Here is a 66,902-nt window from a genome sequence, read left to right on the forward strand (position 1 = left end):
AGGGTCAGGGAGCCGCGGTTCCGGTGGACCTGCCGCAAGCATGCCTGCGGCAGCTGCGCCGGAGCTGCGAGACCCGCGCGCGGGGCGGCGAAATGTCCCGGCGCCTAGGGCGCCAGAAACCCTAGTGCCGGTCCTGCTAACACGGCTGCTACTCTGAAACATACCAATTTTGTGACTGTTTGGAAATTTGAATTGAAATTGAAACATTAATACACACTTTAAAAGCATATGCAGTATATGATAAAATACCTGTATCTGAAAGTATAATAGATTTGAAAAGTATGAACATAGACTAGCTTCCTTATATAGCTGTTGTTTTTTATGACAATGTCAGTGCATTCATTTCAGTGATGTTGGCCAACCTAATAATTTCAAATGATGATTTGTAAGCAAAGTCTAAATGAGCTATCCCTGACAGCTAGTAATGAGGTGGAGGGAAAAGCTTCAGGACCAGACTGTATTTACTGTCTTGCCCAAGTGATATAGTTTGGCTGGGGTTTGGTTACAAATCACTTGAATGCAGAGGGTGGGGGTGGGGAGTGAAATGTTGTTCTTATTGTATGAGTAAAGGGCAGTTGAACTGTTCTTAGCCTGTGCTGATTGAGGGCATCAAGAGAGAGGGTGGGGACTTGTCCCTCCCCACTGTTTAAAGACAGAGCTGATTAGGCTCCATAGACAGTCTTTTGTTCTGTTAAGTGACCACTGCAGCTGAAATCACTGATAATCAGGTCTAAGTGCTTAGTCTTGTTGTGGGGACAGTGTTCCTGTGAGTACAGTGTTTTTGTGTAAGAGACAGCCCAGACTGCACTAGCAGCGAGGTTCCCCCACTGAGAGCTCAGCTGAAATCACTGAGAGCTGTTTGGAACCTCAAGAGACCAACTTGCAGAGGTCACAGTGGTAGGTGGCAGCAGATGGTGATGGTGCAGGGCCGTTGGCAACAGAGTGATGGAGTGAACGGTGGCACAACAAACAGTTGTGGCCAGAGCGAACAGTAAGCAGCTGGAGGAACAAGCGAGGTGCCTTCTTGCCCCTCACTTGGGAGATGTACTCATGTGAAAGCACCTCTGAACTCTGAGTCTCCACTGACCAAGGACAACACTGGTGAGTGGGGTGTGGTGGAGGGAAAAGTGAAGGGCATGTTAAATAAACATTTATTTGTTGGACTATATTTTAGTGACTTTGCTCCAGAATCTAGATTTGTGACTGGGAATGGAAACTTACATAAATATGTTTCCTAGTAGGCCAAGATTTTTAAAATGCATTATTTGCCAAGGCTGTTGTCTCACATTGTTGCTATCTTAAGAGGTCATTATGTTGGGGAGTTTCTGTACTAAACATTTTTATTATTATAATTAATTTTTACATAAGAATGGTCATACTGGGTCAGACCAATGGTCCATATAGCCCAGTATCCTGTCTTCCGACAGTGGTCAAGGCCAGGTGCTTCAGAGGGAATGAAGAGAACAGGGATTCATCAAGTGATCTATCCCCTGTTGCCCATTCCCAGCTTCTGGCAAACAGGCTAGGGACAATCAGAGTATGGTGTTGCATCCCTCCCCATCCTAGCTAATAGCCACTGATGGACCTGTTCTCCAGGAATTTATCTAGTTCTTTTTTTTAATCCTGTTATAGTTTTGGTCTTCACAGCATCCTCTGGCAAAGAGTTCCATGGGTTGACTTTATGTTGTGTGAAGAAGTATTTCCCTTTTTTTAAAAAAAAACCCCTGCTGCCTATTAATTTCGTTGGGTAACTGCCATTTCTTGTGTTATATGAAGGATTAAATAACATTTCCTTCTTCACTTTCTTCACACCAGTCAAGATTTTATAGACCTCTATCATACCCCTAGCGTCCCTTTCTAACGAAAATTCACAATCTATTCTTTCTCCTTTTATAGCCAATCCGCCCGCAATAGATATTTGTGCATTCTGTACTTTACATTCCAATATATATGGTGATTGGGAGGGTGACAGTGACCACGGATATCAGATGTTATCGTACCAGGATTTATCAGTAGAGGGGCATATATTTCATGTTTATGATGTTCACTTCTAAAGAAAACTAAATTCAAAGGGTTCACACCGTATTTGATTACATGGTCAACAATGGTTAAAGTCGAGTGCAAACGCGGACACATAAGCAATAATTAGCGGTGGGGCTCAGGTTCGAGAAGCGTCTTTTAGGAGAGTCGGCAGTGGCTGTATCCGTAGCTACAGGTTGCCTGTAGCTCCCTGCCATTGGACATTACGGGTAGAATCCAATGCTAGGGGCAAAAACAGTGTCGGAGTGATCTGGGTAAATGTCGTCATCCATTTTCTTCATGAAGCAACGGATGACCTATTGCACTGTTTTCCTTGTTGCCCGGCAATACCTACATGGCATCATGAAACATTTGTCCTTTTACTGCACCGTATGTGAACTGAGGCGCTGACAAGCGGTACGCTAGCGTACGCAGGAAGCTCTGCCTTGCAGATAGGAGAGATAGTTATGCAGTTGTTGCTGTCTGCTACATAACCGTTGTAATGCACCCCCTATTGGACATGAGGTTATCAGTCATCTCGTCCGTCGCTGCATGTCATTGTGCTCCTGGCTGCCTGTCATGATTGCTGACCGGGTGCAAAGACAAAATTGGGACGTCCCCGGTATTCCTCTTAGTCTAGTACTAAAATAAGAGCTCATGTCCGCTATATGGGCAAGTGTACTAAGAACCAGTGTACTAGAGAGCAAGCTTGCCCTGTCAGATCCGCAGAAATGATGAGCTGCATGCATTCTAGGGGTGCCCCTCAACCCCACCATGTGTTCCCCCCCTAACCTCTTGGGCACTGGCGTGCCCATTGATGTATGAAGATAAAGAATGCAGGCATAAAACCACTGAGTTTTCTGAGTAAAATGAGGGGAGGCAGCCATAGCTGCATGATAGTCCGAGGCGGCCTTAACGGGGGGAGAGAGCTCAGCATTCCCGCTGCTATATAGTCCAGCAGTAAACTGATTTTCTTAGATAGGAAAGGAGGGGCTGATGGAGCCTATGCGGCTATGATGAAGACGGTTACAGCCGTTCTGTACCACTGCCGGAATGACGAGTCATTCCTATTTTTAGGCAGGCCCCCGGCCGACCTCACTGAGGCCAGCAGAACTTACGGCGATGACGGAGAGACAGCTACTCTTCTGCACTGTCTGTGCTGCACACCCCCCGGGAGGCGTGAGTGAGGAATGCTGTGCTTCAGTTGCTGAGCATCGCGTTGCTACAGCGCATGAGGTAGCCAATATGATGAACATTAGAAAAAAGTCAAGAAATGATTTGTTCCACTTTTCTGTGCATAGGGTTGAGAGTGGTGGTAATTGACGAGATACGTACCCTGACCTCCTGGACAATGGTTATTGACCCTACGGGGCATTGGGAGCTAGTTCGAGATGCAAATGTTTCATAGACTGTGGGGATGCTGGGATAGCTGAAGTCCTCGTACCCTCCCGCCCCCACGCGCCTCCTCCTCCATGAGCGCTCATTAGATTCTTTGGCTCCTTAGCTTGTCAACAAGCACAGATGATGTGGACTTCGTATCTTAGCCTGGAGATTTTTTTCAATGCTTTGGCATTTCGTCTTCTGGAACGGAGCTTGATAAACATGTCTCCCCACAAGCGATCAGATCCAGTATCTCGTACAGTCCCATCCTGGAGCTCTTTTGGATTTGGGAACTGCACCGGACGGACCGCTGATCAGAGCTCCATGGGAAACAGGAAATGAAAATTCAAAGTTCGCGGGGGGCTATTCCTGTCTACCTGGCCATGTACTCGAGTAGATTGCTTTCCAGAGAGAATCAAGGTGCATGGGGAACGCCGAGGCAATACCGTCGATTTGCGGCCACACTAACCCTAAATCCGACATGGCAATACTGATTTCAGCGCTACTCCTCTCATCGGGGAGGAGTACAGAAACCGGTTTAAAGAACCCTTTATATCGATATTAAGGGCCTCGTAGTGTGGACAAGTGCAGGGTTAAATCAGTTTAATGCTGCTAAATTTGGTTTAAACGCGTAATGTAGACCAGGCCGGAGTAGCAGCCGTGTTAGTCTGTATCGCAAAAAGAACAGGAGTACTTGTAGCATCTTAGAGATTAACAAATTTATTTGAGCATAAGCTTTCGTGGGGTACATCCAAAAAAGTGGGCTGTAGCCCACAAAAGCTTATGCTCAAATAAATTTGTTAGTCTTTAAGGTGCCACAAGTACTCCTGTTCTTTTTAAAAAAGCAAACAGGATGTTGGGAATCATTGACTGCTGCTGCACACTGAGTGGATGTTTTCAGAGAACTATCCACAATGACTCCAAGATCCCTTTCTTGAGTGGTAACAGCTAATTCAGACTCCTTCATTTTGAATGTATAGTTGAGATTGTTTTCCAATGTGCATTACTTTGCATTTATCAACATTGAATTTGATCTACCATTTTTGTTGCCCAGTCACCCAGTTTTGTGAGATCCCTTTGTAACTCTTCGCAGTTTGCCTGGGACTTCACTATCTTGAATAGTTTTGTATCATCTGCAAATTTTGCCACCTAACGGTTTATTCATTTTTCCAGATAATTTATGAGTATGTTGAACAGTACTGGTCCCAGTACAGATCCCTCAGGGCTACCACTATTTATCTCTCTCCATTCCGACAACCGATAATTTATTCCTACCCTTTGCTTCCCATCTTTTAACCAGTTACTGATCCATGAGAGAACTTCCCTCTTACCCCATGATGGCTTACTTTTCAAAAGTCAATTTAAATTAAATCCTTTTTTTTTTAATTTATATTTTTTGAGAAATCTAGACCTGTTATGTGTTTTGGTGTAACTTGCATTATTCTTATGTTAAATTTGCATCATCCTAACAAAACATTTACTTTATTCACATCTCTTTTATATATCTCATTGGTCCTAACTCTCCCCTCCCTAAATTCAAACACCCCCCTAATTTCAGTTCCTGGGGAAACCACTGATGAGCTGTGCCCTAGTATCAGCTGGCACATTATTACCCTAACTGAGATTTTCATGTCTAATTCATAGCTACTCTCAAACACGTAGCCTGCAGCATTATAGGATGATGTGTCTCTTCCTGGCACACAAATCTACCTATGAAACATTCTGTCTATTGTTTCCTTGCGTGATCCACTCGAACCTAGCCTTACAGGATCTGCTCAGCCCAGCTCCTGGTCACATTGGGTGTGTCAGGAAATATCTCAGTATCTATCAGGTAGTGCAGTTCTCGTAAGATTGGATGGTTTATTTTACTCCCCTAAGCTGAGTAACAGAAATAAACTTTAGACTTTTCCTGATCTTTCATTGTACAAACAAGCAGCAGGAGTGAAGGGTCACTGGTTCCAGCTCTCAGTGGCCCTAGAAGGTTTCAAAGCCCGTGATGGATTCCATTAGTTCAATGATGTATTGCTCCACCACCCCTAGAGAAGCCAGATCCCACACTCGCTGTAACAGAAGGACTTCTGTGCTTGGGAGGAACTTTTTCCACCATGCCTTAGAATGATGCCAGGGTGGGTAGAACTGAAGAGGTCGGGATGAAAAAGGGACTGTCCAAAATTGTGACAGTCAGTGGAACTTGTGAATGAGATGGTCAATAAAATTCAAGTTGGGAAATTTTTCAGTAAGAAAAAGGAACGGGTATTTAATGACAATTTCACAAAAAATGGTTCCTGCTTTTCCAGTAGGTCCACTTCATAGTCACTTATGTATATTTGAAAACCTCACCCTAATCTTGGGACAATCAATATTTTACAAAGGCATCATTTTTGCCATTTCTTTCCCAACATCCAGCTGTTATGTTGTAAATAGAATTTCCCCCCTCTCCTATCCACCTGCTTCTCTGATTTGATTCATTTGAGAGTAAAGTTCACATCTGATCTGAAGGCTTAAGTGGAGCCTTGGAGTATATCTGCCCTCAGGCTGGAAGTGTGGCTCCCAGCCTGGGTTGATAGACACACACTAGTTCCACTGAGCCAGTGCACTAAAATAGCCGTGTGGCTGTTGCAGTATGGTAGGTGACACAGGCTAGCTGATGGAGAACCAACCAGTCTGACCCCCTGGGTCCATATGTGGATGGCAAGTCTGGCCCAACACCCATGCTGCAGTGTCCACAATGCTGTTTTTAGCCCTTAGCTTGAGTGGAGCTAGAACAAGTCTGTCTACCTGGGCCAGGATGCATGCTCCCAACTGCAATGTAGACATACCCTGGTGTCTTCCTGGCCTTCTGCACTAGGGCGAATTTGATTCATGGTAAGCATAGAACCATAGATAGAAGGGCCAGAAATGTTTTTATCTTGAATCATTCAGGATATTCCATAGAGTTGTATTTGCATGTGTCTATTTGATTGTGTATAGCACCCATTGCCATGACAGCAGCACACCTCACATTCAGGACTAAAATAAACCAAACACGTTAGTCACCCAAATGGATGAGTCAGGAAAATTAAACATAGTGCCCTTGTCTTAGAGATGACTGGTTCATTTAATAAAATTAAATTTAATAAAAAGTTATAGCATTTAAAATTGTGACCATAGCTCAAACTGCAACTGCTTCCCAGTGTACTGCTCAAAGCACGTGTCTTATACACACCTAGTGACAGGTAAGCTACTGCATTAGCCTCTTGCATATCTTCCCCAGTCCCAGCATTCATGAGCATACTGTGTTCTTCTCTAGTGCCTTTCATCCAACCATCTTAAAGCACTGTACAAATACTAATTAACACACCTTCTATGAGGCAGGTAAGTATTGCTGCCCTTATTTCATCCAGGAAGTTTTTGGAGAGTGTTGGGAGACAACTTCTTGATGCATGTGCTGGAGGAACTAACTAGGGGCCATGCTCCTCTTGACCTGCTGCTCACAAACAGGGATGAATTGGTAGGGGAAGTAGAAATGGGTGGCAATCTGAGCAGCAGTGACAATGAGATTGTTGAGTTTAGGATCCTGACAAAAGGAAGAAAGGAGAGCAGCAGAATACGGACCCTGGACTTCAGAAAAACAGACTTTTACTCCCTCAGGGAACTGATGATCAGGATCCCAAGGTGGCTAACATACGGGGGAAAGGAGTCCAGGAGACCTGGCTGTATTTTAAAAAAGCCTTATTGAAGAAGCAGGAACTAACCATCCTGATGTGCAGAAAGAATAGCAAATATGGCACGTGACCAGCTTGGCTTCACAGAGAAATCTTTGGTGATCTTAAACACAAAAAGGAAGCTTACAAGAATTGGAAACTTGGACAGATGACTAGGGAGGAGTATAAAAATATTGCTAGAGCATGGAGAGGTGTAATCAGGAAGGCCAAAGCACAACTGGAATTGCAACTAGCAAGGGATATGAAGGGTAACAAGAAGGGTTTCTAACGGTATGTTAGTATCAAGAAGAAAGTCAGGGAAAGTGTCGCCCCTTAATGAATGGGGGAGGCAACCTAGTGACAGAGGATGTGGAAAAAGCTGAAGTACTCAATGCTTTTTTTGCCTCAGTCTTCGAAGACAAGATTAGCTCCCAGACTGCTGCACTGGGCGGCACAGTATGGCGAGGAGGTGAGCAGCCCTCAGTGGTGAAAGAACAGGTTAAGGATTATTTAGAAAAGCTGGATATGCACAAGTCCATGGGGCCGGATGCAATGCATCCGACGGTGTTGAGGGAATTGGCTGATGTGATTGTAGAGCCATTGGCCATTATCTCTGAAAACTCATGGTGATTGGGGGAGGTCCTGCACGATTAGAAAAAGGCAAATGTAGTGCCTGTATTTAAAAAAAGGAAGAAGGAGAACCCAGGAAACTACAGACCAGTCAGCCTCACCTCAGTCCCTGGAAAAATCATGAAGTAGGTCCTTAAGGAATCCATTTTGAAGCACTTGGAGGAGAGGAAGGTGATCAGGAATGGTCAACATGGATTCACCAAGGGCAAGTCATGCCTGACAAACCTGATTGCCTTCTATGATGAGATAACTGGCTCTGTGGATATGGGGAATGCGGTGGACGTGCTATATCTTGACTTTAGAAAAACTTTTGATACGGTCCCCCACAGTATTCTTGCCAGCAAGTTAAAAAAGTATGGATGGATGAAGGGACTATAAGATGGATAGAAAGCTGGATAGATCGTTGTGCTCAACAGGTAGTGATCAATGGCTCGATGTCTATTTGGCAGCCAGTATCAAGCGGCATGCCCCAGGGGTTGCTCCTGGCACTGATTTTGTTCAACATCTTCATTAATGATCTGGATGATGGGATGGATTGCGCTCTCAGCAAGTTCAAGGATGACACTAAGCTAGGGGGAGAGGAAGATATGCTGGAGGTTAGGGATAGGGTCCAGAGTGACCTAGACAAATTGGAGGATTAGGCCAAAAGAAATTTGATGAGGTTCAACAAGGAGAACAAGTTATCCTGCACTTAGGACAGAAGAATCCCATGCAGTGTTACATGCTGGGGACTGACTGGCTATGTGGCAGTTCTGCAGAAAAGGACCCGGGGATTACAGTGGACGAGAAGCTGGATATGAGTCAATAGTGTGCCTTTGTTTCCAAGAAGGCTAATGGTATATTGGGCTGCATTAGTAGTAGCATTGCCAGCAGATCAAGGGAAGTGATTGTTCCCCTTTATCTGGCACTTGTGAGGAGACATCTGGAGTACTGGATCCAGTTTTGGGCCCCCCACTACAGAAAGGATGTGGACAAATTGGAGAGAGGGCAACCAAAATGTTTAAGGGCTAGGGCACATAACTTATGAGGAGAGACTGAGGGAACTGGGGTTATTTAGTCTGCAGAAGAGTAGAGTGGGGGGGATTTGATAGCAGCCTTCAACTACCTGAAGGGGGGTTCCAAAGTGGATGGAGCAGGCTGTTCTCAGTGGTGGCAGATGACAGAACAAGGAGCAATGGTTTCAAGTTACAGTGAGGGTGGTCTAGGTTGGATATTAGAAAAAAACTATTTCACTAGGAGGGTGGTGAAGCACTGGAATGGGTTACCTAGGGAGGTGATGAATCTCTATCCTTAGAGGTTTTTAAGGCCCAGCTTGACAAAGCCCTGGATGGGATGTTTTAGTTGGGAATTGGTCCTGCTTTGAGCAGGGGTTTGGACTAGTTGACCTCCTGAGGTCTCTTCCAACCCTAATCTTCTGAGTTGATTAATAATAATAAAAGCTTTATTAAATAAATACATTAAAAGTGTGAAACTAAAGACTGGTTGTATTTAATTGTATCCCCTTTGAGTTCAGTGATCCTATTAGAGGCAGGGTCATGCTATATCAAGTATGGTAAAAGTCCTGAGGTTCTGAAGGAAGCAAATGACTTGTATTATGTGATCATAGAATATCAGGATTGGGAGAGACCTCAGGAGGTCATCTAGTCCAACCTCCTGCTCAAAGCAGGACTAATTCCTAACTAAATCCCCAAACGGTCCCCTCAAGGCTTGAACTCACAATCCTGGGTTTAGCAGTGTAATGCTCAAACCATGGAGTTATCCCTCCCCCCAATAGCACAGTGAGCATTGCAAACAAACTTTGGGAATGGATGCATAACTGATTGGCATTCCTCCAGGATAGGAACACAGCCATCAACATGATAGGCAGAGAAGGGAAATGTTATCAGCTACTCCTTTTGCTCCAATAACTTATGGTAACATATAGAAACAGTTTAGAAAGACCCAGTTAATTTTTGAATATCTAGTAATTACGGCCCTGATTCATCAGTCTATGTATATTCTTGAAGGTACTTGAGCTCGTGCTTAAGTTTAAGCATGTGGTACTTAACCATGTTCTTAAAGTTTAGCATGGGCTTAAGTGTTTTGTTGAACAGTAATGAATTTAAGCCTGGGATTAAATGCTTTACTAAACTGGGTCCTCTGAAAGGAACTCATTGTGCTAAAGACATACTACTCTGTTTAATTATTAGTGATAGTTAATGCTCTTTGTCTGTCTAATCTATTTATCTAATTTATTTATGCATTTTTAACCAAAAATGTTATGACTGCATCTGCTAAAGGCAAAATGCTGCAGCTTTAAATTACAGTTTTTTCATACTGTAAGCATGATAATAATTCCTTTACCATTCCCTACAAGGCAATATGATTTTTATAGTAGACACTGCATATATAACCAACTGCTAGTGAGTATATTAATTGGTCCATGCTGAGCGTGAACAACTGGTGGATGTGAGTCTTTTCCACCCTCTACTTTAGAGCCTACCCCTTTAGCTTAAGCTGCAACATTTTATTCTTTTAGCTCTGTAGGCCACCAGTTCAATCCCTAATATCAACCAAGATGATGGCCTTCACAGATACATTCCATAGATGATACTACAGTGCCCTAATGCAACACAATTACAGCTGGCCAGGAAATGATCTTTTTCCTGTGAAAAAGTTTCAGCTAAATTATTTTGTCAAATAATATTAGGTTTTCATTGAACACACAAAAATTTGCATTGAAAAAGGACTTTTTTTGTGTGAAAAATTCTGCAGTTGGAAAAAGTCAGCTTCTATGTGAAAAAATGTTTTGACAGAATTTTTTCTGAGATTCTTTAAATGCAATGCAGAAGATAATGCACATTGACAGAGTATGTGGGAGGCAGAGGTTTTGGAGCGATCAAGCAGCAAAACTTTGACTTGTTTCTGAAATAACATAATTTCTCCTTTGGCTGCAAACAGAATTGAGAGGATTGGTGGCAGTGGTTCTGTTCAAATGAGGTTATTTCAGGCTGTAATACAGTGTACAAACCCCTTTCCGGAACCCAATACAACTAACTGGGAAGGGGTTAATGAGAACCTGTGGGCTCAATTAACTCTCTTTGCTTCACCTGTGAGTGGCCAAGCCTGGCAGGAAGATGTTAAAAGGGGAAAAACCCAGCTCAGTGTGGGCTGAAGGGGCAGGGAACAGAAGAGGTTTTTTTTGTTTTTGTTTTTTTTAAAATGGGTGCTCACTGAAGGAAGGCCTAGGTGAGGTTGGAAGATAACCAGACACTGGGCTTGGCATGGGATTCTTACAGGTCCTTTGTTCCCAGGACTATGGGCTTTTTCCTTTTGGGTTCTGTAGAGCAGTGAGCCTGGGAAGGGGCTGCTGGAAAGGCTTAGAGGCTGACTGTGGTGGGAAGTAGTGTGTCTGGATAGACAGACTTTGGCTACTTCTTACAAGGTTGCTAGGCTGGAAGCCAGAGAAGATGGAGGGCCTGGGTTCCCCCTTGCATCTGCTCCTTGACCACACACAAAGGTGGTGGAGAAACCCTGGAAATGATATGTCTGTTGCTGGGCTATAGATGTACAGGACTTGATTTACCCTTGCAGGGGTGAGACTGTAAGTGAGCAGGCTGAGTGATGAGGAGATGTGGAAGGCAGAGCACTGTGGTAAAACAGATTAGAAACTGGAGAGGTGATGCTGCTGCTATTGGGCCTGATTCTCCTTGCTTTCCCTCTGGTTTTATGCTGCCTAACTCCATAGAGTCTAGTTCTGCTTTCTGTCTGATTCCAGTGGGACTGTACAGATGGAGCTTGGACTAAGCACCTGATCAGGGGAGTAAGGAACCCCTTTACTGCTTTGTACTGGCTACCTGGTTGAGATGCACAGGGCTATGGGGCAGTGCACACCTGCTTGCACCCCTCCCAGCCAAGGTGGGCAGGGAAAGAATGGCTCTTTGACTGTGTCCCACCATGCCAGCAAGCAGAGCTAAACCAGCATGGGGGAGGAGAGCTCACAACTTGCCGTGTTATAAGCCTATTGCTCACAATTTCCTCAGAATCCTGAGAGCAGGAGGGAAGCTGGGCCCATGTATCCCCCAGAGGTCTGTGCTCTGAGAGAAGAGTGGTCAGGAAAGCCAAAGCAACAGAGGGGAAAGGGCCTTTTCGGTGTAGTTGGCTTGTCTACTCGTGCTGGTGTGGGAGGAGGAACAGGAAATGTTAATTTTAGCCACCAGAGCTGGCTTGAACCAGCAAACCCCAGAGTGGCTGGGAGTTCCTTGCCATGTCTGCTTTGGGTGCCAGGCAGCAGTGAACGCCCTGAATGCTGGCAAGAATGAAGCAAGCTGGAAGCTTCTGGCTGTCTAGGGGCAGACAGCAGCTCCCTGCAGACTGCGCGGAACACCAGGAGCAAACCAAAACCAAGGCCTGAATCTTAGCCAGGAATCTTGTAGCTGCCTGAGTGAAACGAGCTCATCCCCTGGAGCCTGAGGGAATGTTGTTGTTTATGGTGCCTTTTCGGGGCAAACAGAATTGTGGCCCAAGTCTTGGGATACTTCTATCACAGACATGAAATTCATCTGGACAACAACACTAGAGCTAAATAGAACTGGAGTAATAATTGTTTACATTTATATAGCACCTTGTATCCTAAAGCCTGGAACAAATTCTTCACTTGGAATCCACGCCACAAATCAACTCATCAATGCAGGAGCTTTTACAGTGCAGGAGCTCTGCAAGGGAGATGGGGAATAGGAGAGAGCAGAGCCTGGGAGGAAGGAGCCCCTGGGGGTTTTCAAGCTAGCAGATGAGGGAGTAACCTGAGCCCCATGGAGAAGAAGTAGTGTGGCCAAGCTCTTTTCCTGATGGATAAGCCCTGCCTGGTTCAAGGGAGTGGGAATGAACAAGAGGAGGAAAACAAGTGGGGCAAAGGGGCCCAGCCCTTGGGGTAAGGGGAAGTGATCAGCCCCACCCTAGTCCTCTGTGTAATAACGGGGCCATGTACTCCAACATCTCATGATATACCAGGAATTGAAAATAAGGGGTGCATATCCCTTCAGAAAAGTGTGAATTCTAACTCCTGCATGGTAGAAAGAATCCATTTCCAGCACTAGATTTATGAGCTATTGCTTTGCTCCAGGTTGGAATATTGCCCATCTGGGGCCTTATTTCAGGGGAAAGAAACTTTTTTTTTTTAATGATGCTTGTTTCTGCATTCATGTCTGTTTAGACAGAGAAGTACAAGAACGGTCCTGGCCAGCAGTCCTTTACTAAAGGCTAAGGGCAGTGCATAAGCTGCATTGTCCCAAGACCAGCCACAGGGAAGGAATAACACTATCAGATTTTGCAAATTTATTGTGAGTCTTGTGATATTTGGTATTTTCTGACAGCCCCAGCTCCTGGAATCATGTGATGAGATGAGAATTTCAATGTTTGTTTTTTAACAAGTAAGTTTCTAGCTTTTGTGCATGCAGAGAAATGCTTGAACACAAGGCCCCCTGAAGGCTCAGAAACCAGAAGGGAAATAGAAAAATGATTTTTAAGCCAATATTTTGATTTTGGGGGGAGCTGACTCATGGGGTTTTTTTTGTTTGTTTTGTTTTAAGCTTGGGGGTTGGCAATACTGCAGTTTTTGACTCTGAGTCCCATTCTCCTCCCTGGTTGCCATTTGCCCCAGTGGAAATTAATTGGTTGTTACCCCAAACCAGGAACAGATTACATCCTGCTCAAGGGTGTATCGGCTTTGATGGCCAGTGCTTGAGGGTGAAGTTTGTGGCTGAATCTGTCCCCTACCCCACTCTTCCCACGCCCCATCCATCTGCACAGATTAGAAGTAGCAGCCCTGTGGAACCTGTTCTCCCCATACACTCTGCCTTATATCTTTCCATTAATTTCAGTGGGCTTTGGATCAGGATTCTGAAGCCAAGGGCTTTGATCGCTTCTGTGTATTAATTCACCTGTATCTGGAGTCATTGTTCAATTTCCCAGGGTGCGAATACATCATCTGCTCTAAGTCCTTTTCAAGGAATGTATCTGCTTATTCATTGTCTTTGCTCCCAGTTTCAGCCATGGGAATCATATGACTTTTAAAAGATGAAAACCCCCCATAAAGATCAATTAAACTGAAATAACATGTCCTTTAGATTTTTATTTAGATTTCCAATAGATTTTATTGAACAGAATCTGGTTGCCTTAAATAACACAGGCTTCAAATGCTATGGAAGCAAGTACAGCAATATACATTAAATATGCAGCCCAAGGTATACACAAAATATAGGCAGTCTGGGAATGCACACGATAAAACTATAGCTCCTGATCCTGCAGGCGCTTTGCGTGTGAATTCACATCAACTTCAGGTACTGAAGAGGTTAAAATAATAAATAAGTGGGGAGAGAGACATCAAGGAGCATAGCAGACAGAGGAAAAGTGAGCTTCCAAGTGAGATTAGAATACATATATGCAGTGCCGAGTGGGTGGGGCTCTGATCTGTTTAAGACTCTAGCTGGTACCCCAGTATCAATGTGAAGGGAGGTTGGAAGTTTGGATTGCCTGCTCTTTGGGCAGCAACTGTCTTTCTGCGTACAGAGGTCCTGATCCTGACTGGGGCTCTAGCTGTGAATGTCACAGCAATAATACAGGGGATGAGTCAGGAGTCAGAGAGTTAATGGGGCGTGTTCTAGATGGCAATGGTTGTAGAGAAGGCAGTGCTCTCATCCCACCAGCAGTGAGACTGTGTGACAGAGCAGAGAGGAAGTCAGTGCTATGAAGGCGAGCTGGTGAGCAGGGAGAGTCCATGGCACAGACTGGAATAAAATCATCGGGTTAAAACAAAGGAGGTAAATCTGAACTAAGCACCCAAATAAACTTATGAAAGATGGGGGGGATGTGATTTAAGGACTGTACCTGGGACCTGAATCTCTGTTGCACATTTGCAATCATTTACACTAGTGCAAAGTGGGTCCAAAACACTACCTCTCTGATCTGGTAGCATTTTATATCTGCTCTGCATTGATGTCAATGGTCACACAAGGTGCAGGGCAATGGAGAACCAGTGAATTAAGCTCAGCTGAATTAAGGCCACTTTTATTCTACTACTGTCCACACAGGTGTTTAATGTAGTTAATTATAGATGTTAAATTCATACTTCCAGTTAATTTGGATTAACTTCCCATAGTGTCCCTATATAACATATATAAATGAAACATATAATTCCTATTAGAAATGTCAATTTTATGTTTGCGTTTCAACAGTTCCAAACTGAATTTCTTTTTGGAACATTTCATTCTGTGGAAATTTTCAACACTTTGTCCCATTTTGGGATCAAACAAATGTTGAAATATCAGAATTTCCTGTGGGATGGCAACTTTGGTTTCCAACAAGCTCTAAGGCGTGCGATCCTAGAAAAGAATCACCTCTAAAAACAGAGATACAATGAAGGCTCCTATGTTTGTGAATTACATAGATCTCTGCTGCACCACAATTGTGTCTGAATTCATCAGATAAGACTTTCCACTTCAGTATGTTCACCTCTGCAAGTCATATTGGGCTGTTATTGCTTAATCACTTTTCATCCTGGCATCTCAAAGCACTTCATGAATTAGACTTCATGTAATCTGTGTGAGATGTTGGGGATGGGTTTTGTTATTTCAAAAGTAGGTAAGTGGATGATCAGAGAAGCTGTGACTTTCTCAAGGTCCCTCAGTGTGGGATCTGGAAGGTAACATATAACAATGCACTTGTACATTGTAGAAGAAAATGTGGGCTAATTGAATCAGATCTTTCAAACAAGGATTGGCCCCCTTGGTGTAAGGAGAGAGCATCTTGCTCTTTGTTCAGTGAGATTTTCTTTCAACTTCATGCAGCTCCGTTCTTCACCCTTTCAAATATCTGCTGCACCTTGGCTGCGGGCACACAGCCTTCTCTCAGGATAGTGATGCCACCTAGGGAGGAAGCACCAGAAAATTAGGTGAGTTGCTGATCCCTGAGTCACAGAAGCAGGGAAAGGAAATGGCCCATGGAGGAAAGCATGCTTGAGACAGCACCACAAGGGTCAATTAGGGCCAAGTTTTCTCAAAGACCCCCCCAATAGGGCAAATAACTGAAAAGCCCATGAGGATCTGGAGCTGACCCAGGAGCAAGATGGCTCCTCTAGAAAGCCAGCAGCCCCGCACATCATACAAACACATTGGGTCAACCTTTAGTCAGGGTACACTGCACCTCCCACTGAACCAGCCCTTCCGTCTAGACTTCAATTTTTCATTTGCGGTGACACAGACCAGCTTTTCTAAGAGCTAGCAAAGTCCTATGTCCTTGTGTCCTCAAGCTCTTATAGGTTCTACCATTACTCCAATAGCCTGGAAAGGGATGTGTTCCTCAGGCCCCAGAAAAACTAGCTCTATACTTGAAACACTGTTCCTTTTATAAGCCTTAAGTTTCACATGGCCCATTTTTTCTACCTTCCATCTCCTGTGCTGTGATCCCAGAGGAGATTCCCTTTTTTAACGGGCTGGTGAAAGTACAGAGCTTGAGAGCCATTTCTCTCTGCACACTGTTCTGAGTGGCTGAGGCTAACGGTGGCAGCTGAAGAAAAAACAAGGTGCCTCTAAAACTCACCTTCATCGATCTTTGTGCAGTTGACCACTGTGGATGCCACTACCTCATTGGATTCCCCATCACAGAGAACCCCCTCTAGCTTGTGGCCAAGACGCCTGGAGGAAAAAAAGGAGAGAAAATACAAACCAATTCATACTGTCTTAGGGTGAGATTTACCCCTCTGTACAGGGCTAACTCAAGGCCTAGTCATCACTTAAGGCACTTCCTCCATCTTTCCTGTTGGCTATAGAAATGTCAGCTACTATTGTAGCCCTTGATTAATTGACAGGATACTCACGAGATGACCATGTCATGGTGGGTGCTGTCAGTCTCTCCACTAGGATTAGCAGAGGTGATGGCCAAGGGGCCCGTCATGTCTATGAGATGGACAGTGATGGTTTGGTCAGGCACTCTGATCATTATGCTGTCTTTGGTCCCGACTCGGTCATAGCCTGCTCCAACCCCTTGCCGGAGAAACAGACTGAGTTTGCAAATCATAGTTTGGTTCAGTACATTGTACATCATCACACAATGCATCATATCTACTTCCTCAAAATTTGCAATCCCCAATACTACAGGTATCTTTGTTCAAGTTAACAACTATGAATTGCTGAGGATTAGTAGCAACATAGAGCAGAAATGGCTGATAGTGACTTTGTAAATATGAGGAAAGAATTTGTGAAATAAAACATAAGACAAAGAGCCAGATCTTCAGTGGCTGTACGCTAGCATGGCTCAGCTGAACTGAGCACAACAGTGCTAACTTACAGCAGCTGAGGAGCTGGCCCAAATACTTAGTTATTCTTTATTTCAAATAATCCCCTGAAACATCTTTAAACAAGGTCAGACTGTGACTCATGCTGCTGACAGAAATGTGATTTTAAAATATCTTGGGTGTTGCATCTCGTTGGGAACTCTAAAGGAGTTGGGTTGGAAAACAGGAGTATGAAACACCCCATAAAAGTGTCCACTTGGTCCTATATTTCCGAACCACACATTGGAGTCATTGTCTTGAGGTCAGTAGCAGTAAGCAAGAGCAGTGGAGTGAGAGCCCCAGGTACACTGAACCTTCCTATAAAGGTCAATGCTGAGGATGATTTGGATCCTGATGTCGTGACCCTCATCGACCCACTCCACCTACATGTGGTGAAGCTCCAGCTAAACTTTTTAGGAAGAGGAATGAGAGCAGTGCTGGAGATGCCTTAACTTTGCCAGGGGCTCCAATGGATGGAATACTCTCAAGTCATTGCCCAGGGGGAAATGTGAACTTTGAAGATGCAAAGCCAGAGACCTGGAAAAGGAAAGAAGCAATAAGAGAGAAGATGCCCAATTTACTCACCTAACTTCTTCAGCCATTCTCCTTTCTTGATGATGCAGCCAATGCCTCCGGGATAAACATTCTCCATAAATTCCCAAAGCAGAGGGCTGAAGGGGGGAGCAGCAGCTCGCAACTGGTCCAGGTTTGAAATGAAGATGCAGATGGGCTTCTCTTGAGGCCTGTCCTGTGAAAACCAAAAAGAGGAGGAGGAAGATGTTTTAAGAAAAATGTAAAGAGAGCAAAAATCTCTGCAAAGTGCACCCATGCAGTCAAACACAATCTGCTGAGTCCTGCACTGCAGCCACCACTCCCAGGGACAGTGGGTTCCAGCGTGCAATGCACCATCTTGATACTCAGATCATGAGGGACAATTGCATACTGGGACTTGTGTCATTTCTGGGTTTAATACATGGATATTAAAGAAGAGGGAGAGGTGTCACCTGCCCTATTTTGTGCATATTAGGTGCAGATTTCAGGCTCTTGATGAGTTATCTTTATGGCCCTGAGTTAGATAAAGATGGGAAATCCTCTTTTCTAGACCCAACTAGCATAGTATAAAATAACCTTCCTGTAGTCATCAAGCAAGTTCTTAATAGTTTGTATCCAGGACCATTCTTTTCTTCTCTTACACTGGTGTAAATCAGCTATAATGACTCTGAGTCCCACTAGTTCTCATAAACTAATCTGCACCTGGAAACCTGTTTGGTTCAGTTCCGTTCTGCTCTGACCTATACACATGAGAAGAGCCTTGTGGCATTAGCAAGTGCTAGTTATACTTCTCACCACAACCTGCTTTGATGTATATCATAGATCAGGCTATGGTGGAGGAGAAAAGAAAGACACTTTGGAGCACTCAGTTCTTGTTACATAACTTTTGGTGAAACCAGGTGACTAACCCAGCAGGAATGTATTTACATTCTATTTACACTACCTCATTGACTGCAAGAGCTTAGACTTGGCACTGAATGAGGAAATATAAAGAGAGACTGTATTATTGACACTTACTCTAGATGTCTGGTCAGAGAGCCTATAACTCCTGTTTTTCTGGGCTAGCTAAGAAAGTGCCTAATGGAGAACAGACGGGGAGGCAAACACTAGCAGAGATGGGCTTAAGCTGCAAAGTTTGGATCTGGATCCAGTGTACTGAATTTTTCCAAAATGTTGGGATGTTAAGAACCGGGATTCTGGCTCAGCCCTTTATAGAGAAAGAGGATGAATTCAGATTTGGATCCAGATGTCACAAGTTTCAGGGCTATTTGGATTCAGGCATTAGCTTTGGGCCCATCTCTGTTTACCAGATAAACTAGAGTGAAGTAGCTCTTAGCTGACTAGACTCTGATCTCAGTTCACAGCTGTGTGTATAGAGTAACTCCATGGAAGTCAATGAGTGAATCCTGTTTGACAGTGTTGTAACTAAAAGCTGAATATGGCTCATGGATTTCTGTTATGCTTATTTACGAACTTCATAGTAAAAATACACTGTCGAGCCAGACTCCAAACTGACAGACTGATGGGCATGCTGTTCACACATCTGTACAAGTCTGGCTAGTTTACAGATAGATGCACAAGTTCTGGGTTGAAAGACAGCAGCCGATATTGTGTTGACACCTTGATTCTGTAGATTTTCTCAATGGCTTCTGGCTGTTTGCAGGAAGCTGCCAGAGCATACACTGTGTCTGTAGGCACTCCACACACTGCACCTTCATTCAGCAAGTTTGCAATGCTCCTCAGGCTGCTGGTTCGATGGGAGCTGGGGCAGAAACAGGGTGGAGGATCTTTAGTGTCCTCCTTAGTCATCTCAACCTGAAAGTGGTCAGAGAAATAATAAATGTATAACTCTATGAACATGCTAACAGATTAAATCCAGTATCCCATGCTGTGGCCAGAGGTTACAACTGCTATACAAAATTGTCCTAAAGAAATGGCCAAGGAAAGTCCCATATGATTCCCATAGATATTTGTTGAAAGGTTGTATTTCAAGAGCTTTCTTACTAGTCTAAACATAAAGAAACAACCAACTTGTTTGAATGAAATGCAGTTCCTCAGGAAGGAATGATCAATCAACCCTAATTACATGGGACAGTCTTGGTCATGCCTACAATACTGTAAAGGATATTTAAAGCTAACAGAGACAATGGAACACTCTGGGAAGAGAATCAACATCCCATTTAAGATGCTTTTCATTCCCAAAAAGTTTGTGGCATCCTAGGTTCCTTAAAGCTGTAAAACTCCTGGATTGTGGTCCACTCATTCTACTAGGTCCTGGAGTCCTGGTTTTGGAGTCTGAGAGGGGTGGGAACTATATATAAATGTGCCTCTCCTCTCTCCATGTTTCCAGTCCCTTTATTTGTGAAGAAAGAAAGCTTATTTTCAGTCTATAGCCCACTACAACATGGCAATGCTACAGCTGTAGTGAGTTAGATATCCAAATCCCATTGGAGTTCATTAGGCTGTTTTGATGATCTCAGGATAACTGTTTGTTTAGTATATCCATAATGGAGAGTAAGCTCATTATATCATGTAGCTGGACTCTTACCCTGAAGAGAGGGGGTCCCATCATTATGAGATCTTTGCCAAATATGCAGTTTGCTAGTGATGACGTTGCTCCATAGATGCAGATAGCACCGAAGATAGACAGCATCACAACTAGAAAAACAGAGAATCCAAGATGGGGAGTGGGGAAGGGATCAGGTTCTGCCTTTTCCTTGGAGGAATTTTGTTATATGTGTGGCAGCTTCATATAATTGCAAATTAATCTGTTTTTTATTCTCCCATGCAAAATTGCATTGTCAACATGTGGGAATCAAAGCATGTCACATTCTTGCAAGCTTGAATTATTTTATAGCATTAACCATTTTTTCCCATCAAGAATGCACAGCAGTTTCCTACTTCTTTTTCATTCTGAACACTCTCAGAACACTTTTCCCCCCTAGACACAGTGTGCTGTGTTCCTTAAGTTAGGAATGATCTGCAACTTCTCACCCAGACTTACTCTCAAGGGGCACTGGGAGGTGTTCCACTGTAAACAGCAGAAAACAAATGATCAAAACCTCCATCACAAAGGTCAGGCAAAGGAGCACCAGGTTCGAATAGGAAGCTGTGAAAAGAGAGGCAGGAGAGAACATGGCCCATGTCATGGAAAGGTCTGCAAAGATATTACAGTAACACCCACAATTCTTAACTCAAAGTAATCCAATCAGAGGGCAGCAAACCTAGGACTTCTGATCCATCAGTATGTTTATCAACCTTCCCTTCGGTGGGGGAAGATGAGTTCTGGCTCCAGTTTAGTTCAGCCTCAGGTTTTGAAAGCTATGCTACTGAACCCACAATCTCTCATTTTTATTGTTTTATTTATTTTATGGAAACATGTATAATGGCTATAAACTGATTTACAGCAGCTGGCCATGAAGTTGGAGTGGAGTTACACCAGAGAGAAATTTGTTTCTGTCTAGCACGTCAATCTTATTTGAACCTTATCTCTTGAAATGATATTTGGTTCATGTGACTTTCCCTTCCAAACCCACCTTCTGGATCCTTTAGAGAGGCTTATTCCTTTGTAATCAAGAACTTCCACTCCAATGGCTAAAGTGTTTGCCTAGAAGTCAAGAGACCTGAGTTCTAATCCTGGCTCTGCTGCTCTGTGAACAAGGACAAGTTACTTTGCCTCTGTGTTACCTCTTCCACCCTTTGTCTCTTCTCTGTTTAGAATGAAAGATTTTTGAGTCAGAGTCAGTATGTTTGTATAGCGCCTAGCACAATGGGGCCCCTGCTGAGACTGAGGCATGTTGGTGCTAACCTAAAACAAATAATCCATGAGTGCAGTAAGACTTACCTATAACCATTAAAAAGACGTTGACTACCAAAAAGGCTATGGATCCTGCTGTGAATCCTCCATCACTCGCGGCATCAATGTTCAGTAAGTGACCTGAAATAGCACCAGCAAACTTGGTTGTGAGCAAGTACAGTGCAACACCAGAACCGGGGGAAATTGTAATCTGAATTAGTGTATGGTGACCTCTTTAAAGAAAGGATGAGAATATATCTGAGGTGAAAAGCATTTGGGGTGTAATGTCTTTAACACAGAAGCAGTATCTGGTGATTCTGTGATAATGAGCCAGAAGGCTAAGAAAGCCACTTCATTTTATCTGCCCTTTGTAAAAAGTGAGGCAAGATGGGTGAGGTAATATCTTTTATTGGACCAACTTCTCTTGGTGAGACAAGCCTTAGTGAATTGCTGTTCTCAGAGGGGTTGGGAGATAGAAATACAAAGTCCATAGTTCATTCTTGGAGGAATTCAGCTTTCTCCCATACTCCCTATGGGTCTCAGCCAGCTCCAGATAAGCCATTGACTTTAATGGGAGTTGGGGTGGACATTATATGAGCATGCTGCTAACTTTGAGTTACAAAATGGAATTTTGGCTTCCCAGGTCACTCCTCATTAGAGCTGCTTTGGTGACGGTAGCTAAGTGTACTGAATATTGGAAGGCTTTTGAAGCATAAAGTTGGCATTTTTCCTGGTGCCTGAATCAAAGTTTTATAAGGTCTTATTTTAGGAGAGTCAGATTGCTGATTCAAAAATCATTAGGGGTGAGATCCTGGCTGCACTGAAGTCAAAGGCAAAACTCAGCTGAGTTCACTGTGACCAGGATTTCACCGTAGAATTCTGAAGTTGTCAGAACATGAAGCAATTAGACCAACTTCTGCTGTGGTCATTTCTGTGGACACAAATCAGAACACTTCTCGTGTTATCACTTCTTGCCTCTTTGCAATGGTTTGGGTAGGAATCTCCCGGCTGAATGGACAAATTATAGGAATTCTTCTGGTTCAAGAAGGTTGCTAGTGTAAAGAAGACATGAAAATTACATTCCACTTGGCAAGTTGCTTCTTAAAAGCATTGGCATGGTCTGAATAAGCAAGATAGGTAAGAAATTTTGTTACCTGCAAACCGGAGCCAGGTCCATGTTGCCCAGATAGCAGCATAGCAGAATGGAAGAATGGACCCAAATCTTCTTCCTCTTTGGACCTGGATCCTACACACATACAGCTGAAATATGGCTCCTGGGATTAGCACGGAGGGAATAGAGAGATGCTGTCTGATGGGGTCATTTAAAGTACTCTGGATGGCAGAGAGTGCAGCCAGGCCATTGCAGATGTAGAACAAGGCATCAGGGACCTCGCAGATGGTGGCCCCTGGGATATTCTTAGACCTCATGAGGGAGCTTTTGACACTCATCAGTATACTCTGGAGCTTTGAGCTGGACATAACTTGGGCACCAATAGGGATCAGCGCCTTTTCACCTATTGAGTTAATGAGGCTTGCAAAAGTGGTGTAGAGCGAGATAGCCATGTAAAGGCTGCAGGAAACCCCAAAGAACACATAAGCGCCTCTAATTGGAATCTGTCGGATGGTGGAGATAGTGAGAAGAATGAAAGCAGCATTTTGCAGCATCTCTAGAACATCCTTATTGAAGGCCATCAGGAACAGCATGCAAGCAGTGGCCAGGAAGAACCAGTCCCCAATCATTCCCATCCTGCTTTGCTGCACATTGTCTATGCTGATGAAGACAGTCAGTGTGAACTCTTCCCAAGACATCACCAGCCAGTACAGACTGTGGACACCAAACTTGGTGGTATAATAAACATCGTCTCGCAAGTAGCTATAGAAGCTGGAGAAGAGCTGGCAGATGGAGATGATGCTAACCCATATGGCTCCTACGTAGAAGGTCTTCATGTACCCAAAAGCGTAGAAGGCAAATATGAAGGGCGAAATGGTGTCACATAAGTGGTTTAGGGCCATTGGCTCAGCATACTTTGTGTTCTTTTTCTTCTCCTCCCCAATAGTCTTGGAAGAGCCACTGTTAGCTGAGCCCAGCAGCAAGACGTTGAAGAGAGGGTTCCCGAAGCCTGGCAGAACATACCTTTGGGTGATGCCTTTGAAAAGGAGAGCTACTGCTCCGTACAGCCCACAGACAACAATGACCAGCTCCAGGACCCCTGACACAACCAGCGCCCATTGGCCAAACAGCCCCACCCCTTCGAACACCAGCGTGAGGGTAATGGCTCCGAACATGAAAGGCATGATGTAGTTCACGGTGGCTGAGCAGAAGGAGAGGATAAATGAAATGAAAATATAAGCCACCAACCCAGCGACAGCACTCTCACTGGTGGAGGGCTGGGCTGCATCAGTGTGGAGGGGAAAAGTGGCATTTTCTGAGGCTAGCGTTGTGTTGTTTAAGAGGGGATATGCCCCTGAAATGATCCGGGTGGCCCCATAACTGCTCCACAGAGCTGCAAATGCCAGGAAGGCTGTGCCAGCCAGGTGGTCATACTTCCGGAAGGCAAGGAACCCAGCCAAGAGTTGAGACAGGCCTCCAATCAGAATGAGGTGGACCCCTAAGAAAGGCAAACAAAATGACACAGAAGTGTCATTAGCAAATAAACAATCAACAGGTGCTTTGCACAATGAAACACTGTTGCCAAATATACATGAGCTACTTTGAGCTGATGCATGTATTACTACTGGTCCTGCAGTCTTTGGCAACTGGTTTTCTGAAGCCTCTCTTCCTACCTTAATGATGAGTCTCTAAATTGAGCTCTGGTGCAATGCTCCTGCCCCCCCACCCCAGTACAATCAGCCCAAGTTCCATTGTGGGTTAGTGCACACAGCTAAGCAGAAGATGGGAAGGCACTGGCTGTACAGCAAGGGTTTAATCTGGACGGCACAGCTGCCCAGGAAGATGGGGGACATTCTTCTAGAGCATGTGCATAACCTGTATACTTCAATCTACATACGTCTGGGCTCAACTCTTGTGTAACCCCCCAGCAGAAAGAATTCACCTATAGCCTTTCTTGCTAGACTAAGGCCAATCGGACTGAGGTCCATTTTTCCAGAAGAAAGCCCATCTCCTACTCACCTGCCAGGATGTTTTCTACTCCCTCAGGTCTGATGTTGGTGTGAGCAAAGGAAAAGTTCTGCAGGCACACGAGGAAAGCGCTGATCACATTTGAGAGGAGCCCCAGCACCGATGGCTCACTGTAGAACACAGCCGCAAACCCCTCCATGCTCGCTGTGACCTGTCTTCCTTCCAGACAAAACAATGGCTAATGTCAATAAGACACATCACTAATCAATCTGTGTGTATATATATATATAAAATGTGGTTGCCCTTTTTGCCTGTGTGGTTGGCCAATATTTGGGGCCTTACTGTGTTGTTTCCTGGAGGAGAAATTGATGATACAAGTCAGGTATTTCTGCGATGCAATCACAGAGAATGTATATAAAGTCTTGTTTCCCTGAACACAGTAGAAATAAACAGCTACGGCAGTTTCCTTGCCTAAGCCTGCCCTTTCAAGTCTGCTGCTCCTGTGCCCCAAGAAGTTGGGTCTCCCTGCTCCCTCTCAGGGCCATGCTTACCACTGCTTCTCTCATGGTCTGCTGGCTGTCTCTTGGCTCTATGACTCTCATACACACTTTACAAATGCAAGGTCTAGGAGATTGTTTGGTATAATCAGTCTCAGGGAAACCCCTCAGAGCATATGGCTTAGTCCAGCTCTGACTTTGCAATGCAACCCATTGCTTTGGGCAGTAGCTTCTATTGGCTCTAGCTATCTTATTCCATAAATAGGCTTAATTGTTCCTTCCATTTAGCCTGAAAGAAGTGTGGTTACTACACCCATCAGATTTAACCAGGTCTGTGGTTCTGTATAGATCAAACACCCACTTGAGGGCAGCCATTAACCACTTCCAGGAGAACAATATAATATTTGTCAAAATGAGCCACTATTTCAGCTCCGGAGAAGTTTTGAAATCAGGTCAAAGGAAAAATCCTGGTTCAGTCTTAACTGCGGAGCAAAGCACTTTGGAAAATTAGCTCATCTATTCAGGAGCTTAAATCATGATTTACGACCCTAAAATTACAGTTCTATTTTTGAAAATCGTGGCCTTAACCTCTCTGTATCTCAGTCCCTCACCTTTAAAATGGGGCTTTTACTCCCCTGCCTCCTGGGGCATTGAGGATAACACCATTAAAGCTTGGTAGTCGCTAAGGCCCAGATCCTCAAAGGTATTTTGGTGCCAAACTCCAGGACTGGGTTTGGAGTTTGTACAGCAATGTGGGTCCTGTTGCTAGTTGCTAGCGCAATGGGGTCCTGTTGCTACTTGCTACCACAATATAAATAATTATAATCCCCATGCAGTTCAGAGCTTCTTGGTTCTAACACTGTCTCAATCCTACAGACAGACCCTCTTCATTCCCTTGATTATCGCTTCCTCTTGTCTTGACTGTTATAGTTTTGATAAATCCATCATGGGTGCGCTGGAGCTGACAGTTACATTCTCATTCTGAGCTGTGAGCTTACAGTGCCTTGTACAGCGCTAGTCTCTCTGTCTTTCCCCATGTCCCCCGCCCCTTTCAGCTGGAATTTCCCAGCTCCTGGTGAGTTACGGTTATATTTCAAACCCAGAATTTCCATTCACCTGCACATCTCAGTCTCATGAGCAGGAGTTTGTTCTGTGGAGGTTTCCCCAGGACACAAAGCCTAAAATAAAATCCCACTTTTTAAAAATTATTATTGTTTTTAGAGCAGTAGGTGACCTTAAGGAGCTGGCAGTGGGAGAGGTGAATGGTACCCATTCCCAACCATTTCCAAATATGCCTCTTGGAAAGAATGCAAAGAAAGCAGAGCTGCTATTGATATAAGAAGAGAAAATAGCATATGGCAGATGCTTCTCTAGGGCAAGGAACAAGCAGGAAAAATTGAATAACTTTGGCCCCAATTCAGCAAAGATACTTCAGCATGTGCCTAACTTTAAACGTGAGTATTTCTGCTTCCTGAACTGACGCCTCAGTGCTATTGCAATGATTGGGACCCTGGCTTAGTGCACTGCACAAAAAACTCATTTTTCTTCCCTTTCACACCCATTACAAGGGCTCATATTTTCACGAAATCAGGGAACTAAGTAGAGATGGACCAGCCTGGGTGCAATAAACACTGCACAGATCTTTACCTAAAACTCTGACTCGAATCTGTGCCCAAAACTTTCAAGAAGTTTGAAAAAAAAAACAAACAAACTTTGGTTAACATTTTAAAAATAGCTCCCCCACTCCCTGCTTTTTGCCCTTTTATGACCTAGTAATCCTTCTGTTAATTATTTAATTATAAGAAAGATTAGACCTCTGCATGAGTGTACTCTTATAACAGAGAGCATTTCAAGGTCCCATTTAAAGAAAGCATCTTGGTTCAGGAAGAGTGCATACACACATGCTTAATTTTAAGCAGGTGCTTAGGTGCTGTCCTGAGTTGGGATTGAATGGTACATCTACACTGCAGCTGGGAGTGTACTTCCCAGCTCAGGTAGACAGCCATGTGCTAGCTCTGCCTGAGCTAGCATCCTAAAAATTACAACATAGCCCTAGGTAGCATAGGCAGTTGCTTGGACTAGCCACCTGAGTACAAACCCACCTGGAGTTGAACCACAGAGTTAGGCTCCTCTAGATGTTTTGGTCTGAAATAGATCAAACCTGGTGGCTTTCCAGGTGTGCTGCAAAAGGCATTTGTTTGATAGGATGTCTAGAGAAAACTGAGGGTATGATAAAGTATGTTAAAGGCCCACTGAGTTCTTGTAGAACTGATTTTAATGCAACTGAGAGTTAATTCACTGTTACTTCAGGTCCCCATGCAAGGGAGCGGAGATGGAAAGGGAGTGGGAGGAAGTATACAGAAATACAGGAAACGGAATCTGGCATTTATGTGTGTATAACAATTCTTTTCATCCCCTTTTCAGGTTCCTAGGACTCCCCATTTCTACATCCATCTCATGCTGAGAGACCAGCATTAGGTAATAGAGACTAGTCCTACCTCTGCATCACACACCATATGGCATGTTGATATTCACCCAAAGCACTAGACACCTTCTCTCACTTTCCATTAGATCATACTGTCCAGGATACAGCATAAAGAAAGACTTGGGCTGGTCTTAGGGGTATGTCAAACAAGTGGCTTCATGGAAACATTAGAGACACTTGTTGATTCAAAGAATGACCAGAGTCACTAATCACTGCTACACCTTTCATTTAGGACAGCCACTGCCTGTGGCACTTCCTAAGTACCTGTTCCTCTGCCTGCACATCAGTAGTGCTGATAACATCTCTGCTTGCTTTCTTATGCACCACGGTGAGGATGGGGTTCCTAGAGCATCTCTCCTCCGAGCTAAAGTCGGAAAGTTGCATTTTATGAGTGAAAACCTCAGCCACAAACATCCCCAGCTTTGAACCCAGATGGGGTTGATATAGTTTAGTTTTCTATGGTGAGGGTATCTTTGGCCTGCAGGCCACATAGCAGCATAAGGCACAGTAAACATCTCCTTTATGCAGTGCATGAGCTACCCAGATCTCCACTTCCCCAGTTTAGACAGCCCGTACTGTCCCTTAACTTGCCATCTTTATGATAAGAATCTCCTCTTCCTCCCTCGGGCCCCATCCCTCTCTATTACATCTCGGCAGCCTCATTTGGTTCAATGGCATTTCACAAGTAAACAGATCTGTTGCTTGCTGATAAGCCATTGCAAACAGTATCATCCTTGAAGGAAAATGTAATGACACAGGGTCTGCCACCGTTGCTAGTGAGTGGCACCTTACTGGACTGCACTGAAGTAAATGGGATGCTCACACAAAATATTGTACATCTATGCAAAGATGAATAGAAGAGCATAAAATATTATCAGATACATTTTAATTCCAGTGAAATTTTGTTCCACATTTCACTGTGGGACACTTATCTCCAGTGATTGTTTGCTGCCATTTTATATCATAAAGATAATGACGTTGTATAGAGCTATGCAAAGGTGTGAAATTAAACAATTTCTGGGTAATTACATGACAGGTGTTTAACGGTGCACAGCAACACTATACAATGGTTAAAAAAAGAAGTACGTATCATAACCCAGATCTTCAACTGGTATAAATTAGGATGAAGTCAACCGAGCTACACTGATGTACACTAGCTGAGGTGCTGGCCAATGGTAGATGTTTGATAGGGAATTAAAGGTTATCTATGTGTCATACTGCGGAGTTAATCATTGTATTAAATTAGCACTGTATATATAATAATTTGTGTAATATGAAATTTTCCCATATTCCATTTGTCTCTGGGACCAGTGAAACAAAATGTCATTGACCTAACATGTCACAGACATGACTACAGTACTTGTTAAATAGGAATAAAATGTTCAACAAAATCCACAATAATGTACAACATCAAATTGATTTGACTTCTAGATGAATCTGATGAAGAACCTGCAGAGCATCAAAAGCTAAAATGGAAGAGCTTATGATGGAAAGAAACAGAATTATAAGACAACGAAGGCAAATAACAAAACAGAAAATAATACAATAGAACCTGCAGCAAAGAATAGCTCATATGAAACCTGTCTCTCATGCATGAGTTACCTGCAATGAAGATACTTCAGCTGAGCGGCAGCAAACTTTCTTCTCCCTATCATTTCCTGGTAAGAAACAGTTTTATAGTCCTCATCAGAGAGTAGGAGGAGTCAGGGCAGATTACTTCACACATTGACACCTTTGGTATTTTAGAAGCTGAGTTTTCCTTTAATTCGATCACTCCTTTATTGTCCTAGCTGTTTTTTTTCTTCTTAGTATTTCCTGAAAAGATAGGGGTTTTCCTTCAATCTACTGCCCCATAACTGGAAAAAACCACAATATGTAGCCCCTATCAGCCCAGCTGCTGATGTCACCAGTGTTGAAATTCATTTGTGACAAACACAAAGGCAAAATTCAAATGGCATTGGAAGGGTATATAAACCCTGACACCAAACAGACACCTCTACCATCGCTTGAGGAGACCTTCCCAGTGCTCAAGAGAAATCAATAGACACATTTAGAACCATCAGAATGGTCTACTCAACTTTACAGGTAATGCTATTTCATACTGAAAATCTATCCCTAGCTCATTCAGTTGTTTAGGTGTTTTGATTTTAATTAGGTTTTGGGGAGCTCCTCAGCTGGTTTAAATTGTCATAATTCCACTGACTTCACTGGATCTATGATCATTTAATTTTACACTAACTGGGGAGCTGACCAATGTTTAAAAAATTAGCTGGTTTTCATTGACCTACCTTTTGACCTACTAAAATGGTCCATGTTTTATCCATTTCTTCAATGTATTCCATGTATTTCTGTATAGGGGTATAATGTTTTTATGAATGATCTGTACTTCATATTCTTAATATCTATTCAGAATTTGTCCTGTTCCTACTTGTAAGGGCTTGCCTGGCAGTTCTGAATCTTTAAAAACTTTATCCTGAAAATTCCAACAGAGTGCTTCCCTTCCCTGATTGTTCTTGGCACCCATACAGGACTGGTTTCTAGTTAGCTAACAGCTTTGGAACAGGGTTCAATTTACCTACTTCTTGTTTGAACTGTTACTTTTTTTACAACTGAGGATTTACAATGCAAGCAATGAAAGTGTTCTTAAAATGCCTGGTTGCTTTATATGACAAACAGTATCTTTCTCTTGTCTCTAGAGATCCCAGAAGGTTTTAGCAGCTTCCCGACAGGTACACAAAATTTCTGCTCAAGGTTTGTATCTCTCAGTTAAAGAAACGTTTCTCTTTCTCTCTTTTTTTAAAGTCTTCTGATATGTCAATATGTAAACATAATTCACAGGAACTGGATTAAACTTAGAAAAGTATCTTAAATTCGTGGAAGCCAAAATGTATTAATTGTTAATTATTATTATTATTGTTGTTATGATTTCACTTAAAGACCAGTTTAAGTAAATTATTATTACATTTCAAGCTGAATTAACATGAACAATATAATATATAGGTAAATAAAGGTGATTATCAGCCCTGTATCAAAACACACATTTACCTATTTTAGAGCCAAATTATGCCGTTTTTATTTGGGCAGAGCTCCCACTAATGTCATAGGGAATCTTGCCGGGAAAAAGACTATAAATATTTCACTTGTACTATAACCATGTACTTAAATGTTTAAATGGTAACTATCCTATGCTATCCTATGCTCCTGCATTCTCATTTATTATATGTTTGATCTAGGACTAGTTATTAAAATTGTTTAGAATAATTCACTATGTGGTCCTACTCATTTTATGATCCTGTTATTCTATTCCCAGCTACAGTGGTATAAATCCAGAGTTCCTCCACTAACGTCAGAGAGCAGAATTTTTCTGTATAGATTTTTTTTTAAGTACTAGAGATTCTCATAGTTGGTCATTGTACCTTTTTTCATGTTTACACTAGATGCAACAAATGTTGATCAAAGAAAGTGACTAAATAAAAAAATACAGTAATTAAAAAAAATCCATGGACAACCATTGACTCTAGCCAAGTCCAAGCCATACGAACTTTTTATTAACCTCTTATTTTTAAAGAGTGCATATCACAGATGGGGGAAAAAATGCTGCTCTCAATATTTATATACTGATGGGAGGGTGTATAGATATTTCTTTACACGGAATTTCCAGAGAACGTTTTCCTGTAGTGAAGGAAGCTATGAGAAATTTCTACTGAAATGCAGCCGCAGTCATGCTTTTCCTACTATATATACAATGTTGCTTTGCATCATTGCTTCCCTGCCTATTAGTAAACTGATGCTTTATTTGTCCCATGCCTGGGATGCACTCTAGATCTATGGAGGGGATACAAATGTGTAAGGCAGAGGTTTGCAAACCGCTACATGTGGTAGGTTCATAGTGCAATGTTTTATACAATCTCTATACATATATGAATCACTGATGAGACTCACAGCTGTCTTCACAAGTGGAATATGAGCCTCTGGATTTGAGTGAGACTCATACATATTTTTAGACAAATTGTGGGTCAGTTGCCATGATATTTGAAAGTGAAAGTTTCAAATGTGACTTTACTCCACATTAGAGCTGTTCAAAGACATTTTGACAGAACAGCATTCAGTCGAAAAATGCAATTTTATCAAAATCCAAATTTGATGGGAACATATCAATCGTGACGAAATGTTCATTTTATTTAAATAATGTTGAAATGTTTCATTCTGACTCTCATTTAGAACCATTTCATTTTGGTCTTATATTAAAATATTAATTTCAGTTTTTCAAAATAAAATCCCTACAATTTTAAAATAAAATGTTACTTTCAATATAACAGTATGTTTGTAAATGCAATACATGTAATATTATATATGTAATATGTTACATCATGTTGTAATGTTTTGACAGTATCAAAATGAAATGATTCAACATCTATTAAACCAAAACATTCTGATGGTCCCAAACTGAAAACATTTTGGCTTTTCTTTCTGGTTCAGAATGAAAACAAATTTCAAAATGTCAGTTTCCCACGGATTAGAAATTCCACTTTCCAACCTGCTATATTCTAAAATTGAAACAGAAGTAGAAATAGAAATGACAGTGCATGGTGGCTGGATGCCATACCGCTTGTCTGGCCATTAAGATGACCTCATAGACCCAGAGACTGCACTTCCACCTCCCAAACACACACATGCACACACGCACACACAGACACACACATTTGGGCAATCTGAATCTATTTCTTCAGTTTCGGCTTGTTCCTGCCTGGAGATGAGAGCTCTGGTCTGAACCAGCAAAGCACTTAAGGAAGGGTTTTCTGTTACATGGCGCCATTGACTTTAGTAGGGCTATCATGGGCTTCAGTGCTTTGCTGGATTGGTCCAGAGTGCTGAGCACCTTGCAGGATTAAGCCTTTTATGCTGCTCCAAATTAAACCAACAGAAGATGCTGGATCTAACCCTGCTCTCCTGAAGTCAAGGTAAGTTTTGACATTAACTCAATGGGAGCAGGACTGAGCCTATTTTATTGAAATATATCTAATTCATTCACCAGGTAAAGGAGCAGGCACCTCATTTGTCTCCTCTGCCCCCACACATGGGAAACTGAGGCACAGAGCTTCTAAGTGATTTGCTGAAGGTCACACAGGGCAGGAACACAAACTAGGTCTCCTAACTCCTAGGCTTACCTCTTTACCACTAGACCATCCTTCCTCTCAAAACAAGGGCTATGGAGGTTCAGCCACATTCACTCACATTAGGTAGTGACTCACTCCCTGAGCAGCTCCACTGAAAACAATAGGACTCTTTGACAAGCAGGGTACTAGTTCATGGGAGCAGGGGTGGCACAATGGGGCCTACATGTTAACCCTTTGGGTCCAGTTCCCCAACTTGGCTGATCCTTGCCTCTTTCTACCTATCCCCACAGTGCTGGAGAAGACTGCTGCAGAGGAGACTGTGACTAGCAGCTTTGCATCCTTCATCCATGGAGTCCGGCCAGAGCACCTGTCTGAAGTTGTTCGTCACCGGAGCAAGAGGATGATCCTTGACAGCATTGGGGTTGGCCTTGTGGGCAGCACAACTCGTGTGTTCAATATCGCCCTGCGGTATTGTCAGGTAGGAGCAATACCTAACCATGCCCTTCTTGCCATTAATACGGTACTGCTGTGCTGCATGGGCAGAGAACCAGCACAAAGTCAATGCGGTGCTTAAGCCTCTTTTTTTATGGCGTAAGTGGGATGTAATCATGCAGAGCCCTTGCAGCAGGATAAATTGCTCTTTCAATGCACAAAGTCACAAACATGGGCTCATTTCCCCTGGAAAATGTTGAGGCTGACACCAAAGCTCTTGCTGCCAGCAAATGGATCACAACTTTTCTCTACAGAACAGCAGCAAGTAACACTGTGAGGGAGAAAACAGGACGTGCTGGCTGAAATTAAATTCCTAGAGATCAATGATTGGAAAAAGCCATTGTTTTTGGCTTCCCCGCATACACTGATAGCAAATTCCTTTGCTAGCCACATACTTTCAGATGTTCAGGTTAGTTTAATGGGGGAAGAAATTAAGCCCTTTAACTGAAATTTCATTATGTTTTTATTATGATAAGACTGTTTATCTGAGAGGTGCCCATTGCCTGGAATCCCACATGGTGAAAATAGCACAGAGGCACCACAACTGCTTTGGGTTACTAATCTCAGAATGCAACAGTGCCTTGCTCTCCCTTACTGGATTCTCTCCCTTCTACAGGAGCTGTATGCTTCAAATGCCGTTAGCACTGTCTATGGCAGGAAAGGGCTAAAGCTGTCCCCTACACTGGCTGCCTTCACTAATGGAATTGCGGTAAGGCTTTCTCTTCCAGAAGAAGCTGTTTAATGGGACGGAATGCTTTGGGATAGCCATACCCCCTGATGTACCTGAAACACCAAACACTGGTACTGGCCTGTCATGTGACTGAGGTATGGGCCTTTTGTGACTGGGACCAGGAGAGGTAATTGAGACTCCAAAGGGAAGTTCATATGTCTCTGCTCTGTATTCCTGTGAGTGGCACTTTGATCATAGTGCCAGTTAGCACCACTACCCCAGTGATGTTGTTATGAAATTCATTATTAATATTAGGAGCTGCATGTGTATTGTAGTTACACCTGGGAGCCCCAATCATAGACCTGGACTCCATTGTGCTAGGTGCTGTACAAACATGATTTTCACCTGGCTGTTGCCTCTTCCCTGTGGCAGGCTCACTCTATGGACTTTGATGACACCTGGCACCCTGCCACTCACCCTTCAGGGGCTATACTGCCCGCTCTTCTAGCAGCTTCACAGATGCTACCTCCGAGCTCCAAACCCAATGGCCTGGACTTCTTGCTAGCATTTAATGTGGGCATTGAGGTGCAAGGAAGGCTCATGCGTTTCTCCACAGAGGCTCACAATATTCCTAACAGGTAAATCTATTGTGCTTCAGTGAACAGGGCAGTGTAGCTTAGCAAGAGTTAGCATGCGGCATAGCAAATCAAATCAGAATTTCTGGAGTAGAGCCAGACCCATCCTATGTGTGATTCACTTAGCACTGCAGTCTAGAGGCCACCTTATTAAACTCTTTGGGAATCTGCAAAGGAGAGACACTAGCCCAAAACAGCCAGTCTCTCTCAGAGTAAATGATATTACAATAGTCATCTCATCTATAGGTCTGCACGAACAACAGAGATTTTGGTTAGCTGGTGATTTTGAAAAATAGGGAAAAATTGTTTTCAGGTCAGCCTGAAAACAAACATTTTTGAAATTTTCTGCTGATCAAAAAGTCATTTTTTTTTTGGTTTTGGGTTGAATGAAACATTGGTGTCACTGAATCTACATTTTTTTTGTGCTGAAAAGAAGTTTGGGGTGAAAGTTTTCCCCCAGATCTATTTTAATCAATAGCTACAGTGTGTGGAACACGGGCTAGCGGGCTTATAAAAGGATTCAGCGAGGAGTGTACAAATTTAGGTCTAAATCCTTGATCAATAATAATTCCCAGTGAAGCCAAACTGCTGACACTAAGGAACTCACGGTTTGGCCCACACCCTTGCGGGTGGTTAGGCATCATTAATCCAGCGTTGCACCTTAAGGACCTCTGATGACCTTACTATAGTCCTCTGTGATGGGGCAAATGCCAGCTAACTAGTTCTGAGGAACAAACACGAGGTCACGGTGAAATCACACTCCGTTCACTCTAGTTTGTCCTTTGTTCTTAATGTCCTCAGAGGTTCTGTCACAGAGTAGATCTGTACTGTCAACTCACTCACATCCACCATTAGATAGCAGAGCTTGGTCTCCTCCCATGTGTCATTGGCACCTGCCAAGCGTGGGTGTGAAACTTCACCAGATCAGAACAGTAGCATTTGTCATCCACTCTGCGCTAATGTGAGCAATGATACCTGGTGCCAGAGAGCGGGGAATCAGGCCCTACGTATTTAGATTCTTATGACTCAAAGCAAAAATGGGATGCTTAGGCTCACTCTGGTGTTTTCCCGCTCCCATAGTAAATCAGCATCAGTGTCAGCAGAGCAACAGCTTACACTAGCGGAGGGTCTGGCCCGCTGTTTTGCAATGGTCTTGATGCCATGGGCATGCCCTTCAGTGGCACTTGAGGGCTCCCTACGCAAGAGGCAGGCAGGCCTTTCCAGCCCCCTGCTGTGGTGAGATCATTGCTGTGGTTTCCCTTTCAGGTTCCATCCTCCCTCTGTGGTGGGCACCATGGGCAGCGCAGCTGCCACAGCAAAGCTTCTTTCTCTGAATGTGGCCCAGTGTGCCCATGCCTTAGCAATTGCTGCCTCCCTGGCAGGGGCACCAATGGCAAATGCAGCCACTCAAGCCAAGCCCCTGCATATTGGCAATGCCACCCGCCTGGGGTTGGAAGCGGCTCTTCTGGCTGCCCGGGAGATGGAGGCCAACCCCCTCATTCTGGATGACATCCGCGGGTGCTCTGGATTCAGTGCATTCTATGGCGACTATCAGCCCAAACCACTGCCCCTGCCAGCAAACAGCCATGAGTTCCTCTTGGAGAAGCAAGACGTTGCTTTCAAACGTTTCCCAGCCCACCTAGGGATGCACTGGATTGTGGATGCTGCCGCGTCAGCCAGGAACCTGCTCGTCAACTATTCCGGCTCCTTTTCTCCCTCTCTGATCCGTGCCATTCTGCTGAGGATCCCAGTGTCCAAGTACATCAATAGGCCCTTCCCAGAGTCTGAGCACCAGGCTCGACACTCCTTCCAGTTCAATGCCTGCACTGCCCTGCTGGATGGCGAGGTGGGCCTCAACTCCTTCAGTGATGGCTGCATCCGTCGTCGGGAGCTGATGGAACTGCTCGCCAAGGTGCTCGTAGAGCACCCTGAAGACAACTTAGCCAACTTCGATAAGATGTATGGGGAGGTAGCACTGGTCCTGGAGAATGGAGATGTGCTGACAGGCAGATGTGACACTTTCTATGGGCACTGGAGGAAGCCCCTAAGCAGAGAATCGCTCCTGAAGAAATTCCGATCCAATGCGTCTCACGTGCTCCCAGAGGACAAGGTGAACAGCATCATCACGACAGTGGAAAACCTGGAGAACCTGCCAGACAGCTCCCAGCTGGCCTCCAGCCTGTAAGAGCACGATGTTTAATGAGTGAAGCATCATCACATTGGAACACTAATTCCCTTCTTTCAAGGACAGAGTCTTTCTATCATTCAAAGTGAACTGCAGAGCAAAAATGAAGTCCAAGCACAGATTTCAGCACCTAATGACCCCGTTAGCTAGGCTGTGAAAGTGTGTGTGTGTGAGAGAGAGAGAGAGAGAAAGAAGTATGTTTTAACAAATACTTGGTGCTGCTTGATTTGCTGAAGGTATCCCAAGACAATACCTAGAAGTCTTACTGATCTCCAAGAACGATGCATTCTGGGATATCTGTGAACCAGTATCTCCAATAGGAACAGAAGATTTTTTCCCCAAAAAGATTAATTAAAACTTATTTCTGTGCAGAAATAAGTCAGTGAGGATTCTCAACACCAAAATTTGTGTTTATCTTAATGTTCACCTGCACAGTCAACCTATGGAACTCTTTGCCACAGGATGTTGTGAAGGCCAAGACTATAATAGGGTTCAAAAAATAACTAGATACATTCATGGAGGATAGGCCCATCAATGGCTATTAGCCAGATAGGCAGGGATGGTGTCCCTAGCCTCTGTTGCCAGAAGCTGGGAATGAGGAACAAAGGATGGATCACTTGATGATTACCTGTTCTGTTCAGTCCCTCTGGGGCACCTGACATTGGCCACTGTCAGAAGACAGGATAATGGACTAGGCAGACCATAGGTCTGACCCACTATGGCCATTCTTATGTTCTTACACTTCTCTTAATGTTCATCTCTGCTCTTCCAGTCATCTTTTAGATCATTATTAGTTAGTTTTGCTGGTCAAACAGAAAATATGGCAGCATTAGGGTCAACAGCCAGGTATTCTAGACCCAACAAATGATATATAAATCTATTGATCAATGTAATGTATGATAATTTAATCTTTGATTGAAAAATCTTGCATCGTTTCAGGTTACTGTTATATACTGTATGGTAAGACACACATCACTCTTTATATAAGGAGATATAGTAATATACAATGTATACAACATGTTCATTGAGCAGAAAGGGGATTATTGAGTAATGCTACATGTTTCCAATATGCTTTTCGTGCAGGCACATTTTATATCCCTTGGATGAAATTACGTGTACAGAATATTATTACTTGGTGATGATTTTGATAGAGCTAGATTCTCTGCTGTAGTTAAGGATGTGGGCTGGTTCCAAACGTGTGCCTTTGCCAGCATGGGGGAGTTCATGGAAACAAAGAATTTCCTTGCCACTTATTTATTTTTTAACTGTCTACCTTGCTGCTAATCCAGACTCTTATGTCATTTTATTTATACAGCTCTTTCAAAATAAAGACTTGAAGGATAAGCTTATTTGCGGAAATATTTATTGCTACAATGTATTCATCACAAGAAATCCTTGCTTTATTCCAAATCCTTATAAATAACGGTCTACTTGAATTGTGGGATGATTGTCAAAAAAATTGCAGCTGAGTTGCAGACAAGCCATGGAAAATTGCAGGAAAGTAATAATGGACATTATTATTTATATTATTACTTTTCTGTGATTTTCCGCTGCTGGCCACCTGGAGCTGAGAGCGGGTTCTTCTGCTGTCTAATATTGCAGAATCCACAATTTCTGCAATATCGCAGGTTAAGTAGGGCCTTAGTTATACAAGGATATAATGGCTTTTACAGTAAATGGTTGGCCACACCCATGGATGGGGTAGTACAATGCACATAATTCTGCAAGAGGGCTAGCTAGGAGTCTGACACTGAGATCAATCACTGGTCCGTATGTTGGAATCTCATGGGCCAGATCCTCTCAGCATGCCTACGCCAATGGTGATACTTAGTAAACGGCTGAGGGTTTGGCCTATGTTTATCTGTTGAGGAATTATATATCTCTGTTGTCAAGTACAGGCTGAAGTGTCCAGGTAAGACAAGACTGACTGTTAGTCACTGAGATCTGACAGTGGCCAAATATGATCTTCAATAAATTGCCAAGAGTTTGTCTATAATACAAGTGGTTTACAATTAGTGCCCTTCTATGCCAGATGTAGGAATTTAATTGGTTAAATGCCTGTCTTAGCTTACCAGAAAAGTTTCAGGTATTATAGCGCAATTACCCAGATATTCACATTGATTACACCTTCAAAGCCACTCCTGAGCAAACATTAACCCAAACAAAATAACAATCCTCCCCCATGATGAAACTCAGTTAAGTTGGACATTGTATTTCATTTTCTGCTTCGTTCTGCTGGTGGGCACACAGTGGTTTAAAACCCTGAAGCTGTTCTGAAGATGGCAATACACTGTCCTCACACTCACATCAGAAGGATCACAGCTGGTAACAAATTAATCTCTTGCTCAGTAGTTACCACGAAGCCAGCAAAACCTGGGGAAGGCACAGAATTGAGCTCAGGCTCGTGCAGCCTGATGTATATTGGCATATTGCCAGTGACTACAAAGGAGAGACGCCAGCTCACTCCAGCTGAAGATATGGCTCTGAATTGTTAATATTTACAATTTTGGTGTCATGTAAGGGGCTGAACCTGGCAAGATCGTGAAAACCAGAAACTCCCATTCAATTCTGCAGAGCTCTGTAGAGATTTCCTGTAAATGTTCATCTTTTTTTTAAAATGCTCCCTTTAAAAACAAACACACAATCTCTTGAGCTACTGAGTTTTTTAGCTGGGGGAACTGTATGCTGAGAACAATGCATTCAGGAAAATTAGCACCAGGTTCTATTTGCTAACGTGTTTGGTTTTTTTTCATCTAAGTAGCCCATAGGCTTTGTGCTAGCCATATGCATTAGGGGTGATTTTCACCCCGTGACTGTTATTTTGAGTCTTTGCTATTCATAATTCCAAAATAATTCACACCATGTGACTGGTAAACTAAGTCACATGGTCTTGTTTCTTTCTCCTGGATGGATGACTCCTGAACCCATAAAGAACTTTACAATTCACCATGTGACCACTTCCATGAACATTCAGAACACTGAGCTCTTTTCCTTTTTTCATTCCTCCCTGCTCTGCCGATGCATAGCTCAGAGACGATCAGGTGGAATTTGGCAATTGGTAATGTCTGACTAATGCCACACATTAGAGTTGATAATCCCAGATGAGCATCAGCAGAGTATTAGGGAAGATTTTCACACTCTCCATTAAGAACATAAGAGTGCCAGGTAAGTCCAAAGGTCCATTTAGCTCTGTAAACTGCCTTCTGACACTGGCCAATGCCAGGTGCCCCAGGGGGAATGAACAGAACAGGTAATCATCAAGTGATCCATTCCCTGTCGCCTATTGGTCCATTCTTGTACTGGGTTGGAGGAGCAATAGGTGGATCCACAGTTGATTGATGGGATGGCTCCTAAGCACTTCTTCCCTTCACACTGTCCCCCTCTCAGAACTCTTTGCTTTACTCAGGACCTGCAGAAGGCTACATGCTTGGACATGAAAGAGGAGGCTGGGCTGGACTATTGCAGGATGGTGACCCCCCATCCCAGACTCTGATTCACTCATGCTCAGGTGTGAAAACCTCAAATGATTTCTCTGGCCTCTCAAGGACATGGAAAAGCCGAGCAGAGCTATTTCAGGCTGCAGAGTAAATCTAATCAGAAAGAGTGGCTGGATAGTCCAGCGTGGGAGCCTCCCCTGTATTTGGATTCTATCCGCTGACCCAGTGTTGGGAGTTAGTAAGACTTTCACTAACGTACTGTGACAAAGCTCCTCCTCTACCTTGGTGGATCCTGCGCTTATTGGCTGATTTGTTCACCTCAGTGATCTTCCCCTCTGGTGGAACCCACAGTCTGGGTCAGCTCCTCCTGTGTCTGATAAGGAGTTGGGAGGTTTGGGGGGAACCTGGGCCCGCCCTCTACTCCGGGTTCCAGCCCAGGGCCCTGTGGATCGCAGCTGTCTATAGTGCCTCCTGTAACAGCTGCATGACAGCTACAACTCCCTGGGCTACTTCCCCATGGCCTCCTCCAAACACCTTCTTTATCCTCACCACAGGACCTTCCTCCTGGTGTCTGATAATGCTTGTCCTCCTCAATCCTCCAGCAGTACACTCTCTCACTCTCAGCTCCTTTGCTTCTTGCTCCCAGCTCCTCACACACGCTCCTTCTCCTCTGGCTCCTCCCTGCCTGACTGGAGTGAGCTCCTTTTTAAACCCAGGTGCCCTGATTAGCCTGCCTTGATTGGCTGCAGGTGTTCTAATTAAAGTAGCTATCTCTACTGCCTTCTAGAAAGATCTTAATTGGCTCCAGGTGCCTTGATTAACCTGGAGCAACTGCCATTTGGTTACCAGGGTCCTAGGGATTTGTTTAGCCTGGGGCTAACATACCTGTGAGGGAACAGAACCCTGCTTCTCCTGGGGCCAGGAGTAGCTCCTCTCCCTTCGACGCGCTCTGCTGTGGAGGAAAGAGGGAGAGGGCTGCTGCTGCTGCTGCTGCTGTTCCTGCTGGGCGCTGGGCCCTCGCTGCTGCTGTGCTGCTGCTGCTACTGCTGCTGTTCCTGCTTCTGCTGCTCCCCTGGCTGGGTTAGACACCACCACCCACCCCCTCTCTCTCTGCTATCAGCTTGCTGGCTGGCTAGTAGATTCCCCCCCCCCCCCTCGGTTCCTGCTGTTACTCCACCTACAGCCCTTGAGGGGAGGGGGGGCTGCTGGCCTGCTTCCCAGAGAGGGGGGGAGTGAGGGACCCCGGCTCTTGTTGCTGAGGACACCTTCTGAGCGGGGTCCCTCCTGCCTGGACACCAGACCACCACCACCTGGAGCTGCTGGGACTACTGGGGCAGCTGCTGGCGAGCTGTTGGAGCCCGGAGGAGGTGAAGGAGGAGGAGGAGACCGCCTGCTGTTGGAGACCACGTGAAGACCACTGTGGAGGGGGTATTCCTGGACTGAGTCTTTTTCAACCTGTGCTCTTGTGGTGGGGGTTTGGACTGTGTCTGTTGGGACACCGGGGGTGTGGCGTGGGAGCCTGCCCCCGGTCCATCTGTGTTCCCTTTCGCCCCCACCACCATCGTTGCCCCCTCCACCACCCCCGCTGGCTGTTTTCCTTCGCCTTTGGACTCCTGCCTCTGGGACTGAGCTGCTCGCCTGACCCACCACGCCCACTTCCATCATTTGGGCCTGCAGCAGCAGCAGCCTATAATTAATTGACTTTTGCACAAGTGCCTGTGGGCGCACCACCTCCCCCTCCCCCTGGACTGGCCCCTTTCCTTTTTTGTCCGCCCCACCTATTTCCCTCTGTGGCCCTGCTAGTTTTGCCCCAGCCCTGCAGCTATCCCCGTGGTCCCTCTGCCCCATTCCCAGCTAGCCCTTCTCCCCCCACCCTGTGCTCCCCCTGCCCTGATTGGTCCCTCCCCTCGTGCGCCCACGCCCCCCCATGCGCTTGTGCCCTTCCCCCATTTGAGTTTCCCCTTGTTCACTGCACCCCCCCCATCTGCCATTGTCCCCCCTGATCCCCCAGTGCAACTGGAGGAGCCGGAACTCCCCTCTGCGTCGGTGCCCTGTCACCCTTCCACCCCTAGGTCCTTGGTTTCCCCGCGCCCCTTTAGCCTTCCCTTTCTGGCCCCTCCTCCCCTGCCTGCAGCCTAGCGGGGAGGGGTGGTCGCCTCCTCTCCTTCCCCTCCCCTCGCTGTTTTCCCCCCCCCCGCTCTCGTTATGGCGGGGGACGCGGCGGGGGAGGCCCCACGCGATGCTCCCACTGCCCCTCCTCCACCTGCCCCCATGTCCACTGCCCTAGCCTCCACCTCAACCGCCGCTGCCGATCCACCTACCACCGCCCCTGCTGGGGCACTGGCAGCGGCGAGTACCGGGGAGACCTCCGCTGCTGCCACGTCCCTCCCCCTTCCGATTCGGGGGGAGCTCCCCCAGCCGGTGGGAAGGGTCGGGGGGGAAAGGGTAAGGGCCCCGCTAAAAAGGCCAGGCCCTCCATGGCGGAACCTGCCCCCACTGCCGCAGCCCCGCTCCCGGCTGCGGCATCCCTCCCCGCTATTTCCCCTCCACCAGCTCTGCGGGTGTCCCTCCCCCGGCCCCCAGGCATACGCCCAGGTGGCGGCGGCCCCCCCGCCTGCCGCCGCTCCTCCGACCACCGCTTCCACCACCATCTACAGCGGCCGGGGACCCTTTCCCACCTTGACCAGGAAGCACGGCGTCCGTTGCCTCCTGGTGCCCGCCTCGCCCCACGTGGAGACCTACGTGCGGGCGTTGGCGAGGGTGGTGGGGCCCACGGCCATCGTGGCGGCCTCCAAAATGTACGGGAAGGTGGTCTTCTTCCTCGCATCGGAGGCCGCCGCACAGGAGGCGGTAGAGAGGGGCCTAGCGGTGGGGGCGTGTTCGTCGTCCCCCTGGAGCCGTTGGAAGACCTGGGGGTCCGCTTGGTCCTGACCTCCGTCCCTCCTTTCCTGCCCAATGCCGCCCTGTTGCCCGCCCTTTCTGCCCTGGGGCGCCCCATCTCCGTCATCAGCCCTCTCCCCTTGGGCTGCAAGGACCGCCCTCCGTCACGTCCTCTCGTTCCGCCGGCAAGTGCAGCTTCAACTGCCGCCGGCGGCGCGTGGCGGGGAGGCGCTCGAGGGGTCCTTTCTGGTCCCCTACCAGGGGGCCCACTACCGGGTGCACTATTCGACGGGGAGGCCCGGTGCTACCTCTGCCGGGCGATGGGGCACGTCCGGAGGGATTGCCCCTTGGCCCAGCACGGAGGAGCGTCCGGGACCCTGAGCCCCGGCACGGTGCCGGCCCTGTCATCGCCGGCACCCCTGGCTGCCCGGCACCCGAAGCTGCCCCTCCTCCTCCTTCTCGGTCCATCGCTGTAGAGGAGGGTGCAGCGGGGATACCGCGGGTGGGGAGGGCTTGTCCCAGGGGGAATCTTCCCTCACTTCTGCCGTCCACCACTGCCTCCTGGAGTCCCTGAGCCATTGCCCTTGCCCCCCGATCCGACCCCTGTTAGCCAGCCCCCGGATGATGCCATGGAGGGCTGGTCCTTAGTGCGGGGGAAGCGGGGCAAGCGGAAGGCTCGAGTCTCGTTACAACCCTCAGATTCGGAGGCCCCCCGGAAGAGCAGGAAGGGGGCGCCGATGACGAGCCTTCCGCCTTGCCCCCTGATGACTCCCACTTTCTGTGGTGCCGGCTGGGGACATCGTGGCAGCACCGGAGGGTAACGCCCCCCCCTCCTCCGGGGTCCCTTCCCGTGGAAGCCCCCAAGGGCCTCCTCTCTCGCCCCCTCCCACTCAACGTCTCTGCGAGTGCCGAGGTGGGTGTCGCCTCGGGTGCTAGCGAGGAGGGCCCTGGGGTGGTGGGGCGATCTCCCTTCCATCTTGAGGAGATCGAGGCCCTGGGTCTGACCCCAGTCACGCAGGGGGAGGACGACCCTCTGCCAGCGGGCCTCGATCTGGGCGACCTCACCCGGTCCCCCTGTCCCCGAGTTCCTTCCCCTTACCGCTACTTCTGCTCCCACCTCTGAGGGTCCCCTGGATTCCTCCATCGACCGGCTGCGGGTGGCCCTCTGTTGCTGGCCGCCGAGCCCATTAAGGGCGACGGCCAGTGCCCCGCTGCCGGGACCCGGTTCCCAGGGGGTATCCTTCTTGGGTGTGGAGAACCCGCCCTCTTTCCTAGGCGGGGACCCCATTGACAACATCTATCTCCAGATGCCGAGGCTGCCCCACGTGCCACTCTGGCTGCGCCCGGCATCATTAGGGGTCCCCTTCCCACTTCCCAGATCCCTGAGCCTGACCAGAAGGAGCCACCGTCCAGTGGCTCACCTATAGGGGCTCAGGATCCCGTCTCTGCCCCCTTCCCAGATTCTCTCCCTGATCCCCGCCCTACTCCTGTTAGCCCTGTCCTTGTCCCCCCCACCTCCTGTGATGCCAGTGCCGCCCCTGGGAATGCCCCCCAGGGTGCGGCTCCGCTAGTTTTTTCTTTTCCCGACCCACCAGGGGCTGCTGTTCTCCTTCCGCCACCCCTTGTTGAACCGGGGAGGGGGCGGGTCGCGTGGCGTCGGCCCATCGGACGCCACGTCGGGGGTCTGCCCCCTGCCTGCCCGCCTCGGTGGGCCACGGGGCTGTGACGGGGGCCCCACTGGGGGACAGTCATCGGTCGGTGACCCCACCCCCCCATGCGCTGAGGGAGGAGCTGCGGGAGTTCCTCGACGACGTCCGTGGCTCCCGTAACAAAGTCCATCTTGCGCTCCAGCGCTGGGGGGATTTCCATCAGGTCCTCCGGGCCGCGAGGGCCCTCATGGGGGAGGGTAAGAGGACCGGGAAGCAGGCCGCCGCGGCCTACCAGCGGGTCCGCCTCTTCCGTGACTCGTTAGTCACCTATGGGGTAGGTCACGGATTGCTGCGCGGCCTGCCGGAGGCTGTGGGCGTGTCTGCTGGCGAGGATCCCCCCCAGCCCTCCTCATGGCACCGATCATCTTTGCAACGTTAAACACCCGGGGCTGTAGGATGGGTCTCCGCAGGAACCAGGTGCTCTCCTACCTCCGGGAGGGGGGTTACTCTGTGATGATTTTCCTGCAGGAGACCCATACGGATCCGGCCGCTGAAGCTAGCTGGCGGCTGGAGTGGGGGAACGAGGCCTACTTTAGCCACTTCTCGGTTTGCGCGGCTGGGGTGGCGACCTTGTTCTCCCCCGACCTACGGCCCGAGGTGCTGGGGGTCGCTGAGGCTGTGCCGGGCCGCCTGCTGCACCTCCGGGTCCGCATGGAGGGCTTGTGGTTAATCTCGTCAATGTTTTTATGCCCGACATCGGGCCCGGAGAGGTTGCATTTTTTTCAGCAGGCGTCCGCCTTCCTCGGCTCCCTGGATCCTCGTGAGTGCCTGGTCCTGGGAGGGGATTTTAATACCACCCTTGAGGAACGGGACCGCTCGGGGACCGAGCAGTGCCCGGCCGCCGCGGACGTCCTCCGGGAGATTGTCGAACGCCACTCCCTGGTGGACGTCTGGCGCGACCACCACCCGGACGACGTTTCGACGTTCACCTTCGTCCGGGTGGAGGCCCATCGGTCGTGCCCTCCCGGCTGGACCGCATTTATCTGTCACGTTTCCACCTTTTACGGGCCCACTCCTCCGGCGTTCGGCCGGCCCCCTTTTCGGATCACCATCTTGCCACCGTGACAGCCTCTCTCTGCGCGGAGAGGCCGGGGCCGGCCTATTGGCACTTTAATAATAGTTTGCTGGAGGATGCGGGCTTCGTGGCGTCCTTCCGGGAGTTCTGGCTGGCCTGGCGAGGGCAGCGGCGCGCCTTTTCCTCGGCGCGGCGGTGGTGGGATCTGGGGAAGGTGCGCGCCCGGCTCTTCTGCCGTGACTACACCCGGGGCGCCAGCCGGCGGAGGGATGCGGCCATAGAGCAGCTGGAGCGGGAGGTCTTGGAGCTGGAGAGGCGTCTGGCCGCCAGCCCCGAGGATCCATCCCTCTGCGGAGCGTGCCGGGAGAAGCGGGAGGAGCTTCGAGCCCTCGAGGACCATCGGGCCCGGGGAGCTTTTGTTCGATCCCCGCATCCGCCTCCTTCGGGAGATGGACCGCGGCGGCTCCCGCTTCTTCTACGCCCTGGAGAAAAGGAGGGGGGCCAAGAAACACGTCACCTGCCTCCTGGCGGAGGACGGCACCCCCCTCACGGACCCGGCGGAGATGTGCGGGAGGGCCAGGGCCTTCTACGCGGCCCTTTTCTCCCCGGATCCGACCGATCCTAACGCTTGCAGAGTACTCTGGGACGGGCTCCCGACGGTCGGCACGGGCGACCGGGACCGGCTGGAGCTGCCTCTCACTCTGGCCGAGTTCTCGAAGCCCTCCGTCGCATGCCCACCAATAAATCTCCGGGCATGGACGGGCTGACCGTGGAGTTCTACCGCGTGTTCTGGGACGTTCTCGGCCCAGACCTGGTCACCGTCTGGGCCGAGTCTTTGCAGAGCGGGGTCCTCCCCTCTCTCGTGCAGGCGAGCCGTGCTCGCCTTATTGCCGAAGAGGGGGGACCTCCGCGACTTACGGAATTGGCGTCCCATCTCGCTCCTCAGCACGGACTACAAAATCATTGCAAAGGCCATCTCGCTGCGTCTAGGGTCCGTGCTGGCTGGCGGACGTGGTCCATCCCAGACCAGACCTACACCGTCCGGGCCGCACTATCTTTGATAACTTGTATCTGGTCCGGGACCTTCTGGAATTAGGGTGTAGGGATGGTCTGTCGTTCGCCCTCTTGTCCCTGGATCAGGAGAAGGCGTTCGACAGGATGGATCACGGGTATCTCCTGGGTACTCTGCGAGCGTTCGGCTTCGGACCCCGTTTTGTGGGTTTTCTCCAGGTGCTGTACGCGCTTCTGCGGAGTGTCTGGTCAGGCTCAACTGGACCCTGACCGAGCCGGTCAGCTTCGGGCGGGGAGTGCGGCAGGGGTGCCCCCTCTCGGGCCAGCTGTACGCCCTGGCGATCGAGCCCTTCCTCTGTCTCCTCCTCCGCGAGAGGTGACGGGGTTGGTGCTTCGGGAGCCGGAGCTGCGGCTGGTCCTGTCGGCGTACGCTGACGAGTGCTCCTCGTGGTCCAGGACCCGGGCGACTTGGCGCGGGTGGAGGCTTGCCAGGCTGTGTACTCGGCGGCCTCCTCCGCCCGGGTTAACTGGGTCAAGAGCTCTGGCCTGGTGGTCGGGGACGGGTGGCAGGCGAGCTCCCTCCCACCCGCGCTTCAGGCCATCCGGTGGAGCGCGGGTCCGCTGCTCTATCTCGGCGTTTACCTCTCTGCCACGCATCCGTCTCCGCCGGAGAACTGGCACGGTTTGGAGGGCAGGGTGGCGGGGCGGCTCCGGAAATGGACGGGACTACTCCGGTGCCTCTCCCTTCGGGGGAGGGCACTGGTGCTTAATCAACTGGTCCTGTCCATGCTCTGGTACCGAGGCCACACCTTGGTCCGGGCCCGGGATTCCTGACCCAACCTCCGGACGATGATCTGGATTGTTCTTTGGCCAGGGACGCACTGGTCTCATGCAGACCCATGCGCGATCCTCCCACCTGCCCCTGCTTGGAGCGCGTATAGGGGGAGCGAGCGGGCACAGGGCCCTGACCAGTGCTCTTCGCACTCCAGCGTCCGGGAGTCTTCCGCCTCCAGGCCCTGCAGAGGCTCCTGTATGGTGCGGTCGTAGTCCGGCGTCGGAGCGTACTGGCCGGCACGCCTTTCCTCCGCCGCTCCGAGGGCTCCGATACGACCGGCAGCTCTTCTACCTCCAACCGAGAGCAGGCTCTTCTACCTCTCCGGGCTTGCCGCTTCTACCAAGACCTCCCTCCGACCTGGAAGCTCTTTTCTGCGACCCAGTGTCGTGGCGGCCACCGTGGGGCCGGACCTCCTCCGCGAGCCCCTGCTACAAACATCCCCAGCTTGGTGGGCAGGTGGCGAGTCCCCTGCAGTGCGCCGGAGGCTGGTCATTGCCGGGGCAAGGTCAACCAGGGAGTCGAGACCTCCTGGGACTAACGCCGGGAGATTGGCTGTGGATCCCCTGACGCTCGCCCGGGTGCATGGGGCTCTCCAGACCTCATACTCCAGGCGCGTACTTCAGGGAGGTGAGGGCCGCTTTGCTGCCTGTGCTAGGGCTTACTTCGAGCCGGGTCCTTACGAGAGGAGCACGCCCTGCCCACCCACCAGCCCGGGCCCATGGACATTTTTTATATAGGGCCGCTTCTGCCACCAGTGGACCCAATCGGCCCCTCACCACCTTTCTCTGCAACCGGCTGCACGATGTGCAGCCTGGTTCTTTTCCAGACCAGGCGCAACGGAAACAATCTGTACAGCGGCTGTGGCTCCACACCTCACTAACCTCACCCGTCGAACGTCCCGCCCGATACCAAATTGGCGGGAACCCCGCCACCTCTCGAGGGGGAGCAGCCCGGTGGGCCAGCTTGTATTGCCTGGTCCCGCAGCCCGCTTGGGGATGTCAGATTGCGCGCTCCTTCATGGGACCGTGAGCACGGGTGTGTACTTTGCAAACGGTGTGCACACCTGTCCCCTGACACTGCCTTTCTGTGGCTGAGAAAGGAACCCTTGGCGCACGTATTACTTGGAGTGCGCCAGTTGCACCTGTTCTGAGGCTCCTCACCTGAATATCTTTTGCGTTTCTGGTTCACTTTTCCCCTCACCTTTTTATCTATGCACTCACTAACGCCCATCCGCGAGCCCACGAAGTCGCCGGGATTCCTTGCTCAAACGCTCACTCTTGGCCCATCGGCCACTAAACCATCTATCACACCAGGGAGAGGAAGGCTGGCGACCGGGCTTCTGGCGACGTAGGGCTATTCCGTTCCTAGCCGTCGTTCACCCGTGCAACCGGGCGGAGTTCCCTGGGGCGGCGAGTCCGCACTGAGGCTCCTTGACGCTTCTGAGGAGCAGTGACGTGCCGGGGTTTCTGCTCGGTGTCCCCATCCGGTTTCCCTTGGTTCCCTTAGTTTAGCCCTCTGACCTCACTCCTGATCCTGTTTTTTCATTAGTTGTCCCACGTAATTATTTGGTGTTCTAGACCTGTGGATCCTCCCCTTAGGCTGGGGGGAGGTCCTTGGGATGCCAATAGGCTAACATACCTGTTTCTCAGTACTTTACTGTAGCCATCTGGCCTTGTCCCATCACAGTAGATAAGGCTGAAAGATTACATAAGCTTCCCTTTCATTCCTGGTGTTTCCACTCAAGCTTGAGACCCTGAGATGCCATCCAACCATTTAGCTCCACTCCAGGCTGTTATTTCCTGTTCAGAGTGTGTAAGATTTCACCATCCATAGCCACTGCCCTGTCCCCCACCGAAACCTCTTACCAAGTGAAGTGAAGCTTGTGGAAGAGAAGTAATAACACCCAGAGAAAACCAGCAAGCTAGCCTGTGTGGCACTGAAAATAAAGTCGTGAACACCATGCCACCAAAGTCCCCTGTTTGCCCATCACACGTGGAACAAGAACAAGGCCCCTTTTCCTCTCTCAGATGCTCTGGTCCAGGATAACTGGCACCTAATGTATAAATGGAAACATCCCCAGGTATTTCCTCACAAACATGTTTATAGCACCGAGCGTGATGAATGAAAGACTCTATGTTGGGCATGCAGCATGTTTATGCGATGAGTAAAGGTAGTAAATACAGGCTCAGTTTGAGAGGGTTCCTGGCCAAGGATCCCAAGAAAACCCAGAGGAATAAAAGTGTCACACGTTGTTTGCTTGTTCTCTGACTTAAAAATGAACCATGAAAACTCGGCGTGTTCAAGGGCTTGAGAATCCTGGAATGGTGCAGTGAGGGCATGTTTGCCGAGGTTGAGTCCTCTGCTTGACAGGAATTATGGGGAAGGCAGTTATCATCAGTGAATGAGAGATGCTAGGTAAGATGGGGATAGGCCACGAAGGGCCTTGGAGATACAGACAGGCAGCTTGTTTGATGCGATGGAGAAGTGTCTGGTTCCATTTATTGTATGTCTGCATTTCATTTTATAGCTGCTGTAAGACTCTCCAGGTGATGTGTTCCTGGGCTGTTGTTATTACACTTGTCAAAGTTAGACTCAGGACTCACAGTTTGTCAGACCACTCTGTTTTATTAGCACAGTGCTCTGCCAATAACACCCAGATAATATGAGCACCCGTGCAGGACCCAAACAGTCTTATTTATACAGATAAAAGGGCGAGAACTAAAGAAAGGGACAAAGAGAGCAAAATTGTAAAATTTACCTGGGGCACAGCATGCATATCCTACTTCCTTACTAACTCTTATCAATCTAAGGCTAATTCTTCACCAATTGCCCTTAAGTGGAGCAATTGTTCTACCTTAATGTCTGCTTTCCTGATACCTGGATCGCAGCATTCTTTTCATTTCCACTTAAAGGCACATACAGCATTCTTTAATTCATTCTATTTCTTTAATATAATTCATTTCACTTTCACAATCCCTCCTTTTGGTCAAGCTTATGCAAAGACCAACAATTACTGGGTTTCACATATTAATTGTTCTTTATCTTTTCATTCATCAGTGATATTTAACATCATCATATTAGCATTGTGTTTTGGGGCAGTCACTTGGGTGGCATACCTTACACAATTCTGGATACAAAGGAGATTAACTGAAAACATACAAAAATCATTAGGATTCCAAACAATATAGTCAGGGTTCCCTGAAACAACCAGTTTCCTATGCCAGAGAAATTGAACAGGTTACTTAGCCACTTCCATAAAGAACTTGGATCTTCATGGGGAAGATATGCGATTTGTTCTAAGTGGCTAGCACAATCTATTACCTCATTGGTATTGTCAGGTATAAACACACAACATTCTTTTCCAATGAGAGCACAGGTCCCTCCTTTGGCCGCCAGCACTATGTCCAATGCCTGATGGTTTTGGAGGGTCACCTGTCAGATCGTCCCTGTTTCTTTGGCCAGGGCTCTTAAACTTTCTCCAGTTTTATTTGCCATTATTTTAACTACAGCTTGTAACCTCAGGAGCCTTTTTGCATGGTGTATTACTCCCCCAAGTGTTATTGCTGTTCCATATTGTGTTAAATGGATGAGGTCCTCCAGTGAGGTCTGGGGAATTGAGTAGGATAGCCAGGACAGGAACACCAAGTTTGAGAGTGGGCTGGGATGTGGCCGACCAGCATTTAGAAATATAAGGGTCTGACTATCCACACTTGCTGCTGGATAAAGAATTGTCACTGTTGGACTCCCCAGACCATTAAGACACAGCAGCTGAGGAACAGGTGCCACCAGAGGCGCATGTGGAGCAGGCATCTGGTTCTGACAGCCTCAACTGAGGACCAAGTCATGGTTTTATGTCCACCAGGCAGCAGGTGCTAGACTTGTACTGCTTCTTCTTGGGGCCTGCTTTAGGTCATTGTCTGCTTTGGCAATCCTTTATGAGAAAGTAGATTGTAAGGTATTGGCAGGCTGTTCCTCTCGGATGTCTTCTTCATGGGTCAAAAATTGACTCTGCGTGTCCTGAAGGTGATGATGGTTCGCTGGGGATGGTGTATTCTACACGCGAAGATGTATCTACTCTGCGATGCCCAGAGAGTTTAACAGCCATCTGGGAGTAGCATGGCCTGATGATTCTTTGAATGTTCTTTTAAGTCTCTTTACTTCTTCTTCCTTGACTCTGGCTATAAACACAATGGCCTTCACACCTTATCTTTTCCTGATGGCAACATTCCGCATTCACACAAATAGATTGAGAAATTCAAACAGTAAGTAATTTGATATCGAGCAAGGCATTGCAAATTAAACCTTGCTAAGTTTTTTACATCAATAACCACGACAATTTACATTGAGACCAGGCCTCAAATGTTTCTCTAATTTACTTAACATAGACACAATAGAGAATCCTGTCTCTTACTAACTAAATCTTAAAACAAAGAGTTAGAGAGGGCCCAATTTGTAATGCATACGGGAAAACAGAATCCTACAGAGGGTCATTTCTTTCTGCTATTCAAAAAGGGTGGCTAGCAGGATGAAATCAAATCAGACATTAATTCTTATGGGACATTATAAAATCCTGCTCCTACATATCCCCCTTTTGGCACTAAGATTATTAATCGGCAGTGTCACTTCTTATTTAGTCCGCGTAATAGAAAATACTGGGAGGTGATTTGGGCCTGTGGGTCTAGCTTTGCATACATTTGTTTTATCCAACAGCACATTCCAAACATTTCAATTAAACACAAACAATTTAAAACCAAAACCAATTAGGGGTAGTAACATTAGTATGCCAGTAGTTGTGGGAGACCATCCAGAAAAAATGTTATACCAGTGGTAAGCTGCTATGTCTTTCTGCAGTGGCAATTCTTAACATGTCCCCATTTATGTGTACAATATGAATGGTTCGGTTTCCCACATTGTTTTTTCTAGGAACTATGTTACCTTTTTACCTCTTAACAGATGATTGGTAACTTTTTGCCATTCAATGCCAAGACTGATAGAGAACTCAGCTAAATCGGTGCTTACAGTAAGCTGAGACTTTTTTTTTTGGTTGTGGCAAATAGCAAATGTGATTATTGGTAAACTCAGTACTTACATCACATTTACGTTTGTCTACTGGTGGGTTGCTAACATTTTTATCCTTTTAAAACACTTTTCCCCAAGAATTAACACAAACACATAGCCCATTATACAGTACTTTGGTCTTATTATTCATTTTATCTCACTTACAGGATTCTAGTGAAATGTCTTTACTACAGGGCTTTGGAGCAACAGGCATGGCTAAGCATACCCACTTTTGAGGAGTCCACTTGGTACTACTTCTGGTGCCCAATAGCTTCCCTCCCTCCCCAGCCCACTGGCTCGAGGTCCGGGGTAGCCAGAAGGATCCCAGGTGCAATCTGGGGAGTGGGCTAACTTTCCATATCTTTGCTTCCAGAGCCTGTTGGTGTGTGATTTTAACAACAATTTCTTCACTTAACAAATTTGGTCTCACCATAGTGGAGACAGACTGCATCCATTTATATTGATAGGTATTAAACAATGATCTTTTCCTTTGCTTTAACAGATGCATCAAAACCTTAATATTTTCTGATATTACCCAAAACATCTTATGTTCTAAATATCTGCATTTCAGTACAATCCATAGCTATCACAGTATGTTTTTTTACTTTCATTTGTTTTTGTAATAGGTTGTTCTGTAGCTGGTAGTAGCTTTTTCTGATTTTCTAAAAGACAAAAATAACATTTTTCTACCCCTTTTGGGATTATTGCTTAGAAGATTCCTTTCGTTTACAAATATCCTTGCTGATTGCAGGCAAAACAGAGGAATTACGCCCCCCCCCCCCCATATTTTCCTGTGTTTTTGTTCTATAAGCAGGCCAGGTTTTAATGGCTTCAACTTTTTAAGGGTTATGGGGAAATTATCCCACTGTTTAGTCATTAAATCCATGAGGTGGTGTACCTCAGTTTTTCTTATATAGCAGACCAAGTTTGTAATGTTTTTCCTGCTGTGCTAAGCTTTAAGTTTATTCACAGGTAATAGCTGAGAAGCATCATTACCATAATTACCTTAAAGGATTTTTCCAAAAATCATACATACTATTCATTGTTACAGGGGTGCTTATTAACATAAAATTTATTTCAATGTTTAATATTGACAATAACATTAGCATCAAATCTATTAAAGGTATCTTGTTATACCATGCCTTTTATGTAGGCAATTTGTTTGCTGACCAGGTATGTCCTTTGTTTGCAGCTTCTTTTGTGCTGGCAGTTGTCACCTTTCTTTATCAGTTAGGTAATTTGCATCAACACAGGCTTGGCTTTTGGATTCAAAGCCATCAGCAGAGCTCAGAAACGAGTATGGCTACACTTGAAACTTCAAAGCTGGTCACTGCTGCACGAACTCCACCTCCTCATGGGGATTAGCATGCAGCGCTGGGAGCTGCACTGTTTACACTGGCGCTTTACAGCGCTGTATCTTGCAGCGCTCAGGGGGGTGTTTTTTTCACACTCCTGAGAGAGAAAGTTGCAGCGCTGTAAAACGCCAGTGTAGCCATGGCCTCTGTCTTAACACTGAGAGATCTGAAAAAGAAAACACAGCCTATTGCGGCTATTTTTGGAGCCCTAATAGGATTGTAATTCAGGTCTTGGCTACACTGGCACTTTACAGCACTGCAACTTTCTCGCTCGGGGTGTGAAAAAACACCCTCCTGAGCACAGCTAGTTACAGTGCTGCAAAGCGCCAGTGTAAACACTGCCCCAGCGCTGGGAGCGTGGCTCCCAGCGCTGTAAGCTAATCCCCATGGGGAGGTGGAGTACCTGCAGAGCTGGGAGACCCAGCGCTGGCGCTGCAACCACACTTGCACTTCAAAGCGCTGCCACGGGAGCGCTCCTGTGGCAGCGCTGTACAGCTGCAAGTGTCACCATACCCTTAGTAGCATGTTTCATTTGCATTTCTTTTACCCCTTTCTACAATATACCCTGCACACGTCCTAGGGAAAATGCACATTCCTTCTGTACTATAACTTTTAAAGCAACTTTTAATTGCTTAATGCACTCAGCTTCTATAAGTATGAGGGCAGTCTAATGAACTGAATAGGAGAGAATTTGTAATTACTTTTGCATAAGTATTCCTTTTCATTGTGCCAATGATCAGCTGCTATAGGGGCCTAAGATGTTGCCAGTTACTCTCTGCATCTGGAAACGGGAGCCAGAGGGAACTGAAACAGCCCTTCAGCCTTTGCGCGGAAAGTTTCAACAGGTGCATTGTTTCTATAAAGAATTGCCATAACGGTGAGAATGACTGGGCTGCTTTCACTATCTCTACTCCCATCCAGTTTCACCCAGGCACTTCTGCCTGCAGTGTGCAAACAGGAAGACATGTTGGGTGAGATTCTGATGTCACGTACTGGGGGGGAACTGAGATCAGAATCTCTTGTTGTAGACTCTGTCCGAGGAATCTCTAACAGGTCACCAGCCACTCCTTCCTCTAAGAAACAAAACTGGATATAACTGAACCAGATGCTTAGCAGGTGTAAATTGCCAAATATACACCAAATCACACCAATTTTGAGGCACTGACCCTGTGTTTAGAATAAGGCAGAGCAATTTTCAGGAGTGGATTTTTCAGTACACGCTCAACAGGGCCTCCAGTTTTGTCTGTGTAAAACCACAAAGGCAATTGGAGTGAAGTTTAACCCTGTGCAGACAGCCTGCATGAGGTTCAGTCACCACTGAAGCCCAATATCCCTCTGCACAGAGGTTAACGTCACCCAAGTGAAGCGCAGGCAAGCGGACTTTGCAGGAATTACATGTTGGCACAGTGCATGGGAATGGGTGCATGTGTAATTTTATATAGGCAGAATGGAGGCTGTAAAGAACTAACTGAAGGCGGTGTTAACATAAGGGAAAGGTTGCAGGAGAAGGAAGAAAGTGTGTAACAGGGATTGTGAGACCATATCAGATCCAGGCTACATCAAATCCAGGATCCTGGCTCTGACACTGGCCAGTGTGAACTGCTTTATAGGAAGGTGCAAGAATGCCTGCAGAAGGCAGCTATGGCATAACCTGCTCCCAGGGAAAATTCCTTCCTTAACCCCATAGGTTGGAGGTTGGTTTATGCCCTCAAGCAGGAGGTTTATAGCTCTTGGGCTTCAAATCTTTAATATTACAGGTCTAGATATTCCTGTTATCAATAGACATGTCCAGTCCTTCTCTGAGTAGGGAGCCTCCAGGTACCCTGCCCTAAAATGGGAATATAAAGAGTTCTTAACACAGCAGCCCAAGGCAGGAGCAGGAGAAGCTCACTAAAAGTGGGATAGACCACCAGTGCCACTCCTCCTCCTGAGGCCATGCCCCCTGCATCACCCCTTTCTGAGTCTTCCACGTTCTGGGTCACTGTTGCAGCATCATAGAGATGGTCACATCTTGGGATGCCTCCCACCAGCCGTCCACTGCATTGATACTTTGCCCTTCTCTAAGGCTTCTGCCTGTGTATCTTAAGGTTTAATTCTATGCCCACTGAAAACAGTAGCAAAGCTACTATTGCCTTCAGTAGTGAAGGATCAAGTTCTTAAAGCAACACGGAAACATCAATGAGCTGAACCTCACAACCTCATACTCAGGTGAGTATTGTTATCCCACTTAACTGAAAGGTTAAGTGTCTGGTGCAAAGCCAGATGTGTCACTTAGCGTACTGGTGTGTCTGGCCAAGGACAATACTGACTCTGTACGAGAGTGGGTCAAAATGTTTCAGTGACATTGTTTTGCACAAAAAACTGGACAAAAATTTCATTTTCTTGGAAATGTGATTTCTCACCAAAATGATTTGAAAAGAAATTTCTCATTTTGTTTCATTTGGAACTAAAATCTTTGTTTTAACTCTCATTGGAAATGTTTGTTTCACTTCATTTTTCTAACCCCCACTTTCATTCTCTCGCTTTCTCATTTTTTTCCCATTAGACAAAGGGGCGGGGAAAGAGAAAATAAAGACATGAAACAAATATTTGATTAGAAATATTAACTTTTTTTGTTGACCAACTCCTCACTGCCCCCACCTCACACCTATAAGGTAAACAGCACTCTGTTCAGTCCTGTATTAGTAACATGTACTGTCCTAGCCATTGTCTGCAGATAGATAGATGGGGAAAAGCAAGATACGGATCAGGGGTAACACCCTGCAGTGAAGTCAAGGAACATGCTCTGTGTGTGCAAAATCCAAATAAAAAACTCTGCCAGGCTTTATCACCATGAACAGCGGCCAAATTCCTGTTCCAGCTGGCCACATTCTTGGGGTTGTATTTCAAGGATGAGCATTTTCAAAGGCTCTCAAACCAGCTTCCAAACTCCCCAGGCTGCTTATCTTTAGCTGGCCACATTTTCTGCCTGCTTTCTATGGGCATCTATTTTGTTGCCAACATGCAGATGGATTCCTAGCTGCAGTTGGACACCTAACTCCCTGCAAATACACTCTGCATACCCACAGGACTGAACAGCCAAGACAGAGCCCGATTCCCAGGTGCACTAGGGCAGCCCTGTGCTTCTCCACTGGCTCAAAATTGCTGCCCTAAAGCCAGGCAGCCAATCACCTGTTGTGGCCTCTGTACAATCCCTTCCTTTTGGCTAGCACAGGGGGCATGGCTGGGGGTACAGGGACAACTCCAGGGCTATCTGATGTCTGGCTGATGCTCAACTGCCATTATAATGCCATGGGACCCTGCCAGAGTCAGGGTGGCCATCCCGTTGCACCCAGATCCAATGGTTCATATTCCAGTGACTGAACCCAAGCTGCGATGAGTTGTTAATGCTTTATTTCATTGGATGTTCTTGACCATGCAATGGCTGAGAATGGGAGTGCATGAGGCACTCCAGTTTGAGCAAACCCACTGGCTTCAGATGATCCCCTCAGGGACACCTATGCAAACCTGCTGCCTCCTGCAAACCGTTCTGAGGGTGGTGCAGAAGCTGGCACAGAACCCAGCTCCACCACTGTACTGTCTCTGCAGAGCTGACAGGAATAGAAAGCAGTAAAAAATGTACTGTAGGCACCAATGGCTTGGTTCCTAGGGCTAGCCACTGGAGTAAGCCCTTGCCACATACCCCTGCCTGGCAGAGCCAGGAGTGGGCTGTCTTGACTCTATCCTTCCCTGCATACCAGACAGTGGGTTAAATAGCACCTTGTGGAGGGCTGCAGTAAACGTTTTCCCTTGCAGAGCAAACAGGGAGCAGGGAAGGAGTTCTGAATCACAGTCCTCCTGGAGCAGTGCAACAATATACCCCCATCACGGGAGCTCTGAGCCTGGGCTCCAGCCCGAATTGTAATGTCTCCACACCAATGAAACAGCCCCTTAGCACCAGCCCTGTAAGCCCAAGTCAGCTGACACGAGCCAACCATGGGTGTTTAATTGCAGCGTAGACACATCCTCAGGTGCCAATAGTGGGTTTGTGTTAAGTTTTCTGGAGCAGATTTTTGCCAGCTGAATAATATTTCCTTTCCCTCCCATAACACAGTGGGGTTCATTCAAAGGTGAGGCTTGTTGTGAGTTGCTCTGCCTTCAAAGCCCCAGGGATGTATTCTTCTTGGCTATTTTTGGAATGCTCCTTAGGCCTCCAGGGGAGCACAGCCTGAAAGGATGACACATTGCAGAAGAGTTATGGCCTGAGACAAAACTCAGACGTTGCATAATTCCAGTTATTTTCTTCTCTGTTGTACTTAGACATGCTTTGAGATGGATAGGTGAAAAGAGTTTGAAAGCTGCAGGAGGAGTTCTGTCTATGTCATGCTATGTGCAATCATAGTCCTTAAATAGGAGATGTTTATTACAGAAAAATGCTACAAACAGGCATTTAGGCAAATTGACTTCCACCTTTGTCACCCTTGTGGACCAATCACTGGCCCCTTTGAGCACAGAGACATCTGGTGGCTGAATAGAATGCTGCATGTCAACATATGACAATCACATCCCTTCAATTCTAGCTAATACCAGCACTTTACTTCCTTTCTGCTTCGGAGATAAGGGCTGAAATATGGTAGGGAACAACAGCAAATTGGGGCCAGAGTGTCATTTCATAGAAATACTTTTTGTGCTTTCTTCCATGCTGCCCTCACGTTTAGGAGGTGATCCCTGGAAACAGCTGCAAAACCTCATCACTGTTCTTCTTAAAGCTCTCCTTTGCTGTGATGCCTGCAAAAAATGTGACAACTGTTAGACTATTGGTGTACAGAGGCCAGGGCCCATCATGCTGACCAATGTTGTCTTACACTTTCCTTGTACTCCTCTGCCAGTCTGTAGCCATCTGTTCTCCTGTCTTAGTCTCTACCTCCAAAGAGTTTACAATCTGGCTTTCTTTTCCTGGGTCTGTACAACACCCAGCACAATGGGGTCCTAGTCCAGGATTGGTGCCCCTAGATGCTACTAATAATTATTGTTATTCCAGAACCACATCAAAGGCGGCAGGACTACTGTGGGACTGGCAATTAAGTACCAAACCCAAAAGAAAAGTATATGCTGTGTGTGTTTGTCCCTGCCTGTTCTATGGTTTGGAAACAGTGCATCTCTCAGAGATAGCAAAAAGAAGATACTAGTAGAAAATATTATACTGAGGAGAATGGCAGGTGAGCAGAGGGTAGTCAGTGTGAATGGAAAGAATTAGGGGAAAGATGAAGTTGGGGCGCTCAGTGCTAGATAGGCTGGAAAGTGCATGTTTGAGGTGTGCTGGACAAGTGAGAAGAATGGGAGAGGAACCACCAGCCCAGAAAGCAGAGGAGGAAGAGGAACAGCAAGACAGGATGTGGAAGACTGAGGATATGCTGCAAAGATCCATCAAGAGAAAGTTGGTGAGAAAAGACCATTCCACAACCTGTGAACATGTGCCATGGACTGGAAGGAGCAGTGAAGAATCCTGAGCCTCTCTGGCCTCACAGAAATGAGAAAAAGAGTTGAGAAAAGAAAGAGTGATTCCAGAACCACAACAAAATTGTCCCAGGGAGGAAATAGAATATTAGGGTTGGAGGGGACCTCAGGAGATCATCTAGTCCAACCCCCTGCTCAAAGCAGGGTCATTCCCCAAATAGCTCCCTCAAGGATTGAACTCACAACTCTGCATTTAACAGGCCAATGCTTAAACCATTGAGCTATCCTTCCCCCTATAAGTAATTGGAGATATACCAATCTCTTAGAGCTAGAAGGGACCTTGAAAGGTCATTGAGTCCAGTCCCCTGCCTTCACTAGCAGGACCAATTTCTGCCCCAGATCCCTAAGCCGCCCCCTCAAGGATTGAACTCACAACCCTGGGTTTAGCTGGCCAATGCTCAAACCACTGAGCTAGCCTTCCCCTCTGTTGAGCTATCTCTATCTGGTTGGTTTAGTTGTAGATAATTAAGTGCTGACTGCTCAGAAGGAGTTAGGCAGGGTGAAGCTCAGGATCACAATGCCTAACCTTTAGGTGCCTGGAAAAAGGGCTGTGATTCTCAAGGCCTGAATTAGTCACCTCAGCTCCTATCCAATGAATGGAGACAGACAGGTGCATCAAAGTGCAGTTCACAAAAGCAAGACCACTAGGTGTGGAGATAGCCAATGGGAGATGCTAAATCTCACCCCTCTCTCAGACCTTGGCACCTGAGGCCAGGCTGCAGGGAGGAACCTAGCTGTGAAGTCAGAGACCCTCTTTAGAGTGAGGTGCCTGATGCCATTTTAGCAAGGAACTGGTGGTGAGGTGCCCATCTTTATAATCTTTAGCCCAGTGGTTAGAGCATGTATGTGGAAGGTGGTATACTCCTGCTCTGACAGTGAGAGGGGAATTTAACCCCACTCCCCAATATCCCAGATGAGGGCTCTAACCACTGGGCTCAAAATTATATGGTGGGAACTTCCGCCTCTTTCTGTAGTCATTTTATGTGGAATTAGGTAGCATCCGAGCTTGCTTATGAGTCTGGGCCCTGCATGTGACTTAGGTGGCCTATCACCTACCTTCACCCATTTGAGAATCCCTCCCGGGGTTAGGCCGGAGATGGGTGTCCGGGTGCCTAGAGGGAGGCAACCGTGTGCCTGGCCAGAGATAGAAACATAGGCTCCCAGGGAATGTTTCTGGCAAAAACCGAGGCACCAAGTAAGTTTAGGCCCCTGCAGGGTTGGCGGAGTGTTTGTGCATCGCAGTGGTGCTGAAACTAGGCCCTAGGCACCTAACCCCTCTTGGCCATCTGAACCTAAAGACATTTCTGCCCAGTTTCCAGAGAACATCAGTGCTCTAATCCCAGTCTGCTAAGGGCTAATAAACAAGATAGCCCCACTCCTGCAGCCAAACTACCGATTTGCTGGGAGCTCACCAGCAAACCAGGGTTGGTGCTGGTCAGTACGTGGCTAGGGGACCTCAAAGGAAAAGCCAAGTGTGGCAGGAAGTAGTCGTGGTGTTGCTTATTTAAAATTGTGGCCGGGAGGGCAATAGTTCTTCTGAGTCAGCAATGAAGTGAGATGCAGGCTGGTGGCTGGTGGTGCTGCCACATGCAGGAAGTAGTATTGCCAATTCAATAGGGGAGCATTATTCTTTCTAAGCAGTAAAGGAATGACACAGCATAGCAGGGCTCTGGGCTGCTGGAAAAGACACTCTTTGGAAGTCTGGCTCCCTTGTGGCCATTAAAAATCTCGTGGTAGCCATAGGAGCGTTAGTCCCAATGGCTTGCAGCCAGGTGGCTAATTATGGTGTGCCCAGTAAACATTCCCTCTGGAGATTTTGATTGGATGTGAACCACTTTCCCTTTCACTCCCTGGTCTGTATTGATGCTGTTCGCTGTTAAATATGGTTGTGTCCCATGCCAGAGGTGGGTGCATTTCAGGGGTGGCCAAAGTGATTGCTATAGAGTATGTCACTGGTAAAAGCTTGCAGTGCATTCTGGGATCCTGATCGGAGAAAAGCTGCATAGAAGCAGAAGCTTCCCAAAGAGTACATGGTGAGTTAGCAACCCGCCTGAGCGCTGAGCGACAAAATGGCAGGTCTCACTTATTACAGGGAGGAGACACAAAGGGTGAAATCTGGCTCCACACAAGTCCTCCAGAAGCTTGGGCATGGGGAGTTTGTTTTAACTTTGAAGTCAGGATGCCTGAGGTGAGACTGCAAGTGCAGGCATCTTTGGTGAGGATGAGTGACCTGAGGCCATGAGGACACTGTCTACCTTGTGGCTGGAGCAGATTAAGTGTATGAATACAGTGCACCTAGTGCTTTGGAAAAGTGCCACCCATGTTTCCTGATGTCCAGTACCACCTAGACTAACAGCACACCCGGAATCAGGGCTCTGGAGCTGCCCATTCTGCTGGCTGCACAAACCCCCAAGGCCATACCAGGAAAATATTAATCCCTTAGAACTAAAGATGGAGAAAAATCTCTTAGGTTGCTCTGTGTCCATCTGCTGGGGAGCAGAGTGGGATTGCTCCCTGGGGGGATACACCCAGTCCAGTTTTAAGTGAGCCCAGAGGGGGTACTCGCAACTTCCACACTGCTAGATCTCAGTCAAGCCGGGAGCCTAGAGCACGTGACTGGAGCAGGGTGAATAATGGACATGTCGGCTTGCTGGCAGGTCTGAAAACCATGACAAAAAGGGAACCTCTCAATTTGGGTCAACCTGAAACTAAAATTTTTAGTGAATTGAAAATAGTTTCCATTTGGGTTGAGTGAAAGATTCCCGCGACCCACAACGAAATGTGGCGTTTAGATTCTAACCATTTGTAAAGGTTTTTTTTATTAAAAAATATAATTAAAGAAAATTTTGAAACAAAGTCATGGCTAATCAAAACTTGATTTAAAACTGTCAATTTGAAACATTTTGATTTTTATCTGAATTTTTTTTAAACTTTTTTTTTTAACCAAAACAATATGGCGAAATTGACATACATTTGCAAACTGTTTTGGTGTCTTCACATCTGCACTTTTTGCCAAAAAAACACAAATTTTTGGGCAATAAATTTCACCCAGATCTCTTGGTGTCCACTCTGCCCTTCCCACATTGCTAAGTGGGAGCAAGGATTCCAGCTAGATGGGAGCAGTGTTTCAGGCTAAGATTGAGAACCATGACTCTAAACAATTCCATTTCCTTCTTGGAGTCTCCACCCTTGGGCTCTCCCACGCAGTCACTATATGACAGTCAGGGGTTTACCTGCCTCTTTAACTTGCCTGAGTTGGGCAAGGATCATAAACCTAAGGTTCCCGACACCCCATAAACAAGGAGTTGCAGGTTTTGTGCTGCTCCTCTAGGAGACTCATTTCAAAGAATAACAGTGAAACTATGTAATGAGGCAATTTCCTAACACACTGAAGTCATAACAAATTGCCACTTATGTGAGTCACTCCCAGCCACAGCAGAATACACAGAAAGGTTAAGCTGTCCCGTGTAGTTTTACAGGTGAGCAACATTTATTGACCATCTGATGGCAATGACAAGCTCTGTAATGAAGCAAGATGTCAGAACACCAGCCCATTGCCCTTGTAAATAAAGAGAAAATTGCAAAGATATTCAGAGCTGATCTCCTGCTAGGTCTAAGAATGAGCAACAACAACATAGATTGGGGGATCCACGAGTCTAGCTACAAGGTAGAGATAGATGCCTTTACCAGGCATGTCCTCATTCTATCATCCAATGTCAGCACCTTTGCACCACATTTTCAAAATGTGGGGTCAGATTTTCAGCTTGGCTCCCATTTAGGCACCTGATTAAGGAACAGATTTTCAGACATGTTCAGATCCCATTGTGACACTTAGACCCAGATTCTCCAAAGTGTCCAGGGGTGCAAGTTGGATGCTCAGGTCTTATGAAAATAAGGCCCCAATTATAAGGGCTGAGCCCTTCTGAAAATTCTAGTCTAAGCCTACCCTTCACTGCCAAAGCACACACTAACGTGCAAAATGGGAATGTCATGCACCAGGGCTATGTTTGTGCACAAGCCCCAATTTTGCATGGAGCCTATCCCCGTGTGAGCACAACCAAGGTGCCTTAGGATAAATTGTGCTCTTAGTTACACTGGTGCAAATCAAGAGGAAATCAATGGTGCAAATTCCAGATATACACAAATATGATTGAAAATGAAATCCAGTTCCTTGTCTTGCAAGGTAGTTCTTGAATTGGTTTTCATGAATGTTTGCAGTCCATAGACTGTGTTTCAGTCTGCCAGTGAGATGATTGAACAAAAGTTGATAAACGCCAGCAAATCTGCACTGTGGAATAATAATAACCAGCTCTTATAGAGTGCTTTTATCAGTCGATCTCAAAGTGTTTTACAATGGGAGTCTTTGCAAGGCTCATTGAACACATCAGAAGGAGCTTTGCTTGTAAGGACAGTTTACAATCAGTATAGTTCGTTTTTTTAAAATGTTTTTTTCATATAAAACTTCATCTTGATGTTTATCTTACGCACATGGATGGCACCTGCCCTCGTGGGCTGTAACGACAAAGGAATCTCACATATAGTGATGGGTGCTGGATTAGCTAGAGAAATGTGTGTATAATAAAATTATACCTATGCAGGGAAGAGATTTGTTGGATGGCTCTTTAAGTTAGCAGACAAAGGCATAACAATATCCAATGGCTGGAAGCTGAAGCTAGAGAAATTCAGACTAGAGAAAAAGTGCAAATTTTCAACAGTGAGGGTGATTTAATGGGTGATATCTATGATTCTATGAGTTACTGGACCATCTGACCTAGAGATATAGCGAGTTTTCCATCACTTCAGTCTTTAAATCAAGATTGGATGTCTTCTCTAACTCAAACAGGAGTTATGCTCTGGATGCAGAAATTACAGGCTGAGGTTCTATGGCATGTGCTATTCAGGAGGTTGGAGCAGCTTATCATAATGGTTCCTTCTGAACTTAAAATCTATGACTCTGTATCAATAGCAGACATTGGTTTAGCTGAAACTCTGATTTCACTAAAACTGGGTCTCTCCACAACCGTCATACATTATAAATAGCAGCAGGAAAGAAAAACAAGCAATCTGAGCATTTTATCTTTTTGTTTTGGTTTTAGAGCTGATTTTTAACTGCATCTATCTCGCAAGTCTTCCCAACCTCCAAGTACTTTTTACTTGCTCCCTTGTTGGTGACAAAGTTGCCCTCTTCTGGTGAATTCAAGAACTGCTCCCATCTGCAAAACTCCAGAAAATAAGCAACATCATTAATGCCTACTGTCATCAGCTTGCATAAAAAGCTAGAATTATACATCCATGTGTATTTGCTTAGCAACCCAGATGAAAGGTGAGTGGTGGCTTACAGTGTAACACCAGCACATGTATGATGTAAGATCAGTTTCCTGAATATGTGTGACGTTAATGTTTGCAGTGTGGAATAATAACCATCAAATTCTTAACTCCGCTAGACACCAAGCAGGACCTCAATAGAGACACATATCTCAGACTCAGTAGAGACACATATCTCGCATTACAGTTGGTGACCCAGGCCTGGTCTACACTACGTGTTTATACCGATTTTAGCAGCATTAAACCGATTTAATGCCACACCCGTCCACACTACAAGGCCCTTTATATCAATATAAAAGGCTCTTTAAATTGGTTTCTGTACTCCTCCTCAACGAGAGGAGTAGCGCTAAAATTGGTATTATCATATCGGATTAGGTTTAGTGTGGCCGCAAATCAATGGTATTGGACTCCGGGCTGTATCCCACAGTGCACCACTGACCGTTCTGGACAGCTATCTGAACTCGGATGCACTGGCCAGGTAGACAGGAAGAGCCTCGTGAACTTTTGAATTTCATTTCCTGTTTGGCCAGCGTGGAGCTCTGATCAGCACAGGTGACCATGCAGAACTCATCAGCACAGGTAGCTATGCAGTCTCCTGAGAATAGAAAAAGAGCTCCAGCATGGAACGCACGGGAGGTACTGGATCTGATCGCTGTATGGGGAGAGGACTCTGTGCTAACAGAACTCCGTTCCAAAAGACGAAATGAAAAAACATTCAAAAAAATTTCCAAGGCCATGATGGAGAAAGGCCACAGCAGGGACTCAGTGTAGTACAGAGTGAAAGGGTAGGAGCTCAGACAAGCCTACCAGAAAACCAAAGAAGCAAACTGAAGGTCTGGGCAGGGCCAAAAACATGCCGCTTCTATGCTGAGCTGCAATTCTAGGGGGCTGTGCCACCACTACCCCCCCCTTGTCCATGGATTCTGTGGTGGGGGTTATAATCTCAGCCATGCCTGAGGATTATGCGGACGGGGAAGATGAGGAGGAGGAAGAGGAGGACAAGCTTGCAGAGAGCACACAGCACTCCGTCAGCCCCAACAGCCAGGATCTTTTTCTGACCCAGACGGAATTACCGTCCCAGCCCTCCCAACCCACTAGCCCAGACAGTGAAGCCATGGAAGCGGCCTCTGGTGAGTGTACCTTTGTCAATATAAAATGTTTAAGCAAGCTTTTTTAATTGATTGATTTGCCCTGAGGCTTCGGATGCATCACGGGCAGTTAAGTTACTGGAAAAGTTTGTTAAATGTCTGGGGATGGAGCAGAATCCTCCAGGGACATCTCCATGAAGCGCTCCTGAGGTACTCCAAAAGCCTTTGCAGAAGATTTCTGGGCAGGCAGCTTGTTCCGTCCCCATGGTAGGACACTTTACACCATGCATGTAGCAAGTAATCGGTATCATTGCATGACAAAGCATAGCTGCGTATGGTTCTGTGATTGCTGGCATTCAAAAATCTGTTCTTATCTCGTCTGGTATCCTCAGCAGAGTGATATCGTTCATGTAACCTGGTTGAAATTCAGGAATTATTAAGGGACAGGATGGCTTTTCCTACAGGGGTGTTTGACTGTTGCTTACAAGAATCTTCCTTGCATGTAGCAAGCAGGGAGGGGAGGAGGAAGCAATGAGCTTTCTTGCATTTGCTAGCAGGAATCTTCCAGCTACCAGCCACGAGGTGGGGGGAAGGAGGTATTAGCAGTGATTTCCATGATACCGCCATGCGGGTGGGGGGAGGGGGGCTAAAGCGATCATCTGAGAACTGGAGGGGTGAGGTGCTTCTGTGAATGAAGTGAAGGCTGCAGAAGCTGAAAGACATGGTACCATGACACTGCAAGCTGATTCTGATGCCCGGACCTGCGTTGTGAGATCTGTAACACCAGAGCCCAGGCACTCAATATTAAGATGCAATGCACCTTGTAGTGAAATCACCTGTTCTGTGTAAGGTGAATAGTGTTGTTCACTGTGAAAGAGTTAACCATTGTTCTGTAAAATGTATTTTTTAAATACTTCCTCTTTTTCCCTCCTATCAGCTCACATTTTCAAGCTCCCTATTCCATCCTGAAGCTAGCTAGATAGGCAGAGAAGAAGAGAGCGAATGATGAATTTCTCGGAAATCATGAAGTAACTCGCAATGAGAGCTCATCTGAATCATGAGAGGACGTGGTATCAAATTACAGGAAAGATGTCAGTGACGTGAGGACAGGGGGCTCGAGATGAGAGGTGAGGCAGGAAGATCAGCGGTGGCGGTAATGGCTGGAG

General features: G+C 46.6%; 1 protein-coding gene across 2 annotated transcripts; it reads left to right on the forward strand.

Annotated features, from left to right (window-relative positions):
* The first annotated feature begins 1,054 nt into the window (after positions 1-1,054).
* On the forward strand, positions 1,055-36,667 carry LOC116831679 (cis-aconitate decarboxylase-like). 2 transcript variants are annotated; one of them, XM_075069000.1, is made up of 7 exons: positions 1,055-1,101; positions 28,860-29,089; positions 30,125-30,179; positions 32,836-33,023; positions 33,654-33,746; positions 34,140-34,345; positions 35,609-36,667. In XM_075069000.1, exons 2-7 carry the CDS (start codon positions 29,018-29,020, stop codon positions 36,525-36,527), a joined length of 1,533 nt encoding a protein of 510 aa, XP_074925101.1. In that variant the 5' UTR covers positions 1,055-1,101; positions 28,860-29,017; the 3' UTR covers positions 36,528-36,667. The 2 variants fall into 2 exon arrangements, with proteins under 2 accessions (XP_074925101.1, XP_074925102.1); XM_075069001.1 differs by having other exon boundaries at positions 33,657-33,746.
* Positions 36,668-66,902: the final 30,235 nt, after the last annotated feature.

The sequence above is a fragment of the Chelonoidis abingdonii genome, chromosome 8, assembly GCF_003597395.2.
Source record: "Chelonoidis abingdonii isolate Lonesome George chromosome 8, CheloAbing_2.0, whole genome shotgun sequence".
In the NCBI taxonomy this organism is placed as follows: domain Eukaryota; kingdom Metazoa; phylum Chordata; order Testudines; family Testudinidae; genus Chelonoidis; species Chelonoidis abingdonii.

Bases quoted from the DNA above. Each gene is read 5' to 3' on its own strand.
- LOC116831679 (XM_075069000.1), top strand. From the start codon at position 29,018: ATGCATGAGTTACCTGCAATGAAGATACTTCAGCTGAGCGGCAGCAAA. The intron at 33,747-34,139 runs GTAAGGCTTTCT...TCCCTGTGGCAG, and splicing joins CCTTCACTAATGGAATTGCG to GCTCACTCTATGGACTTTGA. The intron at 34,346-35,608 runs GTAAATCTATTG...TTTCCCTTTCAG, and splicing joins GCTCACAATATTCCTAACAG to GTTCCATCCTCCCTCTGTGG.